Here is a 72089-nt window from a genome sequence, read left to right as displayed (position 1 = left end):
AAAAAAAACGATCGATGCATCGGTTCGGTGTGGTCCACGATCCTGAACATGTCAAACGTTTATTTATTCTACCTTACAATTTCTTGTGATTTTTTCATTAATGTAGCGTTTACACTTCTGCTGGCTGCCAGCATGCTGGTGTCAGTGTACTGCCTTGTTTTTGAATAGATTCGATGCGTTCTTCGTGAATAATATTGTATGGATTCCATACTAGACTGCAATATTCCAAAATAGGTCTGACATATGTAGTGTATAATAATTTAATTGTATATGGGTCCTGAAAGTTATGACTGAAGCGTTTAATAAAGCCCAGCATGCTATTAGCTTTATTGATTATGGTATTGTAGTGTTCAACAAAAGTGAGCTTGGAGTCTAAGATTACGCCTAAATTTCTTACAATTTTACATTTTTCTACAAGTTGATTTCCTAGATGTATGTTTGTGGATATAGTTTCATTTTTCCTACTGAAAGTTATTGAGTTACATTTTTTTACATTGAGTTGGAGTAGACTTTTGCAGCACCAAATGTGGAATAGATTGATTTCGTTCTGGAATATTACAGCGTCGTTGATATTTTTAATTTCCATGAAGAGTTTCATGTCGTCTGCATATATAAGCACTTTCAGATTTTTGAGTATGAAGGAAATGTCGTTTATATGTAAAATGAAAAGGAGAGGCCCTAAGTGAGAACCCTGAGGTACGCCAGAAGTTACATTAATTGGTTCAGACAGAATGTTTTGGAAGCGGACTACCTGTACACGATTCGTTAAGTATGATTTGAGCCATTCAAGAAGAGTATGTTCTATGCCATATTTTTGTAGTTTGTGTAGAAGTAAAGGTATGTCAATACGGTCGAAGGCTTTGCTAAAGTCAGTGTAAAGAGTTTCTACGTAGTTTCCGGCGTCCATTGCATTCAGAGTGAATGTCATAAATTCTAAGAGATTTGTTGTAGTTGAGCGGCCTTTAAAAAAGCCATGTTGTTTGTTTGTTATTACATTTTTAAGTTGATGAAAAAGTTTTTCGTTTACAATTTTTTCAAATAATTTTGGAATGCATGAGATAATGGCTATTCCACGGTAGTTCCGAATGTTAGATTTTGCACCAGATTTAAATATTGGTACAAGAAAAGAAGATTTCCATGCTTTAGGAAAAGTACATTTATTAAGTGATAAGTTAAAAAGTAGTTGTAGTGGTAGTGTAAGTTCTTCAGCAAGATTTTTTAAAAATATTGGTGGTATACTGTCAGGTCCAGGCCCTTTTGAGGCGTCTAAGTTTTTCAGTGCTGTCGAAATGTCATGTTCTGATAGATAGTTTACAGAGATGGAGTTGGAAAATGCTGGTATGAAAGAGAAGTATTCACGGTCACGGTCAGTTTCTGAATAAGATGTATATACTTCTTGGAAAAAATTTGCAAAGTGATTGCAGATTTCTGTACTATTTGTCCCTACATGTTCGTCGAGGTGCATTTGAGATGGAAAATTGTTGCTTTTTAGTTTAGTTTGTGTGTAGCGAATTGAACGAAGGGTCACCGTTGAAAGTTTTTTTTCCTACACTAAGAAAAGAACCATAGTAACCGTAACCTGTTCTTCATTGTCATTTCAACTATACGCTTAAAAAGTGTCAACAATCATGATATATGATTATTCACCATTTGTATTGTATAAATTACTAGACAACAAAGACTACGACTTGACTAAACTATTTGTATTTATGACTTTTCTGGCATGGTCATCCTGACAATGGTAATCATCTCAAATATAAGAACAAATAGTTAAAATTACAATTTCTAGTAAGGTGAAATTGCTCTCGAGCCTTGATATATATGAGAAGCGAAATAGTTATTGCTACTAGCAAATATGTTCACAATATAATAATGTTACCATAAATAGATACATGGTTTAAAAGACGATTATGAAGTTTGAAAACACTATTCATGTAGTCCATATCAACAGAATTGATGTAGTAAGTACATTATCGTATAGTGTTTTTCAACCTACTATGTATTACATTTGTGCTGACTATACAAATTGTCAATGAACGGGTGTGCTGTTATTGTCACAAAGTTACAATTTAGCAGAAAATATCGTACATTGGTAACACATCAGTGATGGATTTGAACAAAATATTCTATATTGTGACTGTGTACTTTGGTAGGTCTTGCAGATAGGTAAAGTTTGTAGCCTTACTAGTTTCCGTCGCTGAAATTCAATTTTTCAACAATTTTTCCGGCAACGGTTATGTTTTCCAGTGAAATCAACATCTCGTATACGGTTTATTATTCATTATCGGTCGCTGTAGAAACAACATCAAGCGATTGATGAAAAGGAAGATTATAATTTGATTCCCGGATTCAATTCGCTCGAATCCGACGGAAAATCGCAGGTGGGTATCGAGGTTTGCATCTGGACTTGGCTAATAATTTCTTTCCTGCTGCCAATTCCTGCTTCAAGAAAAACTCCACCGGACAGAGCCTTGGATCAACTGATGCTATCAAGCAATGCTAAGCAATATTTCACCAGGTATATTATCATTTGATTTGATGCGAAAATAAAATAGAGTTTAATGAAATTATTTTGTTGTTCTTATTTTAGAATTTAAATTCATAAAACTTTTCAACATTAGCTCATATTTTGCAGATTTTCAGCATTGTTGTATCAACCACTGCTTTTAGTTTCAAAATAACTAGAAGTGAAATGTCAAAAATACCATGACTCTGGTTATAGCAAAAACTACAATGTAAAAAAAATATTCGGTCATGGTTAGGCTAACCATCTCAATCGTATTAGTTATTCATACAATACACTGTTCAATATTACTATTCTAGAGCCGATACCATTCATAGTAAACATGAACTTGACTATTGTTGAAATCATCTGATTTCATAGTCGGCTGAAAACCACTATACGCTCATGGTCAAGTTGGCCTTCTATATAGTAACAGTTACCATACTATTTTTCTGAGTGTAGGAGGGCAGTACACTGACACCAGCATGCTGGCAGCCAGCAGAAGTGTAAACGGGGCATAAATGCTAACAAGTGACGTTTTCTTTTTATGTATTGTGTATGTATTTGACCTTTGTTGCCAGTTTCAATATCTTTTTAAGCAATTTCGTTTTGACATTAATAGTTACTGAGGGGTAGTTAAATTTGCGATACAGTTTTTATAGAAGAGTGGCAGGCAGAGTTACCATATTCACAGATTTTTCTGTAAAACCACAGATTTTTTGCCTATTTTTCCACGCAGATTCTGTGTCACAGAACACAGATTTTATCAAAATTCACAGATTTCTACAGTTTATTTTGAATATTTCCTAAAATGACAGATTTTCAAAACGTTTTTCACAGATTTTCACAGATTATGATCGAAAATATGCAACACAGATGGTACACAGATTTTTCAAGTTGAAACACAGATTTTAAAATGGCAACTCTGATACAGAAGATATTTGAATCAGAGTTATACCGACGACACGACCTGCCACTCGTCTATCGAAACTGTATCGAAAATTTAACTACCCCTCAATAACTGGTAATGTCAAAACGAAAATGCCTGAAAAACTATTGAAACTGGCAACACAAGTTGATAGATTATTGATTTTAAATAACAGTTACCATAACCTTGGTTACTGCATATTGGAGACTTGGGAAATGTAAACAAAACAAGCTGTCTCGAGTGGAAATCTTCGTCAAGGCTTGCTGGTGCTCGAACATATTAAAAATGACTTCCAGACAATTCAATATTCATGGATGTTTGTTAAATAGTTCAACGTAACCATACTTAGATCTATAATGACTCTCTGTTATGTAAATGAGTTTATAAATCGTGTTAAGTTTTGCAGTCATTCAATCCGTCATTAAAAGCATATCTGTTATTTTCTAATGACTTTCTAAAGTAAAACCATTTCAATTCCCCCTTTGTTCCAAATCGTTCAACCCTCGTTGCTAATCAGCATACATGTTGTGAAACAATGCGCTGTCATATTTTGGAAACTCCTCTACTTCTACTCTCAGTGATTTGAGGTCTTCACAAAGTGCGTGTATACTTTGATGAATATGAAAGGCACTTGAACAGCACGGGAATCAAATTTCTCAGTATATTAGATCTGATCGAAATTAAAGGTTTTGAAGTGCACATCGGAAGCTGGAGAGTGCAAATAGGTCTCCTTCAAATAATTTGATTATTTGTGTCTCAAACAGAAAACAGACTGTAACTAAGGTCTACCGTAAGGCTGCTGGAACTTGTTGAAGTAGTCGAATGTAAACAGTGTCGGATACAATTTAACAATGAAGTCTCATTTTCATTTCGTGAAGACTGGTACTAACTTCCGGGTTGGTTGACAGTATGTTAAGAAAAAGTGACGTGTTTCGGAAACTCGACTGGTTATTTCTAAAAAGAAAGACCATAATCATGGATGAGTTAGATGACTACACTGAAGATAGAGCTAATGGGTAGCTTTGGATGATATAGGATGACGCATTTCTGTCGCAACACTACTTCTAGTACCAGATTTGGTTATTGTACTATTGTGGTCGGCGCAAATCTAAAAAGAACGTTGAAACAAAATTTAAATTTATATAAAAGTTTCACAACTTTCTCAAATGATTTGTTTATTTATTATAGCGATCCTTGGTAACTAGTTCATAGCAACTTAAAAATTGTTGCTCAAGAAGTTTATTTTCATGATTATCGAGGGGTCGCTATATTTATGGTAACTGGCGGTAAATCACTCACGAACACTTTTTGTTCAGATTTTTCTTCGGAGTGCCTGGTCGTGTCGTCGGTTATACCATGTTCACATTAGCGCTTATATCACTTGATATACCGAGATGATACGCATATCACGTGGAAGTGTTCACATATGATCGAAATGATATCGTTTGACAATCAACTTGGCATATTGAATGTTCCCATTAGGAGTAAGATCAATAATATTGCTTTTCTCTCCTACAATTCAATCAATAATTGAAGTCTTGCATTCAATAGTATCCGAACGCCAGTATTCGTTGAAAAAATCGAAATTATAATGATTGTTTGTTGTCACTCTAAAAGTGACGTTCATAAATGAGTGCGTTCAATGCCATTATCCGTGTTGCTAGTTGCGATTTTTGACAACTCGATATGATATCGTACATGATATCCCGTATATCATGCCAAAATGGTGATACGCGTTGACATCAAATTGTATGGAATATCAAGTGATATCGCACATGATATCATCGGATATCAAGTATATCCGTATATCACTCGATATCATCTCTAATGTGAACATACTATTACCATATTCACAGATTTTTCTGTAAATTTTTCTTTGTCACACAGATTCTGTGTCACAGAACACAGATTTTTTCAAAACTCACAGATTTTTATGATTATTTAATAAAAATGACAGATTTTCAATATGTTTTTCACAGATTTTCACAGATTATGATCGAAAATATACGACACAGATGATACACAGATTTTTCAAGATGAAACACAGATTTTAAAATGGCAACTCTGGTGGCATGTCGTGTCGTCGTTGCAGAGATGCCATTCATACAGATTTATCTGCATTATAAGATTTTTGCATGCTCATACAGATTTAATACAGAGTACAGATTTTATACAGATTTCCTCAATTTAATACAGATTTATACAGATCTCACAATTTCAAACTAGATGAATACACCAAAACCTCCATTTACGTAACTTATATATGTATATATGTATTAATATACGTACGCATGTGTGCAAATATTTGTATTTTTTAATACATATAAATATTGGTGAAGTAAAAGCGATCATTTATATGTATAAAAATATACACATATACGCAAATGAGTGAGTGTGTAAGCATACATACATACATACATATATAAGGTTCGTAAATAGACGTTTGGGTGTATATGGAATTATAATTCAATTGTTGTGAGTAAAAAAAATACTATGAAAATCTGCCATCCTACAACCACAATCTATTAGAATAACATCTTTTAGCATTATTTTGTTGTAAGAATTTCATTTTATTAGTGAATACAGATTAATACAGATTTTTTGTACCAAGCAATATAGATTTTCTTTGAAAATATCTGGCATCTCTGCGTCTTTGTAACTCTGGCTGCCAGACGTCTTGGGGGAAAATTGCCAGGCATATGCAAGTGGGCAAGATTTCGGGTATTACAAAATTTGCTGGCATCTCTTATTAAGCATTTGACGTATACGAAAAATGCTTCAATTTTGGTTAATCTGGAGTCTCGTTCATTTTGTATCCGAATTTTGTTTAGTGGCTTGGAAGAATATTTTATAATACCCAAACAGTAAACCTCGAGTTTTAGAATTTACTCTTTGAAATTGTAACTCTTCAGGAATAAGGTATTCCGCTATTTTGTTCGCTGGAACAATCGGAAACCAATCTATTTTTGTGAATCAACTGAAAATAATATAGTGCGAATAACTGTTTACGAAATGGATTACGATGAAACAAATTCTAAAACTAAAGGACGTGGTCGAGGCCGTGGATCTCGCGGAGGAACTCGGGGAAGGGGACGTGGACGTGGGCGTGGTCGGACCAAGAAAGCATCTCGCGTAATCTCTTCCGACGATGAAGAGGAAGTTGGATCGCCAGAAGCAACGGATAAAGAGGTTGAAGGAACAGTGGTAACAGCTTCGCCAAGTAAAGGAAGTCTAGAATCAGATCTGCCGAATCCAGAGCCGTCGTTGGGAAAAGGAAGATTGATTGAGGATACCGTAGCAGTAGGATCTGCACCAATTGTAATTGATATGGAAGCTGATATTTCGCAATTGGAAGCTCCAACTTTCACAACTATTTCTCGCGGCCCGCCGGAACCAATGTTGAGGTATGCAAAATGTACTGATAATTTTGTTTTACTAGATGCCATTATTTTTTAGGTTGGATTGGGATCACAAAGTGAACCTCATAGGTGAAAAAGTCCTTAATCCAATGATATATATTTGCGACCTGTGCGATAAACCAATTTTAATTTATGGGCGTATGATTCCTTGTAAGCATGTTTTCTGTTTAAAGTGCGCTCGTTCCGAAAATCTTAAAATTTGTCCTCGATGCAAGGAAAAGGCGATCCGCGTTGAACAAACTGGCTTAGGAACTGTTTTTATGTGTACTCATGGAGGTACTCGTTACGGTAGCACTGGCTGCCGAAGGACATATTTATCACAACGAGATTTACAGGCCCACATCAACCATCGTCACGTTACCAATCCTCCACAACCAGTACCCCCACCACAAATACCAGGTTCAATTCAACAAACACCACAGGCCCTTGAAACAAAGTCAACAATTGTTGGTAAGTCACCGGTTAGAAAAAATTCCTGTGAACAGATGAACTCTCCAAGAACTGCCACTGGTGGCCAGGGTCCAATATCACTAAGTTATGCAACAAACAATTACGGGAATTCTAATGCAGGCAAGAACTTAATTTTCCTATATTCGTGAAATGCATTCAATCATTCGTTTATTTACAGCAAACCAATTGATCCATATGTCTATTAGCCCGCAAACCGCACATCTCTCCGAGCGTTCCAACTATTCCCAACAATCATCTCCTAGACATGTAACTTCATCCTCTTGGGGACAACAACCACAATACTATCGGTAAAAGTAGCTGACGTTATGAATCATACATACGGATCCATAAAATAATATAACATACTCAATGACAAAATAAATTCTACAGCGAAAACTTTTATTGAAAATCTAGATCATGTTATATATACGAGCAAGAATAGCACCTTTTGATTGTCAGCGGAAAAAATATTACTAAGCCGGATTGATGTATATTAAAGCGGTAATATTTTGGTTGAACCTTGAAAAATTTTTAATGGTGAAAAACTTGTCCAGATTTAAGAAATATACTCCATCAGAGAATGGTTATGATTTTGTTCAAAGCCTCTTCAACATCGGTTCCACAGTCGTTGGTTATTAAAAGATCCCAATCGGTCATATTATCCAGATCGCACTCTGACTGGACATTGTCCACTCCTTCTTGAAAATGCCACCCTCGCTTCTTTCGCGTTTCTTCTGTGGCCTCAATTCTAACAGTTTTTACCTTACTTCCAAATAATTCCTTAAAGTACCTAATATCACTTTTTCTCCGAACATCACTAACGATACAAATTTCCTTGTTCACCTCCATGCATGCCTGCCGACAAAAAAATCCATAATCTTCAGCTCGTTGCTGATCGCTCCACTCGATCATCTCCTTACGATATTTCTCCTTGTATGGACCATCACTAAGCAGTTCATTCAAATTTAAACCTAGTTTTTCTGCCCAGCTTCGTTTTATAGGTTCAGATATACGAATAATTTGAGCGCGATCTGCAGACAACCTAGCAATACCAAGTAAATTTATGTAATTTAAATGTTGAAGGAAATTTGGTGGAGTAGTTCACTAGTTTGGCAAAATTACCTTTGAAGTAACCGTTCCGTTAAAAAATCTTTACCGGTTTTTCGTTTACCGGAGCAAAGAAGAACAGATCGTGGAATATTGGACATGCTTGAAAGAAAGATTGGTACAGCCAGTATTTGTTAATTGGTGTATGACTGATTTTCATTTACTGAATCATATCCGCTAATCGGAATCTAAGAAAAAAAAAACATTACGTGGCGAGATGGATAAACTCTAGAAACGGATCAGATAGCTATGCATCCACTTTTAAAGCCAGTTTTGGATCAGATTGTGATTGGTTGAAATAGGTATAAACAAGTCGATAGTCCCACGACAAAAGGGCCTAACTGCAATGAGAGCCTCTCTTCGTTTACTTTCTCTTTTGATCATTACGGAGCCATTATTGCAAATTCTCTAAAGTTTCCAATATAAATCGAAAGATTGTAGTTTACCTTGAAAGTTTTGCGAAGAGTAAAGCGTCAAATATAAAATCAGTCCGGTAAATCGTGAAAGAAAAAGTAAACAAAGAGAAACTGTCATTTGCAGTTAGGCCCTTTTGTCGTGGGACGGTCGAACGTCTTAGGGTCGAACATACACGCTCGTTGTTACTCTAAAGTGAGTACAATTTCACTCACTTTCGTTAAAAGTGGAACTACTCTACACGCTTATTTGTGGCTACCCAAAATTGAGTCAAAAGCTACCCAATTTCGCAAAAACTATATCTACCCAAAATTGAGTAGAATAGGTATTACGCAATTTTGGGTAAATACGTTTTTCGCAAAATTTGAGTAGAAATGACTCGTTTTTGTTGACACTTGTAAGCGAGTGGAAATTACTCATTTTTCCATTGAATATTGATAGATTTCACGTCTCTATGATTTCTCAACAACTAAAAAGAAAACTAATAGTTTTTCAAATTTTCATTTAATTTCAGACGCAGTATTGTCTTCAAATTGTTTAGTTTTATGAAATAATTTCTGTTTTCATGTAAGTAGAGCTTTTAATGACTTCTTGACACTCCGGCAATTTTATGCACCGTTTTGTGAGCTGTGTTTTTTCGTTTTGTAAATTACAATGGATATAACATCGTGAAGAATTTTCACTCGTGTTGGAATTTGTATGCCGAAGATGGAGAAAGTTTTAAAATATATGTCTACAGCATTTCTGATAGAACTGTTTTTTAACACAACAACACCATCAACAATGACACAGTATGATCATAAATCAAATAAACATAGATTTCCCAGTGTAATAGTAATGTAGTTGAGCAAGCCGTGACAGCAAAAGCACCGTCTGGTGGAGAATGGGTGCGTAAATGCTCCTAAAATACATGCATAAAGTTGCCTGCGCATTTAACACAACCACAGTAGCTAATGGAAAAAAGGCGGGTGGGTAATGTCAGAGACATAACTGGATGTCGTGAATACGAAAACAACTGACATGTTCCTTAACACTTCCGAATATCAATTAGTTGATCAATTGTATGAATTATGCAAGCATTCCCCTTTGCACATTTTCCGCAAAAACAAAGAAGACTTCACTTTTTACTGAGAGGCTTGTTTCTACCTGATTTCGTTTGTAGCTTTTTCACTAATGGGCGGTCCTAACGGCTATAAAAATATCCGCATTCAGAATTTTAATGTTGATTATTTCATTTCGGATTTGTATAATTTATTGAAAGAAACTATCAATACGCTGAAGGGACTCGTTTCTAGCATTCAGAAAGGTCAAATTGCGTAATTCTCTACGACATTAAACTCTGGAACATTTTTCGCAAAAACAAAGAAGGCTTCACTTGATCTCGTTTACTGTGAGTTTCACACAGCGAAATGTGCACAAATCTAACCAAACTGTTCTAGATTTGCAGTAAACTGAGGATATTTCCCTACGATTTGCAAACAACAAATCCTAATAGTTCTTTAGAAAACTTTTAGAGCCATTAGAACGGCTGATTTTGTGTAATGCTCTCCACCGTTTTTTCACAAATAAGATGACTGGCAGCTGTGACGTAAACGCTCTTGTCGAAAGCGAAACTAAGTGTGCAGACGACACAAAACACATCTGCTCGCAGTGGCGATAGAATCCAAACTGATTCAAGTTTTGTTGAGAGGCTTGTTTCTACCTGTTTTCGTTTGTAGCCTTTTCACTGATGGGCGGTCCTAACGGCTATAAAAATAGCCGCATACAGAATTTTAATGTCGATTATATCATTTCGAATTTGCATAATTTATTGAAAGAAACTATCAATATGCTGTAGGGAATCGTTTCCAGCATTCAGAAGAGTCAAATTGCGTAATTCGCTACGACATTAAACTCTGGAACATTTTTCGAGAAAAAAGGCTTCACTTGATCTCGATTACTGTGAATTTCACACAGCGAAAAGTGTACAAATCTAAGCAAACTGTTATTGATTTGCAGTAAACTGAGGATATTTCCCTACGATTTGCGAACAACAAATCCTAATAGTTCTTTAGAAAACTTTTAGAGCCATTAGAACGGCTGATTTTGTGCAATGCTCTCCACCGTTGTTTTTTTTTTCCAATGCTAATGACTGGCAGCTGTGACGTAATCGCTCATGTCGAAAGCGAAACTAGCTGTGCAGACGACACAAAACACATCTGCTCGCAGTGGTGATAGAATCCAAACTGATTGAATTTTTGTTAAGAGATTTCCTTTTATGTGATTTCGTTTGTAGCTTTTTCACTAATGGGCGGTCCTAACGGCTATAAAAATAGCCGCATATAGAATTTTAATGTCGATTATTTCATTTCGGATTTGCATAATTTATTGAAAGAAACTATCAATATGTTGTAGGGATTCGTTTCTAGCATTCACAAGGACCAAATTGAGGAACTCACTACGATATTCACCACTTCTCGGAACATTTTTCCCGAACGATTTGTTGTACAGCAGCAGATATTTCGTTCTCTTCCTTAGAACGCGTTCTGATTGGCTGGTGTTGACATGGATCAAATGAGACAAGTTTTCCAATAGTGTACTATTGAAATACTTCAATGCTTTTGCTATACACGTTTAAATTGAAAAATTTCGATTCTATTGGTAGTTAGATTACATAAATCCTTTCACAGATCACTGAGCTATGAGCTTTAAAAATACGAGAAAGGCAAACGCGCCATATGAATTATCCTCTTCGATACTCGTTTATACCAAACATTTCAGAAAAGTTTAATTTTGAATTATTTGAGACTATGTCACAAAACTGAAAATTTTATCATAAAATTGTGATCATATTTCCGATGGCATGTCGCAAGAATTATGTTGATTCATTAGATACAACAATAGATATTCACGATCAAAAACTTATCACTCTCTCAGAGGGTAAATTTTGAAAAGGCACCCCATAGTAAAGTAAGTCGTATTCACGACAAAAGTACACCCGTTTCTCACTAGAGGTGCTGTTCGTGTCACCGTACAGTGAGAAATCTATGTTTATTTGATTTATGGTATGATCCAATTTTAAACGTTTCAGCATCACAGACTAGATGCGGTACTCTATTTGCAGATACCAAGTAATCATTCAGGTTCTGAAAAATCATGTAATTGATTGAATAGTGCCTAGTGGATTGAGAATTTCGTTTTAATACCTGAGTCCACTGTATAACCGGAGAAAATAGCAGCTCCTCTGGAAAATTCCAGGTCTCCGATCCGGATTTGTTGTCCATTTTTTAGACAAACTTGCAAAAATACAGAGAAATCCTCGCAGAAGCTAGCTCTACTTACCAACTAGAGCCTCATACGACTCACTGTCCACTAGATCTCTGATTTTTTCCATTTTGAGCAACTTTAAATCTTCAAAATTTCAAACATGAAACATGATGAAGCTAATTCTACTCAGTGAAAGTTTTATATTTTACTCATTTTTTGACAGCTAGTCACAGTTTTCGAAAATGAGTACTTTTGATTCAGCCACTGAGTACCCACAAGTAAGCGTGTATAGTGAGTAAGGCTTGTTTACTCACTTTTGAGTAAATATGGTATTTGTCAAATTCTGAGTAAAATTTACTCTGTGCTACAAATGATAAAATTAGCTAGAGTGAGTAAACATTACTCAATGTCATTCGAATTGAATAAGGGATTCGAATAAGGAATTCTTTGCTTTAAACAAATACTGACTTACTTCTATCCAACGAATGAAGGAAGCCGCTACCTGTTCATCGGTCATTGGAAAGGATTCGTCTGCCTTCCTCCGTTCCGCCTCCGACAAAGGGAAAAGTTCCGCCTCCGACAAAGGGAAAAGTTCAGTGAACGTAAATTTTCACACAACGTTTTCAAAGCTCTGTGAATAAAACTTGTTGTCAATTTAGAAACTGAGTCGAAGTTACTCATTCTTCTAAATCAATATTACTCAGTTTTTGACATTTGTACTAAATAAGCAAAAGTGAGTACAAATTACTCACTTGAGAGTAACATTGAATGAGCGTGAAGTTCACTAAATTGCGAGATTAGATTATTTTTCACTTAGCTCTGATGTGTTTTTTCTTTGGATGTGATGTGTTTTGCTATTGAATCGAACTACATGTGTTAAAAACTTCATTTTCTAGTGGGAATGAGTACAGCACAAATGTACGTGCAACACATTTGAATCGATCAACTCTGTTTCAGTTGAAATCTATGTGGAGAACTATGTGACATTCTTATGAAATACATATAGAATCTAAAGGGTAACGATATATCTGATCGTTTTTGAGTGCCTTTCATATAAACTTAGCATGATTTCCACTAAATATCAACAGTTTTTACACTCATTTCATGAGTTAAGTGTTTATTTTCATGAATTTCATGTGTTCTACAAGCAGTGACAGATCGAATGCTTTACACATGATGCTAGCGCGCAATTTATTTTCAGTGTATAAGAAAATTTTGACCGAGCTTAATTTGCAGTGAGCATAAAACAAAAAAGGTCTCACCATCTATCGGAATAGAGACCAGAACCAAGAAAATTAATAAAATCTGGTAAAATTTGAAAAATCTGACAAAAGATCTGGTTAAAGGACTATTCACACATATCCGGTCCGGTTCAGTGTCGGCACGACACCGTGCACGGATACTGATATTATTTCATTTGTTTTCTATGCGCGCATTCACACCTATCCAGCACCGTGCCGTTTCAGTGCAGCTCGTCGTCAGTGTAGCGTCCGTCCGGCAAACTCAAATTCATCGTCACCTTTATTTTTTATTTTCACTGAAATCGGTATGTCACTGCGTTTGCTGTGTCGGAACGGAAACAGCACGGAAACGGAACGGATGGGTTCCGACAAAAAAAGAACACTGACGGCGCACTGAAGGCACATTCACTGAACCGTCACGGAACTGAAATGTGTGAATAGTCCTTAATTAGATCGTCTGGCGAAGCGAGAAAAGTCTGGTTCTCTCCAGATAAATTTGGCAACCTGGCAACGCAGACTGAAGGGAGAAATCAAAGACAGCATATTAACAAGATATCCAGCTCTCACATTTTCCGAAAAAAAAACTTTGGAAACATCCTTTTCGCGACCATGGCACCCTCAGGCGTGATCGCATCGAATCTTATACATACAAGTAGTTGAGAGAAATGTTAAATCCGTGCGTGCCTAAACAGTAGCACTGCGCATCCATACAATTGACATGTTATGTTGAATGTGACGCTGTGCGGTGGCGTCGATGAACTGAAGATTTCGACCGTCCCACGACAAAAGGGCCTAACTGCAAATGACAGTTTCTCTTTGTTTACTTTTTCTTTTACGATTTTAGATTTTATATTTTACGCTTTACTTTTCGAAAAACTTTCAAGGTAAAACTACAAGCTTTCGATTTATATTGGAAACTTTAGAGAATTTGCAATAATGGCTTCGTAATAATCAAAAGAGAAAGTAAACAAAGAGAGGCTCTCATTTGCAGTTAGGCCCTTTTGTCGTGGGACTATCGATTTCACTCTAACCTGACAGGGTCTGGTGAAATGAAAGTGTTGTCTGGAACCAACGTTGCCAGGTATACCGATTTCGCGATATTTAATATTTATACCGATTTTTGACCTCAATACTGCAATACAGATATATTCTCCTTAAATACCGATAACTCACAGTTCATACAGGTAAATACCGGAATAATCGTTCAGTTTGATGGAACGGTTAGTTGTTGTTTTTACTCCTACAAAAATAGTGTGAAAATTGGTGTTACCTTCATATAGAAAGAAAATTTGTTGTTAGTCTACGTGAAGTAGAAGTATTGTACAGGTATGTGGTTTTAGTTTAAAAAACAATAGGTGGAAAAAATTCTTTATTAAAACTAGTCCAACGAGGCGCCAACTCATCAAATAAAAAATGGTTCAACAATGGACCTCTGTCTGCCGGGGTTGTTGAACGAAAAAAAAATGGCACTCGGTTCAACAGTCTGTTTCAAAATCGGCGAACGAAGGTTGAACGCGTGTTGAACGAAAAATTGGATGTTGATTGGACCAACACGGATAAAAATCTATTCCCGGAACCATGAATTAAAATCATGAAATCATGAATCATGTCTATCATGAATAATAAGTCATGATTTCATGATCAAAACGATTGATATAATGAACAATAACACATCTTTCATGAAAACTTTCATCACAGACTAACAGACAGGACACTCAAATTGGATTCTTCAATTATTTTAACGGTCATTTCGAATATTCCTTCAGTTGGGACAGTACACGCATATGTCATGATGTCGCCACGTTACCCTATCAAAAACATCCTGTCTGTCATCTAGACTGCGTTTATTTTTTACCAACAGAGTTGATATTTATACAGAATTACCTGTAATGTATTGATTCGTATACGTCCATGCGAATTTCATGCAGGATACAGATTTAATACATATTGCCAAAACTATATACATAATTGTGCTACTTCTCATCCTCCAACGCAATACAAAATCGAACCCGTTTTGTTACAATATTTACTTGCTTCTGGTCTACCGCCACTTAATTTCGGATGAAAATTACCAACACAATAAAAAATAATCTAGATGAGCAACGTTGAGAAAAATAAATGGTTACCTTCCAACATCGCTAAAAAAGTTAAATATATTGTGGGGGTGGTGATAACACCAACTTTGACAGCAAACACGTTTTTAATTCGGAATGCTTCAACTGCAATTATATTTATTTTAGGTTAGGTTTTAACAATTTTCTTTTAGTTTACTTACAATTATTTGGTGAACCGCTTGGATTAATGAACGGGTCTTATCAACGAAATCTGTATCTGCGATCTTCGTAATTTAAGATAACTGATAACTGAATTCAAATTTCTAGGAATATAAGTATATAAATTTTAACAAATTTTAGACGGCTTTCAATCGCGTCTTTTCACTTGCAAACTTTTACTTATTCTAGTTTTCTTCTTCTGATTCTCGCTTTTTTGACGGTTCGCTGACTCAGCGTTGCCAGCCTTACCATCACGACGGCTCGACGTGTTCCCTTACTTGCTGCAGTCACCAAGCGACGAAGTAACGGAGGGTCCACCGTCACAATCCCCCGCCCGTAAATCCTGGTGATGGTTCTCTTCTGAAGACTCGAGACATGAAGATTTACCTTTCTTCATGACGTCCAATACCGCCAAGTTCACTACCGCTCGCTTGAGTACACCTGTCGGTGTTTGAACCCAAGCTTGACGAACACGGCCATCCTGTCCGGGAACCACATCGATTACACGCCCACGCACCCACTGGTTTCTCGCCGTTCCGCTCACCACCACAACTAGGTCTCCTACTGCAATATCCTTTACTTCGTCGAACCATTTACACCGACGCGTAATCACCGGCAAGTATTCTTTCACCCAGCGCTTCCAAAACTCGTCGCACAAATGTCGCGCTAGGTTCCAGCTGCTACGGAGTGTCTCTCCACGATCTACTGGTACAGTCGGAAGAACCTTCTTCCCGTTCGAGCTTCCTAACAAGAAGTGATTTGGCGTTAGAGCTTCTTGTTCCGCAGATTCTAGTGGCACGTAAGTGAGAGGTCTACTGTTGATCATCATTTCAGCTTCGCATAGAATCGTGAGTAACGTTTCATCATCGGGTTTGCGTGGTGCATCTAACAACGTACCGATCGCCGTTTTAACCGAGCGAACTAACCGCTCCCATACGCCGCCCATGTGTGGCGTAGCGGGTGGGGTGAATCTCCACCTTGTCTCAGCATTCGTGAAAGTTTCTGCGAGAGCTTGATTGCGCATCTCGATTTCCCTTTTCAGGATATTGTTAGCGCCTACAAAACACGTTCCGTTATCCGAATGGAACTCTGCCGGAGGATCTCTTCGAGAGATGAAACGTCTCACCGCCATGATACAAGCCTCGGTTGTGAGACTGTAGACCACCTCGAGGTGCACTGCTCGCACGGTAAGGCAGGTGAATAAAGCTACCCAGCGCTTAACCTGGTTTCTACCGACTTTTACCAACACTGGCCCGAAGTAGTCCAGACCAACAAAGGAGAAAGGTTTTACGAATGGTGTCAAACGGATTGCCGGAAGAGAAGCCATCGGCGGAGGTTTTGGCGTTGCTTTTGCGACGCGACACCAGACACAGTTGTTCGTCACTCTTTTAATCAGTTCTCGTAGTCTCGGGATCTCGAAACGCTGTCGCATTTCGTTAACGATGGTTTCTCGGTTGGCATGGCGGAAACGGCGATGATACCAGTCTACAATTAGAGATGAGATAAGGTGCTGTTTGGGCAAAATAACTGGAAACTTAGCTTCGAATGGTGCAAATGGTGCTGCACCAATTCTGCCACGTTTTCGAACGACTCCCTTCTCGTCCATAAAGGGCCACATACCGTACAGGGGGCTCGATTTGGCTACAACAGCATGACGAGCTTCCGGGGGTCCTTGTGTACTTCGTAGAACATGAACCTCTGTCGAAAACGATTCTTGTTGAGCCAGCTTCCATAGGATTTCTTCCGCCTTCTTCAATTCTTCTTGAGTGAAGATGTGCATCTCCAGAGCAATTCTAGCTTTCTTCCGGCGCAGGTTTCCGATGAAACGCAAAACGTAGGCTGTTGTTCGCAGTAATTTTGTCCAACTACCAAAACGAGTAACATCCAACATAGGATCGAAAGTCGTATGTACCATAGATGCTTTAACTTCTGCCAAAGTGGTTGTAAATCGTCGCTGTCCAGGCCAGGTTTCTTCTTTTTCCCGTAGAAAGTTCGGTCCCGCAAACCAGGAACTTGTATGCCCCAGATCGGGATCAGATTTCCATTTGGTGGCCGCATCGGCAATATTCATCTTGGAAGGCAGCCATCTCCATTCGCGCTGGTCGCTTGCCATCAGTATTTCTCCAACCCGAACGGCCACAAACTTGGGATATCGGCGGTGGTCGGACTGGATCCACGCAAGAACGGTAGATGAAGCACTCCAGAGAAATCTTTCTTTGATCGAATACGAGTGTGAGCTTTGCACGAATTCCAACAGTCGAACGCCTAATACAGCGGCTTTCAGTTCCAGCTTCGGGATAGAGAGCGTTTTAAGAGGAGCAATTTTTGTCTTAGCGGCTACTAAAGCTATTTGAATGTCGCTTCTGATCTGTAGGCGGAAATAAGCTACGCACGAACATGCGACTTCACTGGCGTCGACGAAAACGTGAAGCTGAAGAGAACTTGTATCGTCCGCCGGTGGAGATCGAAAATAACAACGTGGAATTCGCAGTGTGTCTAAAGATGGAAAGAATTTCGTCCATCGTCGCCAACGTTCACAGAGATCTTCATTTATTGGATCGTCCCAGGCCAACCCAGCCGCCCAGCAGTCCTGTATTAAGACCTTGCCATGGACGAGAAAAATCGCTAACAGCCCTAAAGGGTCAAACAAGCTCATGACCACCTTTAACACTTCGCGTTTTGTTGGAATATAACCATCGGCAAGAATTGACTGCAAGTCACTTCGGGGGACGAACGTGTACGTGAACATGTCTTCTGACGGGATCCATCTCATACCCAGGACAGATTCCGTTGTACTCTCGCGCTCCAGTAGTAGATCTTTCGTTGCACTAGCCGAGATTTCGCCGATGCCTTGCAATACCTCTACCTTGTTGGACAGAAAATTTCTTATCTCGAACCCGCCCAGCGAATGTACAGTCTTCACGTCGTTTATGACATCGAATGGTTCCTTAACTGTGCGAAAGCTTTCCGGCAGATCGTCCACGTAGTGGCTATTTAAAATTACTTCACATGCGCGCGGGAATTTCTCTTCGTACTCTCGAGCGTTTGTATTTTTCACGTGTTGCGCTGATGTCGGCGAGCAGGTCGATCCAAACGTGCATACGTCCATTATGTACACCGTTGGATTATCTGACGGGGAATCTCTCCAGAGAAAACGCTGAGATTGAGAATCGGGATGACGGATTTTGATCTGGTGAAACATTTCTCTAATGTCTCCGCTGACGGCCACCGGAAACTGACGAAAACGACTGAGAACTTTTGGAAGTGGAGTTAGAAGATCGGGTCCTTTTAGTAAGCTTGAGTTGAACGAAACTCCCTCCACCTTCGCTGACGCGTCCCAAACAAGACGTACTTTCGATGGTTTCTTCGGATTGATGACGATTCCGAGCGGCAAATACCAGATGCGTTTCGCATCTACGCCACGCAGTTCTTCTTCGGAGGCCTTATGGGCATACCCCTTTTGTAAGTATTCAGCTATTTGACTGCTGACACGCTTACTCATCGCCGGATCATTCTGTAATTTTCGTTCCAACGCTCGAAGACGCCGAATCGCCATCGGAAAACTGTCAGGAAAGTTCGGCTCGTCAGACCGCCAAAGTAAACCGGTTTCAAAACGATTTCCCGTGCGACGCGTTGTTTCAGTAAGAATTCGCCTCGCTCTATTGTCTTCCTTTGACTCAAGTTTTTCGATCGGGATAGCGATTCCTGAATTCTCGATTGCGAAGTATTCGCGAAGCTGGTCGTTCAGCAACCGATCTGGATCTGGAGATGCACTGACGTGCAAATTGACGATTGACCGTTGAATCGGCTTAGATGATCCACAACCATAGATACTCCAACCAAGTCGGCATTTGACTGCTACTGGTTCGCTATTTTTCCCTTCGCGTAGCTTAAGCGGCACCGTTAAGTTCAGATTGTCTAATCCGATGAGCAATTTTGGCTGAACCAGCTCATAATCTTCCATTGGAAGTCCTCGAAGATGAGGAAACTGTTGTGACAATTCTCGGTAGCACATCGATTGAGACGGAAGAACCAAACAACTAACTGTACGAGCTTGAAATGATCTTCGCCGTAATTCGTTTTGTTTACTTGTTATTTCCATTTTCACCTGCTGTGAGTTCTGCTCGACGCGCGTCATGTTTCCAGTCCACTGGAGTGTCAGCGGTTCTGGTTTTCCTGCGATTCCCAACTGGTTAGCGACAGATTCTTCTAGTAATGTAATTGAAGATCCTTCGTCGATAAACGCAAATACTGTTTGCGATCGGTCTTTACCGAAAAGCACTACTGGAATGATACGGAACAGTGGAATTTGTTGCGCACCCTTGCCGACATGACTTGCCGAAACGTTCACAGACGGCGCAGGATGGAGAAGTGTGTTATGGCGTTCCCGACAGCCTTCTACCGCACAGCCTTTCCAGGACTTGCAGGGCCATTTCCCGTGATTGTTAAGACAAGTCTTACACAAACCTTTTTGTTGAATAACGTTTACCCTTTCGCTTACGCAAAGTGATTTGAACCGATGACATTCTATTATCCGATGTCCTTGAAGATTACACATCGCGCACGTTTTGCCATGCTGCTGTTTGCTATCTCGATTCGCCGATGAGTCCGTTGAATGCGCTTGTACAAAAACTTTCTCCTTCACCTTTTGTTTTTCAATTTTGGGTGGCCTTCTGAAACACGGCAAGTCATAAGTTACTTCCGTGGCAGCATCCACTAGTTTATCCGTAAACTCGCCAAAAGTAGTGAGTGTGACTGTTTGATATTGGCTTTTGAAAATAGCCCAATCTAGCTTTAGTTGCCCCGGTAATTTCTCCACCAGCTCCTGCATCAATGACGGATTCGTGAGATGTGCATCCTGTCGCGCTGCTTTAAGATGACCAACGAAATTCCTAACTGCTATCCCAAACTCCATCAGTGTTTCTAACTTTTCATGTTTCGGAGGTTGAAGACCACGAATTTTCTCCAACAGCGTACGAATTAGAAGTTCCGGTCTGCCGTACATTTTCTCCAACGATTTGATGACGTGCGGTACACATTCAGGAAGAAACAGCTGATTTCGCACCGTATCTTTTGCATGACCGTATAACGCTCGTTGAAGGCGATTAAGATTTTCAATATGTGTGTACCCACAAGCAGCTGTTGTTTGATCGAAGCAACTAATAAAAGCCGGCCATTCCTCGGGGTTACCGCCGAATGCTGGCAGATCTTTTCCGATCACTTGACGCGCTGCGATTTGCTGTGGACTTACATAAAACTTGTTTCCCGATTGAAGTTCGACTTTGCCGGGAGTATATACAGTGCCATCTGTTGTTTGTTCATTACGCTTCGGCGGTACAACAAATGCACTGGCACAGTCTGCACTAGCAGCGGAAGAGAACACAGCTGCGGGGGTTGAGACGACAGCGTCTGAAGACGGTACGGTTGGTTCTACAGATTTTGGCCTGTCCTCGGGAACTAGCAGACTGTCTAGACGACTACGTTCATTGCCGCTCACCGAGCTAATAGCGGATTCATCTGTAGGGGGAAGCCCTTTCAGCCAATTTTCTACCAATTTCGCGCTACCGAGTTCCGCATCCATCTGACTGCTACTTGAACCAAGCCGCTGCATAAGTTCACGCTTTTTTTCGATTGATTTCTGCCGAATTAACTGTTGCTTTGCCTTGATTATTGCAGATTCTTGTAATTTGCGTTCACGTAACGCAGCTTCCTTTTTCAGCAATTCACGCTGTTCCTCCAGCTGTCGCTGTTCTTCCTCCAATTTCAATTTTTGTAGCTCTTCCTGTTCATTGAGCTCTTTCTCCCTCAGCTGGCATTCTTCCTCTATCAGCTTTAGCTCCAATTCCATCGCCGCACGGACACTGGAAGTAACACTCGGTGCAGGATCAGCCGGTACAGGTTTTTTACTGCGCTTCGATGCAGCCTTACTGCTTGTTCCTTTTGAGGCACCTTTTTTCTCCGCCGTTGGTTTCAATAGCGTGGAATTTTCTTGAACGGAACATTTCCGGCAGGAATACGGTTTATCTTTGATTTTCTCATCTACGCCGGCACATTTAAAATGTTCCCACTCGTGACACTTATCACATGCAACCATGTGGTTGTCCGCTGAATCCGGAAGATTGCATCGTTTGCAATTGAATCCCGTGGTATCGTGATGTCCGTCCATCATTCCGCCCACAATACAAATAATTTTGAAGATTTTGTGGGGGTGGTGATAACACCAACTTTGACAGCAAACACGTTTTTAATTCGGAATGCTTCAACTGCAATTATATTTATTTTAGGTTAGGTTTTAACAATTTTCTTTTAGTTTACTTACAATTATTTGGTGAACCGCTTGGATTAATGAACGGGTCTTATCAACGAAATCTGTATCTGCGATCTTCGTAATTTAAGATAACTGATAACTGAATTCAAATTTCTAGGAATATAAGTATATAAATTTTAACAAATTTTAGACGGCTTTCAATCGCGTCTTTTCACTTGCAAACTTTTACTTATTCTAGTTTTCTTCTTCTGATTCTCACTTTTTTGACGGTTCGCTGACTCAGCGTTGCCAGCCTTACCATCACGACGGCTCGACGTGTTCCCTTACTTGCTGCAGTCACCAAGCGACGAAGTAACGGAGGGTCCACCGTCACATATATTATCAACGTAATCCAATAATTTATTGTGATGATTCATTTTCAAATATTATGATGAAATCAGGCATCCCTGCAAGCAGCTGATCGGTGTTGACAAACGAGGGGAAACCAACTAGTAAAAATACTTTCACATAACACAAGGGGTGTACCGAAAGTAAATAGTTCGCGCAGTACAATATAGGTAGAACTAGTGCATCACGAAAAATTATTTTTATAAGAATTTACTCATACTGTCATGTCTGTTAGTCTGTGCTTTCATGATATCAATCATTTTACTTATTAAATTTCATAAGAAGACATGATTTACGATTTCATGCTTAAAAATCATGGTACCGGCAATAGATTTTCACCAGTGAACGATACAACGCATTGGACCAATGAAAGACCACCGTTGAACGTTTTTTTCTAAGAGGTAGTGTATTCAGAATGAGCAAATTCGATCTACAAAAGCCTTAAACTGGGCCTTTGGGACACGGGGCGTTGTCATGTTGAAGGATCCAGTTACAAACGATGTTTAAGCGTACCCTGTTAACTCATTTCCGCAATCTTTCGAGTACATTACGATAGTAGACAGGATGATTGCCGGCTGCCCCGAAGGAACTTCAGTTTGTTCGCACCTCGACTGGTTTACCGTACCACGACTCATCTTCTATACTTTAACACCCCTCCAAGAACTCTATGCCATCAAAACACCTTCGCACGATCAAGATCACCATCACCATGCTCTCTTACAATTTTAGCGTACGTTTCAGAAGCTGTTTTCGAAAAGGAAGTGTGGCGGAATTTCTTTCCCGGTATTCGGAATGGGTTGAGAGTGCTACGTATTGGATTACATAAGGCAATTCCATTTTACATCAGCTGTGGTCAAAGCGGGAGATATCCTTGTAAAACGCTGGTTACCTATGAGAATCTGCTGATGACATGCCAGTTTTGTGAACAACCTGCTCATTGCGGTCAACCCTGCACTGACACTGCGAAAAAGACAAGCTCAACCATTCAACAACGCTAACTAGTGAATGCAGTACAATAAGGTCTTTTTTTATGCGACTTTTTTATGCGAATTTTCAGAGTTATGCGGTTTTTTTATGTGATACGTATCGCATTAAAAAAGACTTCAGTGTACTCCTGTTTCAAAAATGCTTTCATCGTCGAAACAGCTAGCAACTGCAATCAATGTACAAGGCGCATAAGAGAAGTAAACGGAATCCACCCACAACACAAATGGAAGCTCCTCTACCCCAAGAACAAGGGAGACAACGAGATCCAATAGTACAAAATTACTTAATAACATCCGCTCTGCTGCACTCTGGCATCAACTGAGCTAAAAATCCGACATAGCATCTACTTATAAACTTGATAGATACTTTCTCTTGTCTTTTTTGGCAGTTAGAACTACATTTACTGTGCATGTGTGATATTTATATCAATCTTAGAATACAGATTACATTATAGCAAATGATTAGCAAGTAATCAGACTTCACATTGTCCAATTTGGATGAAAATTTGCACACGTTTTCAGTGTGACAAAATATTTGTTTTGCACGGATGCAGAGACCAATTCCAATTCCTGATTTTAAAAAAGCGTATATCATTCGTAACCGAATGTTCGAAGTGAGCACACGCGTTTTTTAACAATCGACATCGGTAAGACGAAGGTGCCTATCACAGCAGAGGCTGTAGTATAGGCATTAAATAAAAGTGATAAAAAGTAGCATCCCCGCAAGTGAGTTCTGTCTGTGCACCGGTTTTGTATCGGTATCAACAGTAGACGCTATTGTGCTATCCTCGGGCAGCAGTTATTTCTATTGTTTGCTACCCGCATCGCAGCAGCCAAATCCTGAGTCAAGGTCACGCTGAAGCACAACGAAGGAGTGAAGGAGCAACTCATCTAACAGCTTACCGTGACATACTGTTAAGTATTTTCTCAAACTTTTTCTTTCAACTTTTACTATTTATATATTTTCTTTTCATTTTATTTCTTTCTTTCTCATTTCAAGTGCGGGAGACTTCTTTACTCCCGCACTTTAAATATGAATATTGATGACAGTGGGGGTGTCTCGGAGGAGGGCGAAGCTGAACGAATGAACGAAGAACATTTAGAGGCTGAGTTTGATTCCGAGATGCCATCTACCCCTCCTATACCATCTCCCCCTCCGATACCATCTCCCTCTCCGATGCCATCTCCCTCTCCGATGCCTCCATCTCCCTCTAAGATATTGCCTGCCCGCCAAAAAGTTTACCAAGACGATGGCTCGGGGGGTCCGTGGGTGGTATACTTCCGGCCCAAATTAAAGTCTCTCAGAGTTTTAAATATTGCTCGGGACCTGGAAAAACATTACTCGGCAATAAAAACAATAGATAAGGTTTCGCCAAACAAGTTACGCGTTGTTGTGTCCGACCTGAAGCAAGCAAACGGGATTGCTACCAACGAGTTGTTCACGAAGGAGTACCGCGTGTACGTCCCGTCTCATGTGGTGGAGATCGACGGTGTGGTCCGTGACGAAAGTCTGACAATCGAAGATCTGATGAAGGACGGGGTAGGCCGTTTCAAAAACCCCGACCTTCAACCAGTGAAAATTTTGGAGTGCAAGCAATTGCACTCCAAATCGATAGATGGTAAATTTTACCAATCGGACTCATTTCGCGTGACTTTTGCCGGATCTGCACTTCCAAATTATTTGGTAGTGAGTGGAGTTCGTCTACCTGTTCGGCTGTATGTACCGCGGGTAATGCATTGTACAAGCTGCAAACAGCTAGGTCATACGGCAACCTATTGTTGCAACAAACTGCGATGCGGCAAATGCGGAGAGGCCCATGAGGACGATCTCTGCAGAAGAGCAGTGGAAAAGTGTTGCTACTGCGGGGAGAATCCTCATGATCTTTCGGTGTGCCCTACGTACATACAGCGTGCGGAGAAATTGAAGCGATCCGTGAAAGAACGTTCCAAACGTTCTTATGCGGAAATCTTAAAAAGAACCACTCCATCGACCCCTGAGAACCCGTTTGCAATCTTGCCAGTTGAAGAGGATACCTCTGACGACCCAGGCGAAGGACCTTCCTACACACAGGTTGAAGGAAGCAGGAAAAGACAACATCTGGCTTCTCCCAAGCTTCCTCGTAAAGGCCTCAGACTGTCCTCTTCGTCACAAAAGAACCAAACGGAAACAAAAAGTGCTGACTCAAAACCGAAGCAAACACCTCCTGGGTTAAAAAAACTTAGGGATGATAAGGAGTACCCAGCACTTCCTGGGGCATCAAAAAACCCGAATGACCCCAAAGCACAACCAGAAAATCCAACAAACGCTGGATTATTGAAATTTTCTGATATCGTGGACTGGATATTAACAGCCTTCAATATTACTGATCCTCTGAAAAGCTTCCTAACTGCTCTACTGCCAACAGTAAGGACATTTTTAAAACAGTTGACTGAACAATGGCCCCTCCTTGCAGCGATCGTATCTTTTGATGGATAATTTACCACTGAGAATCGAAGATATGATCATTGTGCTTCAGTGGAATTGCAGAAGTATCATCCCAAAACTTGATTCTTTCAAACACTTAATACATACTCATAATTGCGATGTATTCTCCTTGAGTGAAACTTGGCTTACTTCTAACATCAACCTCGACTTCCATAATTTTAACATAATCCGCCTGGACCGAGAAGACTCTTATGGAGGGGTACTTTTAGGGATTAAAAAGTGCTATTCATTTTATCGTATTAACCTCCCCTCGACACCGGGAATTGAAGTTGTTGCTTGCCAAATTAATATTAAAGGCAAAGATCTATGTATAGCTTCTATCTACATTCCTCCCAGAGTCTCGATAGGGCATCGTCGGCTTGCAGACATCATAGAACTTCTTCCTTCACCGCGGCTGGTTTTAGGGGACTTTAACTCGCATGGTACAGGATGGGGCTGCTTATATGATGATAATCGTTCTTCGTTAATCCAAGATCTGTGTGACAACTTCAATTTGACAATTCTAAACACGGGAGAAATGACACGGAACCCTAGACCGCCAGCACAACCAAGTGCGCTGGATTTATCCCTTTGCTCGACTTCGCTACAGTTAGATTGCAAGTGGAAGGTAATCTGTGATCCTCACGGTAGCGATCACTTGCCGATCATAGTTTCTATCACCAACCGTGGAAGACCATCGGAAACAATCAATGTTTCGTACGATTTCACACGAAACATTGATTGGAAACGTTACGCGAGCTCGATATCTGAGAAACTAGAAACATCACAGGAGCTTCCTCCGGAGGAAGAGTATACATTTTTGGCTGGCTTGATTCTTGACACCGCAATTCAAGCTCAGACGAAACGAGTACCTAGCGTGCAAACTAGTATGCGTTCTCCCAACCCATGGTGGGACAAAGAGTGCTCAGAGCTGAAAACGAAAAAAGCTTCAGCCTTCATCTCGTTTAGAAAGAACGGAACTCCAGATAATTATCGGAAATACGCGGCGTTAGAATTTCAAATGAAAAGTCTTATTAAAGCTAAGAAACGCGGTTACTGGCGAAGGTTTGTTGACGGATTAACGAGAGAAACAGCAATGAGCACTCTTTGGAATACGGCCCGTCGCATGCGCAATCGAAAGCACGCGAACGAAAGCGAGGAATATTCTAACCGCTGGATATTTGATTTCGCTAAGAAAGTATGTCCTGATTCTGTTCCGGAACAGAAGATATCCCGCGTCGCGACATTGAATACAAACGAAACACCGTTTTCGATGGTAGAGTTCTCACTTGCGCTCTTGTCGTGTAACAATAGAGCCCCGGGGTTAGACAGAATTAAATTCAACTTGTTGAAAAATCTGCCCGACTCTGCCAAAAGGCGCTTGTTGAATTTATTCAACAAGTTCCTCGAGGGTAATATTGTCCCACACGAATGGAGAGAAGTGAGAGTTATTACTATTCAAAAACCTGGAAAACCAGCCTCCGATCACAATTCGTATCGGCCGATTGCTATGCTTTCCTGTATCCGGAAATTGTTGGAGAAAATGATTCTCTTCCGTCTAGACAATTGGGTCGAAACAAATGGATTGCTTTCAGGTACACAATTTGGGTTCCGCAGGGGCAAAGGAACGAACGATTGTCTAGCGTTGCTCTCAACAGAAATTCAAATGGCATTTGCTCGTAAAGAACAAATGGCATCAGTTTTCCTCGACATCAAGGGGGCATTCGATTCAGTTTCCATTAACGTTCTATCTGAGAAGTTGCATCAGCATGGTCTTTCACCAGTTTTGAACAACTTTTTATATAATCTATTGTCCGAGAAACACATGCATTTTGAGCATGGTGAATTGACGACAAAGCGATTCAGTTACATGGGTCTTCCTCAGGGCTCATGCTTAAGCCCCCTTTTATACAACTTTTACGTAAATAACATTGATGAATGTATCAACACATCTTGCACGCTAAGACAACTTGCCGACGACAGTGTTGTGTCTATTATAGGACCCAAAGCTGCCGATCTCCAAGGACCATTGCAAGATACCCTCGACAACTTGTCGACATGGGCTTTTCAAATGGGTATCGAGTTCTCTACGGAGAAAACTGAGCTGGTTGTATTTTCAAGGAAGCGAGAACCTGCGCAATTACAGCTTCAACTAGGGGGTGAAACAATAGCTCAGGTTTTCACATTTAAATATCTCGGGGTCTGGTTCGATTCCAAAGGTACCTGGGGATGTCACATTAGGTATTTGAAACGAAAATGCCTACAGAGAATCAATTTCCTTCGTACAATAACCGGAACTTGGTGGGGCTCTCACCCAGGAGACCTGATCAGGTTGTACAAAACGACGATATTGTCAGTAATGGAATATGGATGTTTCTGTTTCCGCTCCGCTACGAATATTCATTTCATTAAACTGGAAAGAATTCAGTATCGTTGTTTACGTATTGCCTTGGGTTGCATGCAATCAACCCATACGATGAGTCTTGAAGTGCTGGCGGGCGTCTTACCGTTGAAAAACAGGTTCTGGGATCTCTCATATCGACTGCTAATCCGATGCGACATTTTGAATCCGATGGTGATAGAAAACTTTGAAAAGCTCGTCGAGCTTAATTCACAAACCCGTTTTATGTCCTTGTATTTTGACTACATGGCTCAGAATATAAATCCTTCTTCGTTTGTTCCCAATCGTGTTCATTTTGTGGATACTTCTAATTCTACTGTGTTTTTCGACACATCCATGAAAGAGGAAATTCGTGGAATCCCGGATCCTGTACGCCCTCAAGAGATCCCAAAAATTTTTAATAATAAATTTAAAGAAGTCGACTGTAATAAAATGTTTTACACTGACGGATCATATCTAGACGGGTCCACTGGCTTCGGTATATTCAATGTAAATTTCACCGCTTCCTATAAACTCAGTGATCCAGCTTCAGTTTACGTCGCAGAACTAGCTGCAATTCAGTATACCCTTGAGATCATTGACACTCTGCCCACAGATCACTACTTCATTGTATCGGACAGTCTCAGTTCCATTGAGGCTCTCCGTACAGTGAAGCCTGGAAAGCACTCACCGTATTTCCTGGGGAGAATACGGGAACAATTGAGTGCTTTATCTGCAAAATCATACCAGATTACCTTGGTTTGGGTCCCCTCACATTGTTCCATACGGGGCAATGAGAGGGCGGACTCGTTAGCCAAGGTGGGCGCACTAGAAGGTGATATCTATGAAAGACCAATCTGCTTCAATGAATTTTTCAGTTGCTGTCGTCAGAAAACTCTAGCCAGCTGGCAGAATACATGGAATAGTGGAACTCTGGGACGATGGTTACACTCAATAGTCCCACAGGTATCGACGAAAGCTTGGTTCCGGGGGTTAGACGTGAGTCGAGACTTTATTCGTGTAATGTCAAGGCTCATGTCTAATCATTATATGTTCAGCGCGCATCTCCGTCGTGTGGGGCTCGCTGAGAGTGGTGTCTGCGTTTGCGGTGAGGGTTATCATGACATCGAACATGTTGTTTGGACATGTGTCGAGTATTGTGATGCCAGGTCCCAACTCATAGGTTCCCTTCGGGCCCGAGGTATACCACCCTTCGTACTAGTCCGCGACGTCTTGGCAACTCGAAATCTTCCTTATATGACTCTCATCTATAACTTCTTGAAAACTATCAATGCTCAAATTTAGTGCTCTCCCTATCTCTTTCTCGTCTACAGCTCTACCGCACTCTTCTTTACGTTGCTGGAAGTATGGCCTGTGTAAACGATGCTTCGGAGCATGCACCTGCCTTGAACTGACTGAGTTGCTGGAAGCTACCCAAAAACGTCACATCAACGTCAGAACACACCAACGAAGCATCCCAATCCAGAATAATCTCTTCATTGCTACAAGCTGAAAAACATGAAGATTCATCGAACGCAAAATGTGTCTAAAAGATGTATGCCACAAACCAATGATGTATTCAAATTTCAATTCAATACTGTGTAGGTCCCACCCTCCCTATGTCCCCTTACTAACTGGGGAGTATGCCGCCCCGTAATACGGCATCCCTTTCTCTCCCCCTAACAACAAGACAATCGGCCACGTTAAGCTAAAGCAAATGAGCCTAATAAAAATTTTATTTGAAAAAAAAAAAAAAAAAAAAAGCGTATATATTTTTGCATGCACTTTCTTCAAATATTTGCCCAAGATAGTAGTTCAATGCGTAGGGCACTTATTTTACAAACTAGTTGTATGCTCGAACCCCGATCTGGAAGGATTCTTAGTGTCAGTAGGATTGTAGTACTAACCATGCAATGATTATGTTCACTAATGTTGTTTTCCCTTGATCCCAAACCTAACCCAGTTTTCACCCTAACTGCTGTTTGTTTGAATCTAGTTTCGAACCTAGTTTTAACGTTGTTGAACTGAAAATCGAGTTAGTTTCGATCCTGGTTTTTATATCAGGTTTGCACAAACCCCCGTTGCTAAGTGCGAAATCAACAAAGTTTCGTGAAAAGTGTTTGTTTGATGAAACTACCCTGGGTCAGTTTCAGTTTTCTCAAGCGAAAACGATATAAGAATCTGTTGCGAAGTCTATTGAAACAGAAAGGTCGAAGTCCACAAAACGAATGTAATGCCAAGACTTTTTTACTTCAACACGTGGTATCTCGGAAACTGTAAATTATACAAATATGATGTCAAAAAAAAAAGGTTGTAGGGAATCGATCGGACACTCCAAAAAATATATACACTGTAAAATAAAGCTGAATGATTTTTCGTCTCTTTGTTATTTTTTGAACTAACTTTATTTTGAGCCTTTACTTGAAGACCACATTTGGTGCAAATTTGATTAGTGTGAATTGACAGTTTGAATATTTGCAAAAGTCCTAGTTAGTGATAAACAAAAAAAAAATAATTTGAAAACTAGAACATAATTCTACAGATTAAAAGTAATAAATTGACTAATAACTCTTCTTCTTCTTCTTCTTCTTTTCTGGTTGGCGTCACCTCACTTGAGATGACGCCGAAATGGTGGCACAGCAACTAAGGCTATATTGCCAGTTAATTTTCGTTTATAGTCCAATGGACTTTATTTTCACTTGACTACAAGCGAAAATCTCGCTGTGTGGCTGCGTCGAATCGTCAAAGTACGGCTGAAAATCCTTTCTTTCTTGCGAAATACTCGAATTTTCTCCGGACTAACACGATGCAACGTGCTCACCCGTTGAGAGTTTCACCGGAAGTCACTAATAACTCATAACTCCCGAGAGAGTTAAAAGCGATATTTAAAAATCCTCGGGTTTTTTGTTGTTTGCGCGCAGTTTAAACAACACTGAGCTAAATTCTCATTTTCACATTATATGATTTTCTAATGATTTTCACTATTAGCATTTCCATTGATAGCTACAAAGTGTATTCAACATCATGTCAAATATATAAGATAATCTTATGAAACATAAAACTATTCGTAACGTTATTTTTACAAGATTTTCATATAACGAATGAAATTTCCAGTCTGAGTCAAATTTATTGGCGCGACCCTATAACCATTACTAGATATCCACACAACATACATGAAAACAATTTATGAAGCGCATATTATATTAATTTCGAATTAATATAACAGATAGATTTATCTATACCATATGACTAGTTTCATAAAATTTATATATAACTTTTGATGGAGGTCATCCCAGTTCTATATAGCAGTTATATATAGATCAAATTATTGCTATTTGATTGAATAAGTGATATAATATATAAGATTCAAATTAATTAAAATACTGGGATAATGGTGCTTAAGGGAATCAAAAACAATAAATATAATTGTCTTATTAAAAACTTGTTATATTTTTCGTATGTAAAGAGTTTCATAATGAAAATTTATTTAAATATTTCAACTACACTTACTTCTTTGGAACTGGCTGATTTCATCGGATATTTACAGTTACCAGACGAATCAGATGCGCAACGAATTGGAAACTACTTCTTTTATTAAGGATTTGAGCTATACTAGTCGTTATGATATTTGCGAAGGAGAAGTAGGATCCCGAAACAATAAATAAATAATTTAAATCCTATTATTAGACAGAAAGAATGATGAGACGTACCGGGTAATTATTTCATAATCCGTTAGGGCATATCCTTGAACGAAATTGAATGAGCTGTCTTGTCAGCGATTTAAAATAACGGAACTTCCTAACAAAACTGTCTGGAGCAGTTGATGAATATCGAGGACACAACTCCTTCTTCAGATTCAACTAGTATATGGTATTTTTATCAATATCATAAAGATTATGAAGATATAAAATTTATTGAACATCATTTAGAATTTATGTAGAGTTCCATTAAAGGTCATAAGTTGTCATATGTCTTTTGTGAAATACCATCTGTGTACGATTTATAAGACATATCCAATGAATATAAATTATGTAACGAGTTAGGTTTCATCAGATTTCCATATACATTATATGGTATATTCTCATAACTTTCATTATGGTAACGTCTATTTAGATTTAACGTACACTTTAAATAAAGATTATAAGTTTCCATAAAACTTCTATAAATTATATTCTGCATATGATTCATATGATGATTATGAATAAGATTTTCATTTCAGTGAAGATTATCGTCGCTTTAAAAGAAAATAAATTCCATTTTATTCTACTATATTGAAAAATCTTTACTAATTCGCCATTGTCAGCTCGCGGATCAACATAATCCGCTAATTCACTTATGAGCCGAAAGCACACGGTAGAATAAATAATGTACGATTCAGACGATCCGGCTTCTTCCGTCACCGTCACCGTCACGTCAGCCTTCGTCAAAATTAGTCAAATGAGTTTGCCCTTTGCGCATTCACACGATCCAGCAGAGATCCGGAACGTCAACGTCCGTCAACGGCTAGCTCCGTCAACATTTCTCCGAAAGAATATTTGACGGACTGTGATTATCGCACACATGCACGATTCATATGATTACGGTATTGAGCTGACGTTTGTTATGTGTGTATTCGGTGTCAAGATCCCACTCTTAAACAAAATATATCACATATAGGTAATTAAATTTATCAGTAGATTTGCAAAGTACGTTACGTTGGTGAGTGGAACTGATAATTTTGTTTTTTCCCCTTTCTAGCTAATTTTGAAAGTTATTTATTCGATTAAAAGGTAGGAGAACAACAGATCGATTGGCTTCAAAAGCTCCCAGATTTTGTATTAGTGGAATACAATTGTGCGAAACTAAGTTCTTCAAATTCTTCGTGTAAGAAAATGATAGATAGGTTTATCTATACCATATGACTAGCAGTTATATATAGATCCAATGATTGCTAACATTTGATTGTATAAGTGATACATATAAGATTCAAATTGATAAAAAAATACTTTGATTATGGTGCTTAAGGGAATCAAAAACAACAATAAAAAAAAATGTCTTATCAAAAACTTATTGTTATATATTTCGTATATAAAGTGTTTCATAATAAAATATTATTTTAATATTTCAACTACACTTACTTTTTTGGGACTGGCTGATTTCATCGGATATTTACTGTCACCAGACGAATCAGATGCACTCCGAAAAGCTGATAATTGGAAACTACTCCTTTTTTCGAGGATTCAAGATATACTAGTCATCAGTTCCGTAAAGGAGCACCACCTGATATTTGCGAAGGAGACATGGGATCCAGAAACTATAAATGAAAAATTTAAATCCTCATACTAGACAGACAGAAAAATGAAACGTACCGGATATTAATTTCAGGGCCATATCCTTGAACGAATTTTTATGAGCTGTCTTGTCAGCGATTTCAAGTAACAGAACTTCATAAAAACTGTCTGGAGCAGTCGATGAATATCGAGGGCACAACTCTTTCTTCAGCTTCAAGCAGTGCGATTCACAACTATTCTTTTGTAAAAACAAACTCTATTTGTTGTTATTTTCTTCAGCTGTCTCGTTTTCTTCCTTGTTGCAGATTTGATGGACGCTTCCAATGAAAATTACAAGTTTTCACATGACTTTTAATAAACATAATCAGCATGCGATTAAAATGTAGTGTAATGTAATGAATATTAAAATTATTTTGGCTTAAGTTTTATCGACTATTCGCATAACTTGTATATGGTTTGATTATCAATATCATAAAGATTATGAAGATATAAAATTTATTGAACATCATTTAGATTTTATGAAGAGTTCCATTAAAGGTCATAAGTTGTCATATGTCTATATATGACAAATCTAATGAATATAAGTAACATTTTCATTTCAGTGCAGACTGGTACCTATGATGTATCAAAACCATATTAGTAAAATATGGTTTGTACAAAATGTTTTAAACTTTTTCCTCATACGTGATGTACCAAAGTGTTGCTCAATTCAACAGAACACGTTTAAAACTTACAAAATTAAATTTCGGATTGTGAAACATTTTCAAACTGAGAATTGAATGACCTGACTTGAGGGCGCACGTTAAGTGCTCTGGAATCCCCTGTCAATTTATTTAGTCAAAATTTTGAAAGTTGTAGAGTAAGTAACAATGTAATGTTAAAAAAACATTCTCATCATTTCATAGTAGAAATGTAGATTTAATACTGAATACAGACAAACACAGATTTTCTATTCAGATAAAATATCTGTATCTCTGCTTACTATAAACACTTTAAAATTGAATATCTCATAAACCGATACGTTCCGACCCCATGTTATTGCATTTTTTCATGTTTTTACCATATATACAGCAATTCCATGAGAAACTAATATACGATCTCTCAGAATTTTGTTATATTTGAAAGAATCGTTCTCCATCGAAAAATATTTTAGACCCGTACTTTTTACTTTGTCATTAGAGTGGATTAGGGTGGATCAAAAAATCGAATATCTTCTTCAAAAAATACATTTTTTTAATCATAACTTCTGAACGATTCGACCGATTCTGTTAATTTCTAGATATGTTGTCAATAAATGCCTATAGTTTTTAGGAAAAATATGCGAGTATTGTAAAGTTGAAGTTTTGTGTTTGAAAAAGTCAATTGTAGAACTTTTAAACGGTTTTCATGGTTTGCGATCAATGAGCACTATGTCTTTTTATATGATTTTCTGAAAATTGAAACAGTTTTACATAATATATAAAAAAAATTGGCGATGCATGTTTTTTGTTTGTTTTTGAGTTGTAATTTTTTGAATAATTCAAGTTGTCTAAATTTCCGTGTTTAAAAAAAAAAATCTTTAAAAAAGATGTTATTGATAAATTTATAACTTTTGAACCACTCGATCGATTCCTCTAATTTTTGATATGTTGTCAATAAATGTTTATAGTTTTCAGGAAAAATCTGCGGATATTGTAAAGTTGAAATTTTTGTGTTTGAAAAAGTCAATTTTATAACTTTTTAACGGTTTTCATGGTTTGCGACCAATGGGCACTATGTCATTTTATATTTTTTCAGAAAGCTGAAACATGTGAAAATAACATGTTTTTGAGAGAAAACAAAAAAACATGTAAACTACGAAAACTTGAAATTTTCAACAATTATTGATCAAAAAGAAAAAATACATTGCAAATTTTTGGATACTTTTTCAAACAAAAAAACTTTAATTTTTAAATATGCGCATATTTTGCCTGAAAACTATAGGCATTTATTGACAACATATCCAAAAATTAGCAGAATCGGCCAAGTGGTTCAAAAGTTATGATTTTTAAAATACATATTTTCGAAGAAAATCGAAAATCATCGATTTTTTGATCCACCCTAACAAGAAAATGGTCACCCTAATGGCAAAATAAAAAATACGGATCTAATATTTTCCGGTGAAGAACAATTCTTCCAAATATAACGAAATTCTGAGAGATCGTATTCACAGTTTTCAGTTTCTCATGGAATTGCTGTATATAAATAGGTTCATGCTGCTCTTGCAGTAATATGTAAATCATCTTATCTTTATGCCAAATATATTTTTGTACAATGTTAAAGCCATGCTTTTAAAGATTTTAGCAAAATCAGAAGTACTAGAACATCAGGTCTATTCTAATGAAGTGCTTTGTTTAAAATACGAAAATGATAAGTACGTATTTGTAATCTACAGGGAAAGTAATCTCGCCAAACTTTTGTTTTGTATTATTTCTGTTTCTATGGAAATAATTTCGTTACATATAATTGGTGTTTTGCAGATAAAACTGTGTAAACAGCTGAAACCGTGATAACAAATTCAGTATGAGACAATACTTTTTCCATTGCAATAAAACATTCAAGAAAGAGCCGGCTGTCTCAGAGAGAGAATTCTGATGGGTATACGACCTACAACTCGCCTGCAAAATAAATATTAGCAACGAATAGATCAACGTAAGCGAGTAGTACAAATACTGGCGGGCCTCCGAGATTTACCTCAGTGTGATGTTATCATCTGGATTAGTAACATCTTACTGAATAGATTGTTAAACTGAAAGTTTTTTTACTACTAAATTTACGTTTTATTCAACATTAAACGGTACGTGCGCAGTGATTGCCAATATAAATATAGAAAACAATTGGAATAAATTCAATGTCACAAGTGAAAAAACGAGTAGAACCGATCATGCAAAATATGGAGATTAAAGAGGACATGCCAAAGATTGACACCATCAAATTGCGAAACAAGCATATAGGGTGAGTGTAGTGAATTTGTGAATTGATAAGCGCAAAAAACAATGTGCAAATTTAGTTATGTAAGATTTTAGAATAATAGATGTGTCACAAACTGGACGGTATAAGAACAACAAATGAATGACTTGCTCTCTCAATAATAAGTTAGCATGTAATTCCTATGGTAACATTAATAACATTTATTGTTTAAAAATGTACGCCATTTAATAGAATTTGGTTGTCTCCCTTTAGGGGCGGGTAGGGTCTAACACCTTTTCTTTTTATTTTCTTATAGTAGAACATTTCAAGTATATTCTGTTAAATTTTCAAGCCTATTGGAACGAGTCTCTTGAAGTTATGGACCTTTATCTATGGCTATCTCATTCTGCGAAGAAGCAAGAGCTCGGCGCACAGGCCCAAGATTTCTACTTCGATTGACTTCAAAACTTGATAAATTATTAAAGAAAAAATATGATTTTTTGAAAGTGTTAGGTCCTACGGGCTCCCTGGTGTAATAAATTGTTTCCATTGATTTTATAGACAACAAACTTTAAACGCGTTTCTCTCGAAAGCAGGTTTTGAAAGTCCGTGTCCATCGTCATTCAAAAACTACTGCATCAATTTTTTTTCTAATTTTTCACACACTTTCTACATATAAAAAACCAGACCCAAATGTTTTCCTTTTCGTTGTTTGTTACTTTGGACAGGTTTTACAGCTACAAAATGGCGTATTTTTTTGTGAAAAATCGTAGTTATCACTTTGAACAACCACCAAAAAATTTAAAAATTAAAAAAAAAATGAAACAGAAACGTTGGGGTCTAGAAAAACGTCTACTCTAAGTATGCTGCGTTCATATGTTCACTTCTGATTAGTCTGTGCTAAGATTCGCAAATCATGATTTTTAAGAAGCGTCCCTAAAAATACCTCTCCACCAACTTATTTCTCAGTATTTTTCAACGAAAAAAATACAAAATGTTGTTCGAATCATGCTTTTCATCATGCAAAACATTGGAATTGGAGTTGAATACTCCAGTCGAATTAACCAATGCTGAAGCTTACTGGAATTCATAGAGTTATTACAGGATAGCTCAAAAGTATTCAAATATTTGTATAGACCAGTTATAGTATAGTTCAAGATTCCGGTGCATGTCCAGGATCTCTGTCAAATTATCAGAGTAAAAAATCTTGTTTAGAATCCTGAATCCATGGCCAGATCTTTACTCCATGCTAACATACAGTATTTTTGAATTCCAAGTTTTCCAAGTTACAACTTGGACAAAACATCTAATTCATCTAGTGTTCAATTGCCTCGTTACGAGAATCGTTGTGCCCTCATCAACCTACTGACTCTGCAAAAAGACAAGTACTTCTTCAACTCTAATTGAAGTCAATGAAGAAACATAAACGTGTATAACAATTTAAGATTTTCGATTCAATCAGTGCCATCAAAGAGAGACGGATATCATCGTAGCGAAAAAAAATCGGCATGGGTCATTTAACATGGAATAGACACCAGTGCGAGAGCGAATTCTTCGATGACATGTCTGAGAATCAAAAGGTAGTCACGCTGCTGTGGGGATTCTCTCTGAAGCAACAAACGGTCGCTTGTTCTCGTTTCGCGATCCGATTCTATACGGGCAGTTGATAATTGCGATAGAATCATTTTACTATTGCTGCTTATTCTAACGATGTGCATATAAACTTTGTATAAGTTGTGTCTATAAAAATGTATGTGAATGCTCCACACAAGGGTTTTGAAATATTGCAACCTAGTATGAGAATCATCAAGTTGAACCATCGATTCGATTTCCTGCGATAATTGTCAACTTGCGATTCTCTCTTGGTAAATTCCACAAAGTACCGTTCATTTCTACTCTAAGTTCTACTCGGCGAAGGACTTGACACACATATGTCATCCAGTGTCTTGTCGTATTCGCAGTAATTTTTTCGACATTATACACTTCTGGCTTTTTAACTACAAATGAGTCCTTCATTTATATAATTTCAGCAAATCCTGTCAGTTATTCTATAGGACTGATCCATTGAAAATAGTTCGAGGTCAAGGTCAATATATGTTTGATGAGGAAGGTGTTTGCTACCTTGACTGCATAAATAACGTCGCACATGGTAAGTTCATAACATCAAACAAGTCCAATACTAAATTTTATAAATTAATCTTTCGTCACTTTGCATGTTAAATGCTTAGGAGTTATTAGGTCTATGAATGTAGAATTAATTGTTAAATTTGTGTTTAGCCCTTCCACTAATAGTAGAAAATATTTGCCTATACGACTCGTGTACAAACCTGTGAAAAGATGTTGATTTTCAAAATGGGAATTTGTGCAGCTTTGTTATGGTAGCTAGTTCAATTTCATGTATTCATTTTTCTTCCTTGTAAGCCTACATATTTGTTAATAATTTATGTGCAAGTAGTCTGTACTAAAATATAACTGGTCATCTCATTATCATTACTAGCTGATAATGTTTGGCACACTAAATAGCCTCGTGCGTCATAGAATGCACATTGTTGCACGTTTTAGCTTCTCTCCAGTAATGGAGAATAGGCTGGGTTCGCTCGTGATTACCACGTGATAGAATCTTGCAATCCTATCATGTCGACTTGCCTTTAATACGTGGTAATCGAAATCAATTCCGTGATTCATATGGCGGGAAATTTGGGGTAACATCGACTTCTTTGTGTGTTTGTTATGGAGCTACTGTTCATAATATTACCGGCGAAGCAAATAGGTTTATAGTGCATGTGAATTAGTTTTCGACAGTACCCGATCTTGCCATATCAGACATTCAGATCGTGATTACCTACGTTTAAATTTTAGCACGTTTTATTTATAGAAAGATTTATATGAAAACATCGCCTGATTCATTTGGGGGTTAACATTGTTTTGTATTTAGTGCACATAACCGTAAAGTATCTGCTATTTGCTGAACACTTTAGGTATGCACCGAAATGCAATGTCCTTCTTGACGTACCGAATGAAAATGTTTTGTGTTGATTTTTGTCTTTCTCATACAAAAAGGCTATGCAATCACTGTGAAAACAAACATTTGAACTATATGTTTCTGTTGTATTTTATCTGGATCCTACTTCTAGTTCTGAAAATACATTATGGAGAAAATGTTCAATTCTGAACCCATAACTATTCCAATTTGTAGGTCTTGGTGAAACTATCCCATATCGGTTATACTGGTTCTTGGTTTTCGGTTCCGGAAGACACTTACTAGTTTGAAACCCAGAAATCTGTTTTTGAAAATCGAGTAAATTGGGTGCACATTTAGGTCACATATACACACATACATGTTTTGTAATCTCGACGAACTCGGATGATATATGGCATTTTTTCTTTATGAAAAAGGTTAGAGCTTCGAAATGAAACTCCTTTAGATTGTGAATATGATTTCTCATAGATTACAAGAAAAGCATCTTTACACTTTTACTCACAGGAAAATATCCATTGTTTAAAACCATATAACGATTAATTACCAATCAAGCCAAAAAAAAATCTAAATCAATTTACTTTAGATAGTTGTTCTTATACCTCTATATCATACATTTAAATTAAAACAAAGTTATTTAAAACAAGAGTTTGATTGTTTCGAGCAAATCACATAAACAAACAAAAACGATAACTTTTTATGTAAAGAAAAGAATAGATCGTGCGGTGAAATTCTTGATATGAATTTTCTAACTAAACGTATTTGAGTACCATAAAATTCATTTCTAAAAAAATAGTGATTAGCAAGAATTTCAGTCATTTATCGTATATGAAATGTAAAATTTAAACATTTTCCGATCTCGTCGAGCTGAGTCGAATGGTATATAACACTCCGTTCGATAGTCGGCATTTCCAACAATTCTGATAACTTTCTATAGAGAAAGGTAAAAATGTTTACAACACACGAAATTATTGTTTTCTCCATTGTTTGTTTTCCAAAAGTAGCGTCACTGAAAGCTCAATAACCAACACACTAATAAAATTGTGACAGATGACATCTGAAGGATGTTTCTATTGAAGGTTAGGGGGATTTTTATTTGGTCATTTCTTGGTTGATTTTTCATTAGGGCGTATAAGCAAGTGACAGTTTCTCTTTGTTTACTTTCTCTTCTATTAATTACCAAGCGGTTTCCACGTTTATCACTCAACTCTTTGCATGAAATGATACCCGAAACCTTCGACTTTTAAGCAGAATAGTGATATCAAATAAAATCTTTTTAATAACATCACAATAATCGAAAGAGAGTGATTAAAGAGAAACTGTCACTTGCTTATACGCCCTAATGAAAAATCAACCGAGATTTGTCTGTTCAACATGGAACTTATTGACCGACGTGTTATCATTTCATTTCGTCATACGCGGGTATATTGGTACTGGGTTAGAAATGGGGGCATAGCCCGAGTAAAGTCTAACATCAAAATTAGAACAAATTGATATTTGATTATGATAGCAACATCAGATTGAATCCTAATATGATATCGACTCATAAAATTTTCAATTAATATCACATTGTGTTTTCATTTTGCTGTTTAAAGGCAATAGATTTGTGAAACTCAAAAAATTAAAATATTAAAATCAACAACTTAGTGAATTCATTGAAATAGAGCAAATTTCAAATGGCAGCACAAAAATCCAAAGTTATGTTTCAATGGAAGAATTATACCTTCAATCCTTTGTTGCCTTTTACAAAAATGCTTTGACATCCTGCCGAGATCCTGCAGTTGACCGCAACCATAACCGCAAAAAAACGATTTTTTCAACATTTTTTCAACTTTTACGCAAATAATGCTCTTTCTTTTTAACCACGATAATATTGGTGTCAAACCACACGTATATGAGCCATTAGATAAGTTGGCGATCATCTGTACCACGTTTGTCTGAAGCAGGTCAATCTGAATAGTGGCTTTGGCATTCTTATCTCGCTGATCGTCGTAGAAGGAGCTTATTTCAGAATTTGATATGAGAAATATATTTGACGTCATCGATTTCCTTCTAGATACGTTAAGTATCTGATCCTGTAACAATTTTTGCGTTTAGTTAAAAAAAATGTTTAGAAATTTGTAATCATACGGCGTCGCGAAGCTCATTCCAAAGTTTTTAGACCATTATTTTCAGTGCATCCAGAAATCGGTGACCTGGATGGCGAAAATAATCTACTCGCCAAACCCGTTCTGAAAATATCCATAACTTTATATCCAACAGTATGGAAAAATTCATTGTTTACGAAGTTCGAACATCGAACATTGAATGTCTCAGATTTCAGAACCTAGAGCTAATTCTTAATAATACTTTAGTGGCTTAGAGGAGCCACCAAGAAAATATATCTTCAATTTGTATGTTTTTAAGTAGTCCACAAATTGTGTCGAAGAACCTCTTCAAAACAATTCCTAGTTATAAATACTTAGAACTTCATATTCTCACTAACGCTAGATATTAGGAGAAGTATTTTATCAATCATCTAATAGATCTTGGAACTTTAATACACTTCTAACCGTCTAACTAAATCTTCATAAATTTTATGTCACACGACTAATTCTGCATCAAATGATCGTAAATTATAAGTCTACAAGAACTAAAAATTTACTGAAGAGCTTTTGGTTCTATTTGTGGTCAGGAGCGAGATAATCGTTCATTGTTCCAATTAGTCGAAAAAACAAATGATCTGGGATACCTTATCGCAGGATTCCAAATTCACGTTCCCTCCCTCTCAGCAGGCCGTTCAATTTTGTTGATTTTTGAGCGCTTGTTGAACGACATATTGCACGAAACATTCGTTAAATTTGCTGGAACGGTTTGTTGTTGTTTTTTCTCTTACAAAAATAGTGTGAAAATGAAGTGTTACCTTTATATAGAAAGAAAATTTGTTGTTATTTTACGAGAAGTAGAAGTATTGTGCAGATATGTAGTGTTAGTTTAAACAAATAAGTGGGAAAAACTTCAGAAATTCTTCAGTAAAACTAGTCCAACAGGGCTCCAACTCCTCATGTTAAAAATGGCTCAACAATGGACCTCTGTCTGTCGGGTTTGTTGAACGAAACAAATGGCATTCGGTTCAACGGTCTGTTTCAAAATCGGCAAACGAAGGTCCCGTGTTGGCCTCCCGTTGAACGATTGATTGGACTTTCATTGGACCAATGATCCAACGTATTGGACCAATGAAGGACCACCGTTGAACGTTTTTTCCTAAGTGGGCTCCCACATTATCAGATCCGAATGGATTCCGAATCGGCGAGAAATTTTCATTCGGAATTTCATGTGGAAATCATAATGGATTCCGAATCAATTCCAACTCCAGTGCAACAACCGATTCCGAATGAACCGGTTCGCCTACAACCGGTTGATTCGGAAATCATTCGGAATTGAGTGAGAAGATGCGGACTGAATTGTCAATTCGTCTTCTTCTTCTTCTTTCCTGATTTTGCACGTTTTCGTGCTGATTTTCAGTTTATTTTTAAACGAAAACATTATATAACTGAATATACAAGTTTAAATCTTCATGTTTTTCAGATATACAGAACTAGTAAATAACCAGTTCTTCTTAGAATCCCAACATAAACTATTGAAATTCGCTGGAAATTAACAAAACGGCCTACCTTAGTCAGCATCATCCATTCCTCTAGCTGGAGTGTAGTGAAATGGCTTAAGTCGCATAAATTTCACACTAACACATTCATAAAATGAACGAATATTCAATGACATTTAAAATGTCACTGTCAATCAGGTTGATCGAGCAGTCAACTCAGGCGAAAATTCTAGCACTGAACCGATCGAACACTAAAAAAGGCGGGTGGGTAATGTCAGAGACATAACTGGATGTCGTGAATACGAAAACAACTGACATGTTCCTTAACACTTCCGAATATCAATTGTATGAATTATGCACGCATTCTTCTTTTTCACATTTTTCGCAAAAACAAAGAAAGCTTCACTTGATCTCGATTACTGTGAATTTCACACAGCGAAAAGTGCACAAATCTAAGCAAACTATTCTTGACTTGCAGTAAACTGAGGATATTTCCCTACGATTTGCAAACAACAAATCCTAATAGTTCTTTAGAAAACTTTTAGAGCCATTAGAACGGCTGATATTGTGCAATGCTCTCCACCGTTGTTTTTTTCCCCAATGCTAATGACTGGCAGCTGTGACGTAATCGCTCTTGTCGAAAGCGTGCAGACGACACAAAACACATCTGCTCGCAGTGGCGATACAATCCAAACTGATTCAAGTTTTGTTGAGAGGCTTGTTTCTACCTGATTTCGTTTGTAGCTTTTTCACTAATGGGCGGTCCTAACGGCTATAAAAATAGCCGCATACAGAATTTTAATGTCGATTATTTCATTTCGGATTTGCATATTTTATTGAAAGAAACTATCAATATGCTGTAGGGATTCGTTTCCAGCATTCAGAAGAGTCAAATTGCGTAATTCTCTACGACATTAAACTCTGGAACATTTTTCGCAAAAAAAGGCTTCACTTGATCTCGATTACTGTGAATTTCACACAGCGAAAAGTGCACAAATCTAAGCAAACTGTTCTTGATTTGCAGTAAACTGAGGATATTTCCCTACGATTTGCAAACAACAAATCCTAATAGTTCTTTAGAAAACTTTTAGAGCCATTAGAACGGCTGATATTGTGCAATGCTCTCCACCGTTGTTTTTTTTTCCCAATGCTAATGACTGGCAGCTGTGACGTAATCGCTCTTGTCGAAAGCGTGCAGACGACACAAAACACATCTGCTCGCAGTGGCGATACAATCCAAACTGATTCAAGTTTTGTTGAGAGGCTTGTTTCTACCTGATTTCGTTTGTAGCTTTTTCACTAATGGGCGGTCCTAACGGCTATAAAAATAGCCGCATACAGAATTTTAATGTCGATTATTTCATTTCGGATTTGCATATTTTATTGAAAAAAACTATCAATATGCTGTAGGGATTCGTTTCCAGCATTCAGAAGAGTCAAATTGCGTAATTCTCTACGACATTAAACTCTGGAACATTTTTCGCAAAAAAAGGCTTCACTTGATCTCGATTACTGTGAATTTCACACAGCGGAAAGTGCACAAATCTAAGCAAACTGTTCTTGATTTGCAGTAAACTGAGGATATTTCCCTACGATTTGCGAACAACAAATCCTAATAGTTCTTTAGAAAACTTTTAGAGCCATTAGAACGGCTGATATTGTCCAAAGCTCTCCACCGTTGTTTTTTTTCCCAATGCTAATGACTGGCAGCTGTGACGTAATCGCTCTTGTCGAAAGCGTGCAGACGACACAAAACACATCTGCTCGAAATGGCGATTGAATCCAAACTGATTGAATTTTTGTTAAGAGATTTCCTTTTATGTGATTTCGTTTGTAGCTTTTTCACTAATGGGCGGTCCTAACGGCTATAAAAAAAGCCGCATACAGAATTTTAATGTCGATTATTTCATTTCGGATTTGCATATTTTATTGAAAGAAACTATCAATATGCTGTAGGGATTCGTTTCCAGAATTCAGAAGAGTCAAATTGCGTAATTCTCTACGACATTAAACTCTGGAACATTTTTCGCAAAAAAAGGCTTCACTTGATCTCGATTACTGTGAATTTCACACAGCGAAAAGTGCACAAATCTAAGCAAACTGTTCTTGATTTGCAGTAAACTGAGGATATTTCCCTACGATTTGCGAACAACAAATCCTAATAGTTCTTTAGAAAACTTTTAGAGCCATTAGAACGGCTGATATTGTGCAATGCTCTCCACCGTTTTTTTCCCACTGCTAATGACTGGCAGCTGTGACGTAATCGCTCTTGTCGAAAGCGTGCAGACGACACAAAACACATCTGCTCGCAGTGGCGATTGAATCCAAACTGATTGAATTTTTGTTAAGAGATTTCCTTTTATGTGATTTCGTTTGTAGCTTTTTCACTAATGGGCGGTCCTAACGGCTATAAAAATAGCCGCATACAGAATTTTATTGTCGATTATTTCATTTCGGATTTGCATAATTTATTGAAAGAAATTATCAATATGCTGTAGGGATTCGGTTCTAGCATTCACAAGGACCAAATTGAGGAACTCTATTTGGCCCGTCGCTGCTGGTTGATGATTCCACTCCCACGACGTCTGCTTCCATCGAACGCACGAAAAGAAATGATCGATTTTCGACCACGGTTCCCCTTTTATACGCATTCAGTTGAAGATATGTGCCTGACTACCTCAAAATCGTCGTCCTTGCGCGAAAAACCCAAGCGAAAGTAAGGTGTTTTCCGCGTTGTTTTCAAATTTTAAGAAAACTTAATTTTTGAGTTGTTTGTGGTTATCGCACACTGTTTAAAATATTATCCTGAATTCCTGATCATATTTTTGATGAAATGGTGAAAGAATTATGTTGCTACCATTAATACAAGTCGAGATATTCACGATTAAGTTCTGCCCATTCTTCCATATGGCTAATTTTGAAAAGGCGCCCCATAGTAAAGTAAGTCGTATTCACGACAAAATCATGCAGTCGAGTAAGATTTCATTGCTCATTCCGTCATTTCGATAATGTGGGCTGTGTTGTAAAAGACTTCACTGTAAAACGTTCGGTTATCAGAGCCTCTAAATTCGTATTTCAAAGTGATTACATGTGCGAGTCGTGTGAGATCAAGTAGATAACTCAATTAAATGTTATAATGTTTGAATGCTACAGCTTTGGATATGAGAATGACAAAGAGAACATTTTTATACTGTGCTCAAATAGCCACACTGCTATTCACGGTGGATGCGGGATGAAAGTGACGCAACGAGTGTATTGCTGATTGCTTTCAAAGCTGAACTTTTGACACAGTTCATTAACCACAATCTTTTTTGCTCAATCATGGTTGCCGAAAAAAAGTTGAGAAAATCAACGAAAAGAATAATTTTTCTATGCAGCTTTCTTCAATATCTTCGAAACTGGCAACCCTGCTTACAAATTTGACAACGAGCAAAAAAGAAAAAACACAACCATATGATTGTGTTGTCGTTATAGACGTCAGAGTTCTGTCAGTACAGAGCAGTTCTGTATGAAATGTTCAAAACGACCTATTTAACATTGAGAGTTTCTCTTTGTTTACTTTCTCTTTCGATTATTGCGAAACATTCCTCCTTTTTTCGGTAATTTCTCCAGAGCAGATTAAAAGATGATAGCTTTAGTTATTATTATCGGTAAATAATTGGAGAGAAGGATTGCTAAGAGTGCCGTAATAATCTAAAGAGAAAGTAAACAAAGAGAATCTCTTATTATTACATAGGTCGTTTTGAACATTTTATACAGAGTTGCAGTTATAATCACACTTCTGATCCAGCACACTTTCATACTGTGCAGTTCGATTTGGTGGGAACTGTGCAATACATTGACAGAAACTACCTGCATACAACTTTGTGAAACAACACTGCTTGTCATATAATCGAACATTTTCCCTCTCCTTATAGCTAGCACTTACAGTCCATAGCAATCGAAAAAAGTTCGCATTCCGAATCACCTATATTCGAAACCGGATTCTCTCCGCGGTAGTGTAAAGATTGCATAAAATCTTTTTTCTTGCTTGCGAGTAATATCGCCCAAATATATACTACCTCGGACCTTTTTTGGCTGTTCTATTTTAAGATTATGCTCGTGACGTGTCATTTCGAGAAAATCTACATCATATTAAGTTTTCAATGTGCTTTCACTGAGAGCAAAACTAGTTTCCAGTTTGATGTCACACAGCATATTTTTTGCTTTCAATTTTGATCTTTTAACCGCTAAAATGACCAAAACGATAGCAAATTAAGTAATCGATATATACGAACAGCACAACATCAAATTGAGTTTTCCTTTTAATCTCACACTCTACTCGGGAGGCGGCTATTGTGTGCTACTCTCACGTTCGATTTCATCTCATCTTCCGGTTATTTTAAGGTAGCGCTTCGTCGTGGTCACGGGAGTTCGCTGCCTATCCCGGGGTTTCACGCACTTTACCCAAATTTGTGAGAAAACGGAAATTCCAAGAACATACGATTCTAGATAATTAATTTTTCTATCGATTCGTATATAAATTGTGCCTGATAAACGTTTTTATCGAAAGATTTCGTGCGAGTTATAAAAATAAATGAGTTTTTCCTTATCCTTTCGCACGCACACAATGTCAACGCATGCATTGAGGTGTGCAAAATGCCACATGCGGTAGATGCTAACAACATTTCTTTTGTTTTCGTTTTCCGTTCTCTCTACGTAAACGTTGAATATAGATGAGTAGAAAATGTAAGTAAGTGTTACTACTTTGTAAAATAATTACTATTCATGTTTCAATAGAACGAGAAATCAGTAATGTATTTCATCGTTACTAGCTTTGACGCTTTGTTGAAAACGTAGCACATCCCTACATATGCGAGTTGTTTATAGCGAGAAAAGGAAAAAATAAAACAAAATGTTTAACAAAACTCGCACGAAATCTAAAGCGTTCTAACTGATATTTTTCGCCAAATGCAGAGTAAAATCATTTACCTACAATTGTATGTTTTTGATTTTTCGTGAATCGGGTTAGTATTGGAGAAATTTGCAATTTAGGGTGAAATTTCGGCGACAAAGCAAGAGGAAGCAGTGAGTTGTCTCGCTTCGACCTGACCACGGCGAAGCGCTACCTTAAAACAAAATAAATAAACGGACTGACATACCACTGCATATTATATAAAACTACAATACTAAGTTTGGATCAACTTAGAAAAAATGACATGGCCATTACTTTTACTGTTATATCCCCGGAACCGGAAGTGTCAGCCAATTGATCTTCGAATTAGATTCACATCTTAAAAGTATTTTTCAAATGAACCTGAGCTGGTTTAAATCGGTTCAGTCATCTCCCAGAAAATTGAACTGAGGAAAAAAGCGTTTTGTCACTTGAACTGTTATGTATCCAGAACCGGGAGTGACAACCAGTTGATCGTCGATTTTGATTCACTCGTCTTGATTCATCTCGTCGAGCTTAGTCGAATGATATATAGCACTAGGGGTCTCCGAACCTCTGATCAGAAATTGATTTTGCGTAGTAGTGTATCATTTTTAAAGTCAAACATGAAGATGCGAAATTTTCTACTGAAAGTATTTGTTATTGATTTAATTATCAAAGGCAGAATAAACCAAGATCATCAAATGAATATATCTCGTGTTCAGTGTCGTACACCAGGTTTGTAAAAATATAAAGATAACTGGTTGCTTTATCAGGAAGCAAGCCTGACCCCTGTAGCCTGTTCTGTTCAAAATATATTTATCATATTATATCAAATTAAATGTATAGTATCACTTGTATTAATTTGACGTAAAGCCAGATAAGTGTACTTGTAAAATCTTGACGAACTGGTTTGGTATGCATATACCGGTAACATACACAGGTAACTGATCGAACTTGGATAGTAATTAGGAAATGCAGATAGTAATTAAAAGTTGCAGTTACGCGCATTAGGCGGAAATTGCTTAAACGTTGATTTTAATTTAAATTTCAAGGTGCAATGTAGTTGAATTTGTTATTCAATCTCTGGTTCAGATTTATGACGCTATCAAAGATACGACAGTGAATGTCAAGTAACTTTTTAGTTCTGTGCGAACAAAATCTGGTTGCAAAGCAATAATATGATATTTCAGACAAAATCTGGTTGCAAACAATAATATGACAAATCAGAATTCGTGCTTATGAGCTATTTGTATCCGAAACAGAGGTAAATATATCTCATTCAATAAAACAAAAGCTCTTTACCGAAGAAGATCACACTTCATATCAGAATCTTATCGCTACAAACATGGCACGATACTGTGAAGTATGTGACATCTTGTTCCACGCTTCGTTAGGACGAAATTCGAAATATTCGACATTCATTTCCGAAAACAGACTCACCGTGTACAAATAAATAATTAGATTGTAGATGCAGGTTTGAGGGTGAGAAGAAATGTTATATTAGAAAAGTAGTCGGACTTGGTTTAAATCAGTAAATTATTTATAGGACTATCAATAGTTTGTTTGGTTACAGACTCTCATGTTCTGCAAAATAGAGAAATGATTTAGTCGGTATAAAGAGGTAGCTTATGAAAAAAAAATCCTTGAAATTTACATTTTTAAACTAAGCAACCTACCTTCGGGTTTTATCCGAGTGGAAATTTAGATATTATTATGTAACCTTAAGACCTCTCAGACGAATCTAAGTTTGTAAAATTGGTTCAGCCATCTCCGAGAAAAGTGAGTGACAAAATTTTCACATATTTGGTATCACCCAGTAATTCCGGAACCGGAAGTCGGATCCCAATGACCTCGGTTCAAAAGTCGGTTTTCACAGTCATTGTTTAGCCTTTCTATATGAGAAAGGCAAAAAACCTAATGACCTAATGGTAGCTAAAGACTTTTGTCGAGTTTGATTCAAGCATTGTCGAGAAATTTTGGCGGACTGAAAAACACTAGGTATCTCGCGAACCGGTAATGCTGTACATAATTTTTCATACTACGTTTATCGAGCCTAAGCTTTTTAAAACCGATTCAGCCATCTCTGAGCAAATTGAGGATTAAAAGAACAACGCGTTTTGTCGGTCACGTCACTTATACCATTATATCTTCGGAACCGAAAGTAACAGTCTTTTGATCTTCGAATTCAATCAATAGCTTTCAAACAAGCCTTAGATTTTTAAAATCGGTTTTGCCATCTCTGAGAGCGGGGAAAAACAACAACACTGTGTCGGTTACGTCACTTATGCCATCATATCTCCGAAATCAGAGATCACAGTCATTTGATCCTCGAACTTGAACAATAGTAGCTTTCAAATGAGCCTAAGCTTGTTGAAATCGGTTCATACATTTTCCTATCTCGCCGAGCCGAGTCGAATGGTATATAACACTACGGGTCCTCAAGGCTCCGTTCGAAAGTCGAAAGTTTCCCACCAATTCTACGTCCTTTCTATAGAGAAAGAAAAAACAAATAGCAGAAACTTTAGTCTACTTAGAGAAAATTCAGCAGCTGCAAGATTCAGATGGGTGGTCTATAATATAACTGAAACTGAAACAAACGTATCCCCAGCCAGCTGTTTTATGTCGTTTTCGCTTGATGCCAAACCTAACCCAGTTTCCACCCTAACTGCTGTCAAATCGTTTGTTTGAAGCTAGTTTCGAACCTAGTTTTACGGTTGTTGAACTGAAAATCGAGCCAGTTTCGAACCTGGTTGTTAGATCAGGTTTGCTCAAACCCCCGTTGCTAAGTGCGAAATCAACACAGTTTCGTGAAAAGTGTTTGTTTGATGAAACTACCCTGGGTCAGTTTCAGTTTTCTCAAGCGAAAACGGTTATACAATCACTGTGAAAACCGACTTTTGAACCGAGGCCCGGAGGGCCGAGTGTCATATACCATTTGACTCAGTTCGTCGAGTACGCAAAATGTCTGTGTGTGTATGTGTGTATGTAACGTTTTTTGTCGTGAATACGACTTACTTTACTATGGGGTGCCTTTTCAAAATTTACCCTCTGAGAGAGTGATAAGTTTTTGATCGTGAATATCTCTTGTTGTATCTTACGAATCAACATAATTTTTGCTACACGCCATTGGAAATATGATCACAATTTTATGATAAAATTATCAGTTGTGTGACATAATCTCAAATAATTCAAAATTAAACTATTTTGAAATGTTTAGTATAAACGAGTATCAAAGAGGATAATTCATAAGGTGCGTTTGCCTTGCTCGTATTTTTAAAGCTCATAGCTCAGTGATCTGTGAAAGGATGTATTTAATCTAACTACCAATAGAATCGAAATTTTTCAACTTTAACGTGTATAGCAAAAGCATTGAAGTATTTCAATAGTACACTATTGAAAAACTTGTCTCTTTTGACCCATGATACCAGCCAATCAGAACGCGTTCTGAGGAAGAGAACAAAATACCTGCTACTGTACAACAAATCTTTCGAGAAAAATGTTCCGAAAAGTGTTGAATATCGTAGTTAGTTCCTCAATTTAGTCCTTCTGAATGCTAGAAACGAATCCCTAGAGCATATTGATAGTTTCTTTCAATAAATTATGCAAATCCGAAATGAAGTAATCGACATTAAAATTCTGTATGCGGCTATTTTTATAGCCGTTACGACCGCCCATTAGTGAAAAAGCTACAAACGAAATCAGGTAAAAACAAGCCTCTCAACAAAAATTGGATCAGTTTGGATTCTATCGCCACTGCGAGCAGTTGTATTTTGTGTCGTTTGCAAAACTAGTTTCGCTTCCGACAAGAGCGATTACGTCACAGCTGTCAGTCATTTGCATTGGCGAAAAAGCAACGCTGGAGAGCATAACACAAAATCAGCCGTTCTAATGGCTCAAAAGTTTTCTAAAGAACTATTAGGATTTCTTGCTCGCAAATCGAAGAAAAATATCCTCAGTTTAGTTCAAATTTAGAACTGTTTGATTTGATTTTTGCATTTTTCGCAATGTGCAATTCACAGTAATCGAGATCATGTGATGCCTTCTTTGTTTTTGCGATAAATGTGGACAAGGGGAATGCTTACATAATTCATATAATTGATCGACTAATTGATATTCGGAAGTGTTAAGGAACATGTCAGTTGTTTTCGTATTCACGACATCCAGTTATGTCTCTGACATTACCCACCCGCCTTTTTTGCACTAACTTTTCTCAGAGATGGCTGAACCGAATTTCACAAACTTAGAATCAAATGAAACGTCTTGAGGTCCCATAAAAAATCCTGAATATTATTTGGATCCGACATCCGGTTCGGAAGTTATGGGGTAAAATGTGCAAAAAAAAAGAAAATATTTGTTCTAACTTTTCTCATAGATAGCGCGACCGATTTTCACAAACTTAGGTTCAAATGAAAGGTCATGTAGTCCCATACGTAATTCCTGAATTTCATGCGGATCCGACATCCTGATCCGGAAATATAGGGTAAAGTGGGTTAAAAAATTGTATACCATCACTGAAAATGGAGAAAAACCTTAAAAAAATTCTAAATCGACCTCAAATCTTTTCCAATTGATAGTTTTTTTTCAGTAGAAGGTCAAACAAACCGATTTCGGTTATTCTTTTAAGAATCGAAGAAAATTACTTTGAAGAATACCACAGTATTTTATATGATAGTATGATTGATATGAGAAAGGCATTATTACACCACTAGGTGTATTAACACAGGTTTTCTACATTTGAAACACAGATAAAACGCTGCGGGGGCTGCCAGTTTATTTTGTTATAATTTCTAGATTTAAATTTTAAAGCTGACATAAATTATGCATCTAGAAATAGAACACTTCTGAACATACCCTCAAAACAAATTCAGCAGCAAGAAGTTCTATATGGGAAATCTATAACAGAACTGAAACTGGAACAAACGTATCTCCAGCAAGCCGTTCTAGTTTTAATTATTCGAACAGTTCTACTGTCAAATTTAAAACTGGTATGCGCTGCCTTTCATTTTTTCTATTTTTGAAACACGAGCAAAACGCTGCTGGGGCTGCCAGTTTTTCTTGTTACAATCTCCAGATTTAAATTTTAAAACTGACAAAAACTATGCGTCTAGAACTGGAACACCCCTAAACATGCCCTTAGCGGTTTCTATTGAGCTGCTAGGTAGTATAACAGTTTAAAGTTCAAAATAAACTGTTAGGGCATATACAGTAGTGTTCTAGTTCTAGATGCATAATTTATGTCAGTTACAAAATTTAAATCTGAATTTTATAACAAGAAAAACTGGCAACCCCAGCAGTGTTTTACTCGTGTTTCAAATATACAAAAAATAGAACGGCATCGTAGATATATACAAAAAATAGAACTGGTCGGCATATACAAAAAATAGAACTGGTCGAATAAATAAAACTAGAACGGCTTGCTGGGGATACGTTTGTTCCAGTTACTGATCTATTATAGTTCTTCCATATAGAACTTCTAGCTGCTGAATTCGCTCTTAGGGCATGTTCAGTAGTGTTCCAGTTCTATGCATAATTTATGTCAGTTTTAAAATATGAACCTGAAAATTATAACAAGAAAAACTGACAGCCCCTGCAGCGCTTCACTCGTGTTTCAAAAATACAAAAAAAAATAAAACGGGAGGGTATACCAGTTTAAAATTTGACAGTAGAACTGTTCGAATAAATAAAACTATAACGGCTGGCTGAGGATACGTTTGTTTCAGTTTTAGTTCTATTATAGATCATCCATATTAAACTTCCAGCTGCTGAATTTGCTCTTATGTACTGACGAAAACTTAAAGGAGATTTTTTCGTAGTTTTATTGTTAAACAACTATTAATTCATTTCAAAAATCCATCCATTTTTCAACATCTTACAAAATAAAAAAAACTTTTCTTTGAAACAGTTAGTGGTGTAATGATTCTTTCGCTTGTCATTCCAATAGTCTAACTGAAAGATGATGTCTGGCAAACATTTGAATGCTCATTTTTGACACAAACTTTTTCGGATGGATTCGGTTAGTTCACAGAAGCGGGCTTCATTGCTTACGTCGCATGTCTGATAACATTCTCGAAACCAAAAGTATCAGCGATAATACAAAACTTGACAGCCATCTGATCTTTGAACATAATTCACATCGCAAACCTAGCTTTCAAACGAGCCTAAGCTAGTCAAAATCGATTTAACCATTTCCGGGAAAATTGAGCGAAGTGACAAAAGTGCGTTTGTGAGTTATGTCACTTATATCTTCATATCTCCGGAACCAGAAATGACAGCTATATGATTTTTGAATTTTGTCTACAAACCAAAATCCGCTTTCAAACAAAGCCAAGATAGAAAAATACGTTTTATCGGTTAGATCACTTATACCATTATATCTCAGGAATCGAAAGTGACAGCCAATTGATCTTTGTATTTATTCACAGTACAACAGTAGCTTTTAAGTGAGCGTAAGCTTGCGGGGTATCGGTTTAACCATCTTCGAGATAATTTAGCGGAAATGAAAAAAAAACATTCTGTAGATTACGTTATTGATATCAATATAGCTCCAGAGCCTGAAGTGACAACCAATTAATCTTCGAACTCGATTCATCTTCTAAAAGTAGCTTTCAAACGACCCCAAGTTTGCGCAAATGGACTCAGCTATCTTAGAGAAAATTTAACGGAAACAAAATATTTCGTTTTGTCGATTACATCACTTATACCATTATATTTCCAGAACCAGAAGAGCCAGAAAATTGATCTTCGAACACAACTCACGAGTAGCTTTCAAAGGTGCTTAAGTTTGTTGAAATTGAAAACCATCTCCGAAAAAATGAGACGGACAGAACAATATTTGAAAGTTGCACACACAATTCCACATTTCACATTTTCCGATCTAGTCGAGCTGAGTCGAATGATATACAACACTAGGTTTTTCCGATGCTCTGTTAAAAAGTCGGGTTTTCCAGTAATTCTATTACCTTCCTAACGAGAAATGCAAAAGCAATTCATTATTCCTCATACAGTTTTACATGGAAGTTGAATGTTGTTCAAAAAATTTGTGTAGTTACAGTGATCCCATGTACCAGTAACGATTGTTTTTATTTTCAGTTGGTCATTGTCATCCAAAGGTTGTTCAAGCTGGCTCCCATCAAATGGCTTCCTTATCAACTAATAATCGATTTTTGCACGATGAACTAGTGAAGTGTGCCCGAACTTTAGCCGAGAAAATGCCCTCGAATCTATTAGTATGCTTCTTTGTCAACTCAGGATCTGAAGCCAACGATTTGGCATTGAGATTGGCTCGACAGTACACTAAGCGTCATGATATAATCACATTAGACCAGTAAGTACTCAACTACTTGTGATTGTTGAGAACATACTATAAAGTAATGTAACAAGTCCTAATTTCTAAATTAGTTTTGAAGAACTACGCTTTTGATCAGCGTGATGATCTTGATTGGTTATTTGTACGTTTCAGATCGCATAACGTTTCTACGCATCTAGTGTTATTCTACGATCAACTAAATTGTATTTTGTTCTCATCTGTAGTGCTTATCACGGACATGTGACCGCCGTAATGGAAATATCTCCCTACAAATTCAATCAACCGGGTGGTGACCCTAAATCAGCAACTGTTCACGTTGTAAGTATTTGGACCTAAGCAGCAATACTTCGTATGCATACTTCCATTCTTGAATCACTGACTCTTTGAACATATGAAAAAAAAAACAAAAGACAAAAATGCGCGATGATGCGAGCGCCATATGAATTGCTTCCGTTTTCCATAAGGCACCCTGTCCAGATGTCTATCGAGGAAAATACCGGAACTGCGATTACCCTGCGGATGAAGATCTAGGTCAGCTGTATGCTGACGAGGTTGCTGTACTGGTTAAACAAAACCCAAACAAAATTGCAGCTTTTATAGCCGAGAGCTTGCAAAGTTGCGGCGGACAGATTATTCCTCCTAGAGATTACTTCAAGAAGGTTTACAAGTAAGACATTTACTATCAACGAATGTTTATTTAGTGAAACGGAATTGGTCACTTCAGATTTATTCATGAAGCTGGTGGCGTTACTATTGCCGACGAAGTTCAAGTGGGATTTGGCCGTATAGGAACGCATTACTGGGCATTCGAAGCACATGAAGTAGTCCCAGATATTGTTACCGTTGCTAAACCAATGGGTAACGGACATCCAGTGGGTGCTGTTGTAACCACACCGGAAATAGCGGAAAGTTTCGCTTCAACAGGTGTGTGTTATTTCAATACGGTATGTACTTTAGTACGTGGGCAATATATTAGATTTCAAGTTTCTTATTTATTCTTACAGTATGGCGGAAATCCCGTTTCGTGTGCAATCGCGAATGCAGTTATGCGTGTTATCGATGAGGAAAATTTACAACAGAATGCATTGCATGTAGGCAACTATTTACTGGAACAATGCCAAATATTAAGTAGTGAACACAAATTCATAGGAGATGTTCGTGGAACAGGACTTTTTGTTGGAATCGAGTTGGTATCGAATCGAGAAGCACGAACTCCTGCTACAGAGATCGCTAAAGCTGTTGTGCAACGAATGAAAGACACTCATAAAATTCTCGTGAGCAGTGATGGACCAGATGACAATGTTATTAAACTGAAGCCCCCAATGGTATTTAATGCAAAAAACGCAGAGGAGTTCTTGACAGGCTTTCGAGAGTGTTTAATGTACCTGGAAAGCAAAGAAAAATCTGAACCTGATGCCGAGATACGTTCATACGCTTCGGTCACGCCATCAATGGCAAATAACTTGTGTTGTCCCACAAGTGGCGCTATTAGTGAAAAACGTGATAAACTCATTAAATCTGTCTAATATAAATTTGAAACTGTTATTTTGATGATTATTTTCGTAAAAATAAATTTAAAAAATCCCTCAGCTATCTGCCAACTGATTATTTTGATAGGAATGGTCACTACTGACAACAAATTATCAATTTAAATAATGTATTCACGGATACAAATCCATTGCCGCTACCATGATTAAGAGAAATCACGAAAAACACATGAAACATTACTTTTCATGAGTCCATGGCTATTACTGATTATTTTTTAGGATTAAAATCATTTTGCTTATTATATTACTAATAATAAGCGTGATCTCATGAAAAGACACGTTTTATGATTTTCAGAATTTTTTAATCATGGTACCGGCAAAGAATTTTTATCCGTGTTGAACAAAAACGACATGGTGACGAAGGCCTGATAAAGTTATCTTACATCGATCCGCCAAATTCCTCTAAACTGATGAAGAATTCATTTGAGAGACATCCCAAGTAGCATACGTTATTACACTTCAATGACTGTAACCTATATGAAACAAATTCATAGAATAAGTTGAAGGTTGCTATGTCTTCAACTTATTTTATGAATGATCACTGCTGTGTAACCTGAAAACTGTAAGAGGCGGAGCTTGTGCGACTTACCGAGGGTTGCCAAACAAGTTGTCAGTAACATATATTTGATTGGATTTTATATCAGTCACATGGGAACAGAAAAAAAAGGTTTGTGTCAAGTTACAATTTGTTGATGTTTTTCCATTATGGCGACAGCCCCTGCAGCGCTTCACTCGTGTTTCAAAAATACAAAAAAAAAATAAAACGGGAGGGTATACCAGTTTAAAATTTGACAGTAGAACTGTTCGAATAAATAAAACTATAACGGCTGGCTGAGGATACGTTTGTTTCAGTTTTAGCTCTATTATAGATCATCCATATTAAACTTCCAGCTGCTGAATTTGCTCTGACTCACTGACGAAAACTTAAAGGAGATTTTTTCGTAGTTTTATTGTTAAACAACTATTAATTCATTTTAAAAATCCATCCATTTTTCAACATCTTACAAAATAAAAAAAACTTTTCTTTGAAACAGTTAGTGGTGTAATGATTCTTTCGCTTGTCATTCCAATAGTCTAACTGAAAGATGATGTCTGGCAAACATTTGAATGCTCATTTTTGACACAAACTTTTTCGGATGGATTCGGTTAGTTCACAGAAGCGGGCTTCATTGCTTACGTCGCATGTCTGATAACATTCTCGAAACCAAAAGTATCAGCGATAATACAAAACTTGACAGCCATCTGATCTTTGAACATAATTCACATTGCAAACCTAGCTTTCAAACGAGCCTAAGCTAGTCAAAATCGATTTAACCATTTCCGGGAAAATTGAGCGAAGTGACAAAAGTGCGTTTGTGAGTTATGTCACTTATATCTTCATATCTCCGGAACCAGAAATGACAGCTATATGATTTTTGAATTTTGTCTACAAACCAAAATCCGCTTTCAAACAAAGCCAAGATTGAAAAATACGTTTTATCGGTTAGATCACTTATACCATTATATCTCAGGAATCGAAAGTGACAGCCATTTGATCTTTGTATTTATTCACAGTACAACAGTAGCTTTTAAGTGAGCGTAAGCTTGCGGGGTATCGGTTTAACCATCTTCGAGATAATTTAGCGGAAATGAAAAAAAACATTCTGTAGATTACGTTATTGATATCAATATAGCTCCAGAGCCTGAAGTGAAAACCAATTATGATTTTCAGAATTTTTTAATCATGGTACCGGCAAAGAATTTTTATCCGTGTTGAACAAAAACGACATGGTGACGAAGGCCTGATAAAGTTATCTTACATCGATCCGCCAAATTCCTCTAAACTGATGAAGAATTCATTTGAGAGACATCCCAAGTAGCATACGTTATTACACTTCAATGACTGTAACCTATATGAAACAAATTCATAGAATAAGTTGAAGGTTGCTATGTCTTCAACTTATTTTATGAATGATCACTGCTGTGTAACCTGAAAACTGTAAGAGGCGGAGCTTGTGCGACTTACCGAGGGTTGCCAAACAAGTTGTCAGTAACATATATTTGATTGGATTTTATATCAGTCACATGAGAACAGAAAAAAAAAAAGGTTTGTGTCAAGTTACAATTTGTTGATGTTTTTCCATTATGGCGAAATATTGGCATTCAATGATTGAAACTAAAATATATAGAATTGAAGATTGTGTAAACTCTTTATATTTACTCAATATTTATGTGCTATTTGATAGTTATGGTGAAGTTGGTCATTGTACTTAATGGAAACGTTCGCGCCTTCGATATGTTGGGCTTTAGAGCATCGACATACAATTCATATTCATATTTGTATTCCCATCATATGCAATTTGGAGCTAAACAGTCGAAATGGATTCAGATAGAATTTTAATTGGTGATTATTATTAGTGTTTCATGTCTTTCACAGCTAAAACAGTTTACCGAACGTAATGAATGAAAATGCATTTTTTGAAATCTAATGAATATTGTATTCATTGATTATAATGGCTGCCATTTGCATATTTTTTTTCCAATCATGCACTGTCGTGACAAAGCGTTCAAATATTCTCTGGTAGAGAGAAGATACTTTCCAACATCCAAAAACAAAGTTTATTTCGCACAAATACCGGAAAGGCTTATGCAGAATTCAAGTAGCTCTTCGTATTAGCATAGGTTCAACTATATCATTTTTTTTAAATTGAGATTTTTCTCTATATATCGATGTAATATAATTGTTCGGGAAAATATTCGGAAATTTTCAATCGACACTGTATTTGTAATTCTTTGTTGAATCACAACGAATACGGTAACCGATATGAAACAATTAATTAACTTTGTCTTGTAGTGTGTCACATTTTCATTGATAAATTTTGTTGCGGTGACCTGTTGGCGACCAAAACCAGTAAATGCGAACATGTCGCAAGTGTTGGTTACGTCACTTATACCATTATATCTCTGGAATTAAAAATCACAGTCATTTGATCTTCAAATTAGTTAATGATCGAATAATGGCTTTCCAACAAGCCAAAGTTGGTTGAAATCGGTTCAGCCATCTTCGAGAAAATTGAGCGGTAATAAAACAGTGCGATCTCTGAACTTAATCAATAGCTTAATAGCAGCTTTCAAACGAGCTTAAGTTTGTTGAAATCGGTTTAGCCGTCCCTGAGAAAATTGAGCGATAAAAATAAACAACGCACTTTAATCACATACTAACAGACAGGACACTCAAATTGGATTCTTTAATAATTTTAACGGTCATTTCGAATATTCCTTTAGTTGGGATAGTACTAACATATGTCATGATGGCGCCACGTTACCCTTTCAAAAACATCCTGGCTGTCATCTAGACTGTGTTTATTTTTTTCATTTACCAACAGAGTTATTATTCATACAGAATTAACTGTAATGTATTGATTTGTATACGTCCATGCGAACTTCATGCACGATACAGATTTTATATATATTGAAAAAACTAAATATACGCAGAAAAAATTATTGTGAATGTAACTAAATCTGGGTTTCACGTAACGGTTTATTTTATTGAAATAGTGACAAAAGAAAAATTGGTTTAATATAGCAAATGGTGTTGCTTGAAACAACAAAACTAGGTATTTGATTTTGCTCAGTGGATTAGTTTGCTTCTATAAATAATTTGTTAATACCAACAAATATTTTACTTGTGCGTTCCTGTCAATTTCTTGACAAACAATGTCAAGATAAATTCAACTTGCAAAATCAGTTTAAAATGAACTAATTTTCGATAAAGGTAATATTTATAGTGTTTTGAATTTATAAACTTGGCAGTTGAAATAAATGATACGATATCAACTTGAAATGATTAGTATTTCAACTTACGCTTTTGTTTGTGAAAATTATGCATTTTGTTTTGTTTTTACGAGTAAAATGATTTCTTTCGAAATAATTTGAAGGCTTGCTTTTAGTACATTTTTCTTCAATTTATATATTTGTAAGGAATACCAATTACATTTATATTCCATACATTTATAATATTTATCTACATACCACAATCAATCCAATATTACTTTTTATAGTATCCAATGATTCGGTACCCTTCTCGGTGCCCTTCCGGTGAAGACAGAGATAACCTGCACCAAATATATGTTGTTATTGTTATTGCAGTTTCTCATATTATTAACTATCAATACTTACGCTTGGATTGTTGAAAAGCCCGATAAAAAACATATAAGCAGATGAAATTTTACTTTTCAAACGAGTAAAAAACTTTTCTGTTTATTCACGATTGAAAGAACAGCTCTGGTTTATAAGAAATAGGACTGATACGATTCTTTTGAACAATAAACTTTTTTGTATCATTACACAAATAAGACAACAGATAAAATGAATAATTTTGTTCTTAACATAAAGATAAAGCAGAATTGAATCAACATAGATATTGTGAATAAAATCAACTCTGCTTTTGTTGATACGCAATATATTGATGAATTATTTCAACAATAAAATCAGCTGGAACAATTATTTTTTTCGTTTGGTAAGACCAAAATATTTATTCACATTGAACAGAGATCTTTGTTGATGTTGAAGGGAGAAAATGGTTTAAAACAATCATATTCTAGCTTGAAATTAACATGAGTCGGATTTAAAAATCTACTAACCGATTTGTTATTTTAAACAAACTCCATTTCTCTGCGTGTACAGAATTGTGCCTACTTCTCACCCTCCAACGCAATACAATACCGAGCCCTTAGGATTTGACATCACATTTCTCTGAAGTTAAAGAAATCTGTAAGGTTAATGAGATAAAATTCGAGTTGTAGTTAACGACTTGAAACAGGCAAACGATATTGTAACCTGTAAATTATTTGCTATTGAATATCGAGTTTACATTCCATCGAAGGAGGTAGAAATTGACGGTGTTGTGACTGAAGCAAGTCTGACAGCAGATGATTTACTTAAAAATGGAGTTGGCCGTTTTAAAAATTCCATGCTTGAGGGAGTTAAGATACTCGAGTGCAAACAATTGTACTCAGCATCTATTGTCGATGGAAAAAAGTCTTATCGTCCCTCAGATTCGTTTCGCGTAACATTTGCCGGATCTGCATTGCCTAGCCATGTCTATATCGATAAAATTCGTCTTCCTGTTCGGCTTTTCGTACCGCATGTTATGAATTGCACGAACTGTAAAAAATTCGGACATACAGCTACTTACTGTAGTAATAAGTCCAAATGTATCAAATGTCAAGGGCCTCATAAGGATAATCTTTGCGATAAAGATGTTGAAAAATGTGTTTATTGTGGGGAAAGCCCTCATGATGATCTTTCAGTGTGCGCTGCATTTAAGCTGCGTAAAGACAAAATGAAGCTTTCTTTAAAAGCACGGTCTAAGCGCACATATGCAGAAATGCTCAAAACGGTCATACATGTCTCCCCTTTGGAAACCGAAAACGGTTTTTCAAATCTTGCGGAGCCAGAGGAATCTGACTCTGACGGAAATAGTGAAGATACCTCGTTTGTCACTCCTCAAGGGTCTGTTAAGAGGAGATTAACAAACCACAAAATACCAAAAAAGACACCTAAAATTATACCTTCAAAAAAAGATCCCCGTGTTAAAGCTAAAAAGCCAAATTTAAAACCAAAAACTGTGCCTCCTGGTTTGTCAAATTCACAAACCAATCCAGGAACTAGCTCAAGAAAAGACAATAATCCAGTGGGCTCCATTTCACATTCACCAACAGGATTACTGAAATTTTCGGAAATTGTAGAATGGATTTTCGCTGCATTCAATATTTCTGAACCTCTAAAGACCATCATAACAGCATTCCTTCCAATAGCTAGAACTTTTTTGAAACAGTTATCAGCTCAATGGCCAGCTCTTACAGGTTTTGTATCATTTGATGGATAATTTATCATCCGCCGCAAATGATTCAATCACTGTCCTGCAGTGGAATTGTCGAAGCATCATGCCAAAACTTGATTCATTTAAAGTTTTGTTGCATAGTCAAAAATGTGATGTATTTGCTTTGTGCGAAACATGGCTTACATCAAACATAGCCTTAAATTTTAATGACTTTAACATTATACGTCTCGACAGAGACTCCCCGTATGGTGGAGCGCTTTTAGGAATTAAGAAATGTTATTCCTTTTATAGATTAAACATTCCTTCGACTTCTAGTATAGAAGTTGTTGCTTGTCAAATAAACATTAAAGGAAAGGACATTTGCATTGCTTCGGTATATATTCCTCCAAGAGCTCAAGTTGGACAACGACAGCTTAATGAAATTGTCGAAGCCCTTCCTGCTCCACGTTTGATTTTAGGAGATTTCAATTCGCACGGAATGATGTGGGGTTCCGTTTACAATGATAGCAGATCATCTCTAATATATAATATTTGCGACAATTTTAGCATGACGGTACTAAATATGGGTAGCATGACACGGATCCCAAGACCTCCTGCACGTCCAAGTGCATTAGATTTATCTCTTTGATCGACTTCAATTCGACTAGATTGCACCTGGAAAGTATTTCCTGATTTACATGGTAGCGATCATTTACCAATCATCATCTCAATTAGCAGTAACAAAGGCATTGCTAATTCAGTTAATATTCCATATGATTTGACAAAAAATATTGACTGGATTAAATACCAAAGTAATATTTCAAGTGTCTTAACTTCAATGGAAGAGCTTCCCCCACTTGAAGAATATGACTTCCTCGTTTGTTCGATTCTGGAGGCCGCAGAACAAGCCCAAACCAAACGATTTCTTGGTCCATCGTCTAACAGAAGACCTCCAAATCCTTGATGGGACAAAGAGTGCTCAGATGCTAAACACGCGAAACAAAATGCTTTCAAGACGTTTTTAAAACGAGGAGGAGGAACTCCTCAGAATTTTGAAAAATTCTTGGTTTTAGAAACCAAGTACAAGAACATACTTCGGGTTAAGAAATGCAGCTATTGGAGACATTTTGTGGAAGGTTTGTCAAGAGAAACCTCAATGAGCACTCTTTGGAATACGGCCAGACGAATGAGGAATCGTAACGTAGGAAATGAGAGTGAGGAGTACTCGAATCGATGGATATTTGATTTTGCGAGGAAAGTTTGTCCAGATTCCGTTCCTACGCATAGCATTGTTAGGGAGTCTTCTTCAAATGATGATTCCATTGATAGCCCCTTTTCAATGATGGAATTTTCCATAGCACTCATGTCTTGTAACAATAACGCTCCTGGATTGGACAGAATTAAATTCAACTTGGTGAAGAATCTGCCCGACCTCGCAAAAAGACGTTTGTTGGAATTGTTCAACAAGTTTCTTGAGCAAAATATTGTTCCACCTGACTGGAGACAAGTGAAAGTTATCGCCATTCAAAAGCCGGGGAAACCAGCTTCCAATCACAACTCATATAGACCCATTGCGATGTTGTCCTGCATCAGAAAATTGTTCGAAAAAATTATTCTACGACGTCTCGACACTTGGGTCGAGACGAACGGTTTGTTGTCAGATACTCAGTTTGGCTTCCGTAGAAATAAAGGGACGAATGATTGCCTTGCATTACTTTCGTCTGACATCCAAATTGCCTTCGCTCAAAAGCAACAAATGGCATCTGTATTTTTAGACATTAAAGGAGCATTTGATTCAGTTTCCATTGATGTTCTTTCAGACAAGCTCCACCAACATGGACTCCCAGCGGTTATAAATAATTATTTGCACAACCTTTTGTCAGAGAAACGCATGCATTTTTCACATGGCGATTTGGCAACAATCAGAATTAGCTACATGGGTCTCCCGCAAGGCTCATGCCTCAGTCCGCTCCTCTATAATTTTTACGTGAATGACATTGACAGCTGTCTAGTAACCCCATGTACACTAAGACAATTGGCAGATGATGGCGTGGTTTCAGTTACTGGATCCAAAGCTATTGATCTGCAAAAACCATTGCAAGATACCTTAGATAAATTGTCCGTTTGGGCTGTTCATCTTGGTATCGAATTCTCTGCGGAGAAAACAGAGCTGGTCGTCTTTTCAAAAAAGCATGATCCCGCGCAACTTCAGCTTCATATGATGGGAAGAATAATCGAACAGGTTTTGACTTTCAAATACCTCGGGGTGCGGTTTGATTCCAAATGCACGTGGGGAGGACACATTAGGTATCTGATAACGAAATGCCAACAAAGAGTAAATTTTCTTCGAACAATAACAGGGTCTTGGTGGGGTGCTCATCCGCAAGATCTAATAAAATTGTATCAGACAACGATACTTTCAGTGATGGAATATGGATGCGTTTGTTTTCGTTCCGCTGCAAATTCTCATATTATCAAACTTGAGCGAATTCAGTACCGTTGTTTGCGAATTGCTTTAGGCTGCATGCATTCGACACATACAATGAGTCTTGAAGTTCTGGCGGGAGTTCTTCCATTAAAAGATCGATTTTGGGAGCTTTCATCACGCCTGCTAATAAGATGTGATGTGCTGAATCCCATGGTAATTAATAATTTCGAACGACTAGTCGAGCTTCGATCTCAAACAAAATTCATGACAGTATATTTTAACCATATGTCACAGGAAATCAACCCTTCAAGATATATTCCTATCCGTGTCAGCCTCCTAAATGTACCTGACTCAACTTTATTTTTCGACACATCCATGCAGCGCGAAGTGCGTGGAATCCCGGACCACCTACGCTCTATGGAAATCCCAAAAATATTTTCAAGTAAGTTCAGGCATATTAACTCTGAGAAAATGTTTTACACGGACGGATCGCGAATGGAAGAAGCGACAGGGTTTGGTATGTTCAACAATAATGTTTCGGCCTCATTCAAGCTTCAAGAACCTGCATCTGTTTATATAGCAGAGTTAGCAGCAGTTCATTATAGCTTGAATGTAATCGTCACATTATCTCCAAACCATTATTTCCTCTTCACAGATAGTCTGAGTGCAATTGAAGCCATTCGCTCAAACGCTGCTGGCAAAAATGAACCGTTTTTCTTGGGTAAAATAAAACAGTGTCTGAACGACATATTGAATAATAATTATCTAATCACAATAGTTTGGGTTCCGGCTCATTGCTCCATTCCAGGCAATGAAAGAGCCGATATTTTAGCCAAACGTGGTGCTATTGAGGGTGAAATTTATGAGAGACCGATTGCTTTCAACGAATTCTATAGCGCGTCTCGCCAAAGAACACTTGCCAGCTGGCAAGCTTCTTGGGATAAAGATGATCTGGGTCGGTGGATGCACTCAATTATTCCTAAAATATCGACAAAGGCATGGTTCAGGGGACTGGATGTGAGTAGAGATTTCATTCGTGTGATGTCCAGACTCATGTCCAATCACTACACGTTAGATGCACATCTCCTTCGAATTGGACTTTCCGAGACTAATCATTGTGCTTGCGGCGAAGGTTACCGCGATATTGACCATGTTGTTTGGACATGCGTGGAGTTTCGTGATGTCAGATCTCAACTAATAAATTCCTTGCGTACCCAAGGTAGACTATCCAATGTCCCAGTTCGCGACATTCTTGCTTGTCGTGACCTTCCATACATGAAACTTCTTTATCATTTCATTAAATCCATTGGAGTTCCAATTTAAATTTTATTTTATGTTAAACTGTTTTCTCTTCCATGAGTTCAACCAATAGCCAACTATAGGATATTGAATATAAGTGGTGAACTGATACAAACAATCCTGAAATAGTTATAAGATCATGTACAAAATAAATGTATTTTATTTAATGTAATTTAAAATAGCAACTCGCTTGATAAAAACAGTGTTTAGATTAACTAATGAGTACCAACATACTAATATGATATTCGAAATGTATTAGGTTTAAACTACTATGTATTGTGGATGCCACGGCGAAGAAAAACTTATGTATATTGCCTATGAAATAAACGTATTTATGAAAAAAAAAAAAAAATACCGAGCCCGTTTTTTACAATATTTACTTGCTTCTTGCCTGCCGCCACTTGATTTCGGGTGAAAATTATCAACACAATCAAAAATAGTCTAGATGAACAACGTTGAGAAAAATAAATGGTTACCTTCCAACATCGCTAAAAAAGTTAAATATATTATCAACGTAATCCAATAATTTATTGTGACGATTCATTTTCAAAAATTATGATGAAATCAGGCATCCCTGCAAGCAGCTGATCGGTACACTGAAAGAAAACGCCAGCCGCATTTTGAATAAAATTTCATTCAATGCGATAAATAACTGAGAATTCCGACTATTGAATGATAGAACAATCTGCATGATCATATGATCAATATTCAGTGAGTTTTACTTCTTATATGTGTGATTACCATTCATATATTATATGACTGTCAGTTACGTTTGAAATGTTAGTGAACTGCAAGGGGCAAATCACTCTAAACTTTGTCTGAACTCAAACAAGTTTTACCGGGAGTAAAAAAGTTTAGCAGGGATCTCGCTGGATTAGAATGGGATTAGAGAAGTTTAGCCGAGATCTGGAAAAGCATTATTTTAACATAAGAAGCTGTGAACGTGGGAGCAGAGATGCCAGATATTTTTCATAGAAAACCTGTATAGCTTTGTATAAAAAATTTGTATTTATCTGTATTCAGAAAGGAAATTTCGGAAATAAAATGATGTTTGAAGATGTTATTCCATTAGATTATTGTTATAGAATGGCAGATGCAAAGAGCATTCCTTTATATCGTAAGTCCTTGCCGCACGGACATGAACATTCAACGACGAAATTTAATTGTTTTTGTTATCAACCACAATTGAATTGTAAATCCATATACTTTTTTCGTTTGAAAATGATGACTTGGAATTCAAACATGGAATTCAAACGCCCATTATGCAACGTCAAGTCAGGTCATACAACTTTTCAGTCTGACAATAAAGTTTCATGACGCCGCACGAAAAAATTTTCATTTGAATATGGGTAATCAAACACGCTCAGACGGAAAAGTTTCATTATTTCTTTCTTACTTTCTGTGGTATCTGTATAAATCTGTATTTAATTTGAGAAATTTGTATAAAATCTGTACTCTGTATTAAATCTGTATGCGCATGTAAAAATCTGTATAATACAGATAAATCTGTATAAATGGCATCTCTGCGTGGGAGCTCGAATGACAGATACACTTCAAACAAGATTAGGCAAAACTAGGTTGGATTAGTTTTAAATTACCCAAATTTATCTAGACTTGTTGGGATTAAAAGAGATTAGAGAAAATTGTTTTGGAATGACATGAGTTTATTAGTATGAGATTGTCTAGAGTTTAGAGTGATTTGCCCCTTGGTGAACTGTGTGTTAATCATCATGAATCAGACTGAATGTATGTTACCCATTGTCATTTAATCCCTGAGAAGAGTTTATTCCTAATAATGAATTATAAAACAGTTCGAATAATTTTATGATGAGCGAAAATCGAGTTTCATACTCATTTCTTTTGATTTTCTTCCATCATTTATATGATTGGCATAAATATATGGAATTGTATTACAATTGTATGTAAAATTGATAAAATCGAAATGAATTTGTTATATGATATTCCCGTAACAAAAATCTTTCCATGCATGTATTATTTTCATTTTGCAGTGTTTTACAATCGAACACAGAAGAATTTCTTCTTTCGAAATTTGAATGAAACTTTGATGAATGTTGAAGGAAAAATGACATAGCATGATTTTATTATTAATTATCAGTGCGTTTCCTCCAATGGTTAAAATATTTGTGGATAACTTGTCAGAAAAGTCAATGACAGAATGTAAACAAAACGCGTTTTTTAACCGAAGTTATACGATTGAGGTTTTTATTTAATACGTATTGTGGTGGTAATACGAAATCAGTAATTAAGAATGGTGCTCGATGGAAATGTTGGAAAACCAGGTGTCAGAGTACTTTGGTGAGTATTCAGTGAAATAAGAGTCTGTAGTAGATTTAGAATTCACGTAATGTAAGGGCAATTTCTGCTTTAGACAAACAATTATTGTAGCCAATTCTATTTTTCTAGGATTGTATATTGCCCCCTTAATTTAATAAATTCAAAACCTTTTTGAATCCGTATATCGGATCAATTATATTTAATTGTATATACTATCTTAAACAATCAGTATGATAAGAGGAGACTTGCTCCGACCTCCGACCCTTATGTTTAATAGAAAATCGAGCCAAACAACTGAATCAAAATGAAGGACGACGCTTTTTAAAGAAAAAAAAAACTCAGATTTAATCAGTAGAATTAAACATGCTCAAAATTTAACAAGAAAGTTTTCATTCTACCATGGATCTACTGCATACTCTTGGAATGGATCAAATCTGAGTTTTTTTCTTTTTACAAGCGTCTTTTTCCAGGATTGCTATGGAGATGGAAACCAACAAATCTCTGTAACTATATTGCAATGCAGAACTTGATCATCTGCATACTTTGCTGCAGATTTTTAGTGTACAAGTCAATCATGTTCTTACTATCAATCAATTTTATTGTAAATAAAAATATTATTTTGAATAATCTGGGAATTTTTTTTTTAAATCATTACTTTCACAGACAACAAATAACAAAAAAAATAGAAGCTTTTACTTTATCCAAACTTAACTTTTCTGGCTGCTTAAATGAATTTAGTGTGAAATCGTTTGAAAAGGTTATAACGGTTTTCAACAGTAATATAATTTGCATTTGAATGGAAACGGAAAATTCGTATATCTCACAGCAAACGATATTTTATATGAAATTAATACTTTCAACTTTAAAGTTTTCTTACATTTTCTTATATTAATAAATAAACCATTATATTTTTCATTTGACCAACCAATTCCACAGCGGAAATAAGTGATTCTCGATCGGAACTATTCGGTTAGATACAATTTATTGTATTTTGATGACAAAATATATTTTTCACAGAGCAATATGTTTTTCTTATGTTGGTTTCTGCTGCTAAATGGTGAATATATTCAAACTTTACACTTGATTCTTTTCCGAAAAATTGTTGAGGGGGAAAATTAAGCCTTTAATTGTTACGATACTTAACAACCTACACACTTCATTGTAAAAAGTTTGTGTACAATCCATTGAATACCCTGACGGAAATTACTACGATAACTCAACCGACTCCAGCATAGTTTATACGGAATATTGAAATGTCTACTTATGTTCAATGAAAAAGTTTAAATGAATATGTTACAATAAATCTTATGGTTTCTCTGCAACATTGTCTCAGGTGTCTAAGTGGTATATGTGAAAACCTTGCTCTCGGCATCTTAAAACTAAACCAGAGTGCCTCATTAAATATATTATTTTTACTACCATGGAGTGGGAAGGCAAGTTTCTTGAAACATTATCAACTATTCAACCAATTTTCTTTCAGTTATTTTAGTCAAGGGCAAGAAGCCAGAAGAAACTATCTTTGATCCGCATACATACGACCAATGTTGCGACATGTTTTGCAGTTCGGAATTTATTTCAAAGAAAAATAGCACGCTCGGTTATTTCTGGTGTAATCAGTGTAAGTGGATTTACATAAATTCGGCAACAAATCATTCGATTATTATGAACCGTTTTATCAACAATAAAAATACGACCAACTTCAAAAAGCAGATCAAAACATGAAAAAACTGTCGTCGTAATGGTTAGAAGCAAAGCCTTCCAGATGAATCGGGTGATAGTGCTGATCGATTTGAAATATATTAATTATAATTATAATAACACGTATGCGAAAATAAACCAAATTTAAATTTGAACCAATATATATTTATTTTTGTTAAATAAATGATTTTTATCTTCAGTGTTATTTGTATCTTCTTCTTCTTTCAATGTTATTGTTTTTATTAATTCAGTGAAAATGTTTTTAAAAAAATCTGAATCCATTAAAGGAAAACAAATTGCAGCTTCAACCAATTCTATCCATTAAATTAACTTTTTTATGACTTTGTTACTATTTCAATAAAATAAATTTAAATTGCCCAAACTTAATTATTCGTACACTGAGCTAAATTTTCTTTTTCACATTATATGATATTCTAATGATTTTGCACTATTAGCATTTCCAATAATAGTTACAAGATGTGTTCAACATCATGTCGAATATATGAGATAATCTTATGAAACATAAAACTCTTCTTAACGTTATTTTCACAAGATTTCCATATAACGAATGAAATTTCCAGTCTGAGTCAAATTTATTGGCGCGTCTTATAGCCATTACTAGATATCCGCACAACATACATTGGAACAATCTATGAAGCGCATATTATATTCACTTCGAATTTATTTATATAGGTTCATATATACCATATGACTAGTTTTATAAAATTTATGTATATATATATATATAAAGGGTGATTTTTTAAGAGCTTGAGAACTTTTTTAAACAATAAAACGCATAAAATTTGCAAAAACTCATCGATTCTTTATTTTAAACGTTAGATTGGTACATGACATTTACTTTTTGAAGATAATTTCATTTAAATGTTGACCGCGGCTGCGTCTTAGGTGGTCCATTCGGAAAATCCGCTTTTTTATCGACAAATTTTGTTCAGCGATGAGGCTCATTTCTGGTTGAATGGCTACGTAAATAAGCAAAATTGCCGCATTTGGAGTGAAGAGCAACCAGAAGCCGTTCAAGAACTGCCCATGCATCCCGAAAAATGCACTGTTTGGTGTGGTTTGTACGCTGGTGGAATCATTGGACCGTATTTTTTCAAAGATGCTGTTGGACGCAACGTTACAGTGAATGGCGATCGCTATCGTTCGATGCTAACAAACTTTTTGTTGCCAAAAATGGAAGAACTGAACTTGGTTGACATGTGGTTTCAACAAGATGGCGCTACATGCCACACAGCTCGCGATTCTATGGCCATTTTGAGGGAAAACTTCGGAGAACAATTCATCTCAAGAAATGGACCGGTAAGTTGGCCACCAAGATCATGCGATTTGACGCCTTTAGACTATTTTTTGTGGGGCTACGTCAAGTCTAAAGTCTACAGAAATAAGCCAGTAACTATTCCAGCTTTGGAAGACAACATTTCCGAAGAAATTCGGGCTATTCCGGCCGAAATGCTCGAAAAAGTTGCCCAAAATTGGACTTTCCGAATGGACCACCTAAGACGCAGCCGCGGTCAACATTTAAATGAAATTATCTTCAAAAAGTAAATGTCATGTACCAATCTAACGTTTAAAATAAAGAACCGATGAGATTTTGCAAATTTTATGCGTTTTATTGTTTAAAAAAGTTCTCAAGCTCTTAAAAAATCACCCTTTATATATATATATATATATATATATATATATATATATATATATATATATATATATATATATATATATATATATATATATATATATATATATATATATATATATATATATATATATATATATATAACTTTCAATGGAGGTCATGCGAATAGCAGATAATTGCCAACTGCTACTTTTCTTTGAGGATCCAAGCTGTACTAGTATTCCATTCGGTAAGGGAGCACCTCATGATGTTTGCGAAAGAGAAGTGAGATCCCGAGACTGAAAATAAAAAAAATGAATCTTACTAAACAGATAGAGTAA

General features: G+C 36.9%; 4 protein-coding genes across 6 annotated transcripts; 2 read left to right on the top strand and 2 right to left on the bottom strand.

Moving 5' to 3' along the window:
- The first annotated feature begins 6180 nt into the window (after positions 1-6180).
- Positions 6181-7818, top strand: LOC131425230 (E3 ubiquitin-protein ligase Hakai). The gene is made up of 3 exons (XM_058586941.1): positions 6181-6835; positions 6888-7420; positions 7479-7818. The coding sequence occupies exons 1-3, from the start codon at positions 6444-6446 to the stop codon at positions 7610-7612; spliced, it is 1059 nt and encodes a 352-aa protein (XP_058442924.1). The 5' UTR covers positions 6181-6443; the 3' UTR covers positions 7613-7818.
- Positions 7615-9002, bottom strand: LOC131425231 (phosphomevalonate kinase). Of its 3 annotated transcripts, XM_058586943.1 has the most exons (4): positions 8854-8995; positions 8617-8748; positions 8423-8509; positions 7615-8342 (listed from the first exon to the last, which is right to left on the bottom strand). In XM_058586943.1, exons 3-4 carry the CDS (start codon positions 8506-8508, stop codon positions 7874-7876), a joined length of 555 nt encoding a protein of 184 aa, XP_058442926.1. In that variant the 5' UTR covers position 8509; positions 8617-8748; positions 8854-8995; the 3' UTR covers positions 7615-7873. The 3 variants fall into 3 exon arrangements, with proteins under 3 accessions (XP_058442926.1, XP_058442927.1, XP_058442925.1); XM_058586944.1 differs by lacking the exon at positions 8617-8748 and having other exon boundaries at positions 8854-9002; XM_058586942.1 differs by lacking the exon at positions 8617-8748 and having other exon boundaries at positions 8423-8595.
- A 6853-nt stretch (positions 9003-15855) lies between these two features.
- LOC131427226 (uncharacterized) lies at positions 15856-21750 on the bottom strand. The gene has a single exon (XM_058590225.1). The coding sequence runs from the start codon at positions 21748-21750 to the stop codon at positions 15856-15858; it is 5895 nt and encodes a 1964-aa protein (XP_058446208.1).
- Positions 21751-36047: 14297 nt separating this feature from the next.
- On the top strand, positions 36048-56634 carry LOC131425229 (alanine--glyoxylate aminotransferase 2-like). The gene is made up of 7 exons (XM_058586940.1): positions 36048-36309; positions 38295-38413; positions 54829-55063; positions 55270-55363; positions 55510-55712; positions 55770-55989; positions 56050-56634. The coding sequence occupies exons 1-7, from the start codon at positions 36206-36208 to the stop codon at positions 56569-56571; spliced, it is 1497 nt and encodes a 498-aa protein (XP_058442923.1). The 5' UTR covers positions 36048-36205; the 3' UTR covers positions 56572-56634.
- The last annotated feature ends 15455 nt before the right edge of the window (positions 56635-72089 follow it).

This window comes from Malaya genurostris, chromosome 1 (assembly GCF_030247185.1).
Source record: "Malaya genurostris strain Urasoe2022 chromosome 1, Malgen_1.1, whole genome shotgun sequence".
Classification (NCBI taxonomy): Eukaryota; Metazoa; Arthropoda; class Insecta; order Diptera; family Culicidae; genus Malaya; species Malaya genurostris.
This window is presented reverse-complemented; position numbering and strand designations above follow the sequence as displayed.

What these genes read in the sequence shown, in the direction of transcription:
- LOC131425230 (XM_058586941.1), top strand. Translation starts at nt 6,444, where the DNA reads ATGGATTACGATGAAACAAATTCTAAAACTAAAGGACGTGGTCGAGGC. An exon ending in CCGCCGGAACCAATGTTGAG is followed by an intron (nt 6,836 to 6,887) that starts GTATGCAAAATG and finishes ATTATTTTTTAG; the next exon opens with GTTGGATTGGGATCACAAAG. An exon ending in TTACGGGAATTCTAATGCAG is followed by an intron (nt 7,421 to 7,478) that starts GCAAGAACTTAA and finishes GTTTATTTACAG; the next exon opens with CAAACCAATTGATCCATATG.
- LOC131425231 (XM_058586944.1), bottom strand. Translation starts at nt 8,508, where the DNA reads ATGTCCAATATTCCACGATCTGTTCTTCTTTGCTCCGGTAAACGAAAA. An exon ending in ACGGAACGGTTACTTCAAAG is followed by an intron (nt 8,343 to 8,422) that starts GTAATTTTGCCA and finishes TGGTATTGCTAG; the next exon opens with GTTGTCTGCAGATCGCGCTC.
- LOC131427226 (XM_058590225.1), bottom strand. Translation starts at nt 21,750, where the DNA reads ATGATGGACGGACATCACGATACCACGGGATTCAATTGCAAACGATGC.
- LOC131425229 (XM_058586940.1), top strand. Translation starts at nt 36,206, where the DNA reads ATGTCACAAGTGAAAAAACGAGTAGAACCGATCATGCAAAATATGGAG. An exon ending in TTGCGAAACAAGCATATAGG is followed by an intron (nt 36,310 to 38,294) that starts GTGAGTGTAGTG and finishes ATATAATTTCAG; the next exon opens with CAAATCCTGTCAGTTATTCT. An exon ending in TACTTCAAGAAGGTTTACAA is followed by an intron (nt 55,713 to 55,769) that starts GTAAGACATTTA and finishes TGGTCACTTCAG; the next exon opens with ATTTATTCATGAAGCTGGTG.